Source organism: Bactrocera latifrons, unplaced genomic scaffold, assembly GCF_001853355.1.
Source record: "Bactrocera latifrons isolate USDA-ARS-PBARC rearing strain unplaced genomic scaffold, ASM185335v1 scaffold_15, whole genome shotgun sequence".
Taxonomy (NCBI): domain Eukaryota; kingdom Metazoa; phylum Arthropoda; class Insecta; order Diptera; family Tephritidae; genus Bactrocera; species Bactrocera latifrons.
The window spans coordinates 2,473,146-2,545,234 of record NW_017534963.1 but is presented as its reverse complement, the minus strand read 5'-3'; the positions used below and the strand labels follow the sequence as shown (position 1 = coordinate 2,545,234).

At 35.7% G+C, this 72,089-nt stretch overlaps 1 protein-coding gene across 1 annotated transcript; it reads left to right on the top strand.

Moving 5' to 3' along the window:
• The first annotated feature begins 15,054 nt into the window (after positions 1-15,054).
• On the top strand, positions 15,055-45,728 carry LOC108965891. Its single transcript, XM_018928565.1, has 4 exons — positions 15,055-15,133; positions 23,447-23,640; positions 25,977-26,073; positions 44,940-45,728. Exons 2-4 carry the CDS (start codon positions 23,500-23,502, stop codon positions 45,086-45,088), a joined length of 387 nt encoding a protein of 128 aa, XP_018784110.1. The 5' UTR covers positions 15,055-15,133; positions 23,447-23,499; the 3' UTR covers positions 45,089-45,728.
• The last annotated feature ends 26,361 nt before the right edge of the window (positions 45,729-72,089 follow it).

Sequence of the window (72,089 nt, the reverse complement as noted above, 5' to 3'; positions counted from 1 at the left end):
AATAAAATACTTTTATACAAATGAGGGTTTACATATGTACGATACACACATATATATATAATATACACATTTGCGTAAGTAGATTGTATAGTCACTTAGTGAAATTGGACTGAACGCTGCTCGCCTTAATTAGTGCAAATTTCCGACGAAGGCGACGACATTTAACGAAGAAAAACCAATTAAGTTTTTGCGTACAGTCTGATTTTTAAGTATACATGTACGTTTGTGTACATTTACTGTATATGTGTATGTGAATCAGTGTCTGTAAGTAAGCAGTGATATTTTTCCTTAGCAATTAAGAATGTTTTATGCAGAGAAATGTGGATGTGCAGCTGCATTCGAATGTGACTGGAAAGTTGACTTAAATGCTTACGAGGTCGGTTTGATAGGCCGATGAAAACTATTCAAGAGGTATGGGTTTATGGGTTTCAAAAAATTGATTTTTTTTATTGTCTTATTAAATTTCACAACACCTCTAGAATACTTTCCTAAATTTTCAAGTTGATCCGAGTAATAGTTACGGAGATGTAGCCTTAAGAACCTGTGAGCTCGAGGCAAGCTAGGCTAAGTGCGCCGTCTTTAATCGGGTTTTTCTCGAAACTGTGTTTGGCAAGATTTCTTGAAAACCCCTCAACCGATCTTCATGGAATTTAACACAGGTCCTTGAAAACAATTTTTAAAAACTAGGACTATTTGAAAAAAAATTAATGAAAATTTCCCTAAAATTTTAATATTTTTGTTAAAATGTGAGCCAAAAATTAAATTTTGAGTTTTTTCCTTTGTCCAAGTTCTTATTAAAATACGTATTTTTCACATTAGAACTTACGTGGGGATTTGACAGGTCGGTTAAAATTTTTTAATGACAGGTATTTGTGTAAAAATCGATCAATTTATTAAAAAACTGAGTTGACGAAAAGTGGGTCACTTCGAACCTGGTCAAACGAAGACATTCGTGGTTGACTAGATCTGGCGTACGAGAAGAAATTGTTGCCAAGTCAAAATTTTTTTTGAGCATCCACCTTATAGTGTGGACTACCTGCCCTCTGTGACTAAACGCTTAATTTGAAGGTGTACCCATTGGACCGTCTCAAGATAGCCCAAAAGTGATCAACAGTGGCCCATAGAAGCGGAATTGTGAAGTGTCAGACCACTCACATCGATAGTGACTGGACAGAATCTCCGGGTTCTTGGTTGAGAAGTTCGTGAGCATCCACCTTTTAGTGTGGACCTTGCACCAAGTGTTAACTTGCAGTTCCTGGTTATGACGAATGATTTTGTTGGTGAAAAATTCAACTCGAGAGAAGCGTGTGAAAATCAGCTGAAATTATCGAGCAAAACGGTGCATATTTGACTTAAATTAGATAATTCTAACAATTTTATTCGCAAAAAGAGTTCGGAAGTTCACCAATTTGGCCGTGAGTAGCCATGTAGGTGATGAAGCTGGTATATATTTCTATATATTCGTGCCTCAGTAGAAAAAGCATGGTGGAAGTGGTAAACTTCTGGGGTTGCTTGAAGCTTTAGGCTACCTAGTAAAGGCCTATGCTGAATCTAGACTAAATTCTAGATATTGTTGCACTGTGACACAAAAAAAAATATTTAAATATTTGATCTTGATTTGATTTGAATCAAAAACCTCTTGACTTCTGTCGCACAAATAAATCACTTTAAGATTTTTCTTTACTCTTATTCCTTCAGCATTATCCTCTCACGTGGTTGTTTTGAATCGTTAACTAATTTGAAAAGACCCAGCAAATTGCTTAAGAAAAATTACGGAGAAAATAGTAATAATATTAATTGAGAACTGGTTTCTTAATTGGGTTCAAAGTAGTTACAAATATAAAGTTATGGGTGGAATTTGCATCCTTTAAATTTATATTAGTGTTTTCACCTTTATCTTGGTGTTTCTTTTATAAGAATGTGTAACTATATGAACATATCTACCTAGGTAATGGACTTCAATTTCATTTTCGTTGGGGCAAACTATTGAAAGAGGTTTTAACTTAAATTGCGCGCAAAAACCCATTCGTCGAAATATTTTTTCATAGGTTGGTATGACTGTCAGGCTTTCGGTGAGAATTATTTGCAGCGAGCAAGTTTTTGATTGGTACAAATGATTCAAAGCGGGTCGAAAAAGCGTTGACGACAAACCACATCCAGGACGGCCATCAACACCAACTGATGAGAACCGCTAACTAACGGTTAGCGATTTTGCTGTCATCCATATCGGAAGGGTTGGTAAAAACCATTTTGAAAGATCATTTGGGCTTGAGAAAAGTAAAAGCACCAAAATCACTTAATTTTTTCGAAAAACATTGTCGCGTTAAAGTCTGTGAAGTAATGCTTTATTTATTATTGGCGAGGAGTCTTGGATCTATGATTACGACCCGGAAACAGACAATCAATGGGCTGAATATCGTGACAAAGGTGAGCCGAAGCCGAGGTTATACAGACAGTTTTCTTCAATTATCGAAATGTGGTGCACTCTGAATTCCTTCCGATTGACCAAACTGTTAGCAAGAAATACTATTTAAGATTTGTGCGTCGTTTGCGTGAAGTTATTCGTAAAAAGAAGTTGGAATTATGGGCCGATGACGAAAATCGTGTCAAAGTCACCGTAGTCGCCTGATTTAGCACCAGGAAAACCGTTTTGAGAATTGGAATAAACGTTGGCACAAATATATTGGGGATTAGGAGGATTACTATGAGGGGGACGATATAGATTTTTAAAAACAAATGAAGAATTTTATAGTTATGGAAAAAGTCTTACTATTTTTTGCTCAAAGAAGTAGTTAAGTTTCTTATATGATACCATTGCGAGAATGTAGTTGAGTGGTTGTAAAGCAAGTAAGCAGCATTTACTTTGATGTAATTCATCGTTAAATAATTAAATAATGGAGAAAGAAATTATCTGCTCACTTTAAGAAAAAAACAAACAAAATAAAAGAAACAAAAACAAATTAAAAGCACTTTTTAATAGCAATTCATTTGTAAATACAATTAGTTTGATCCTTTCGGAAGGATTTAAATAAGTCAAGTTAATACAATTATAATTAATTTTGTTAGCAGACACATTTAAGTTAATGTACATATCTGTACTCGTGTACAAAAGTGAATGTCTACAAAAATTTTAATAGTAGAGAGATACAAATTCATGTATGCATATATTTGTTGTATTTTGAAAAAACATAAAGATGATATGTAATAAAAAATCTATGAAAATTCCATACAGCCTTGCTTAAGAAGCCCAATATTTCGAGAAGTATTAATGAAATCGATTTTGACCTCGTACCTGGCAAATAAAATTTCCTACAAGTTTTTAATGCACACTTTTTCTATATCTCTTATCATTTACGAGATATATTAGTAAAAAAAAGTCTTGCGGTATTTTCGCTAGTTGGCGATGAGAGCGCGTAGTTCTAGCTTTATTCGTCGCATCGGGTCATGCTATACCTTTTTGGAAAGCTCATTTCACGCGCTAACTGCTGTTTCTTTTGAGTCATTCGTGAGTTATAGCGTCGCAAACATGGAGCACAATAGAGAGAAAATACGGCATATTTTACAGTACTACTACGATAAAAGCAAAAATTATGGGCCTGATACAGTTTCCATTTCCACCGCACAACGATGGTTTCAACGTTCTCGTTCTGGTGTAGAGGTGGTCGAAGATGCGAAACGCATCCGGAAGGCCTGTCGTCGAAAATTGCGATAAAATCGCTGAATTGGTCGAAAGAGACCGGCATAGTAGCAGCCGCAGCATCGGTCAAGAGCTGGACATGAGTCATCAAAAAAAATTTTATGAACAATTGAAAATTCAATAAAAATACCGCAAAAATACCGCAAGACTTTTTTGACAACCTATTATACAAAAAAAAAAAAATGCGAATTTCGTGGAAAAGTCAAGTTTAGAGCCCCGTACTACCTCACCGGTATGAGTTACGACTTTGTTCCATTGGGCACTTTAGTACAGTGCGAAATTCTAAAGAATGTGGTCTAAAGTTAATGCAATGCCATAAAATACCTCTGAGCTATAGAAATTTAAAGATACAAATTCACTATTGCCGTGGATTTTCAATGGAAAATTTTTATATGCCTATTGTTAATATTAAGGGGTAAAATTTGCAGAGAATTTTTTTAAGGGTATTTCAAAGGAAATTTTATGACGAGATTCAAACAAATGAATGAGATCCAAAAAAAAAAAAACCCTAATATATATATATATCCTGAACATATATAATTGTTTGAATTCCGATTCTCTGGTTGACATTTTACACCTTAAGGTATTTCCCTAGCTCAGATTCTGCTATAGTTTATTATGTTCGATTGCAAATGAACTTAGTTCTTCTTTACATGTATTAGTTATGCATTTGAACGAAATATTGTATGTATAGTACTTCTAATCATTGATAGAAACGGGAATAAGCAATTTAAAACATATTGATCCATAGCATTCTATACGTAGAAACTTTCACTCTACAGGAAACTTTTTGGTTAAATTCCAGTTTACGGAAGCAATGCGGTTTATGGCATAAAACATGATAATGTTAAAAACTTTTTAAGAGTTATATAATTTCGTGATGATTGCTTTCAAATAACTCATCACGTGCTGGTATACAGTATTATAAATATTTGTATAAGCGCTAGCGAACTAAAAGCCAGATGCTGCAATAAAAATGGAGGATAAAAAAGCAAAAACCTTAACATTTGAATCCTGCAGAACAGCAGCACCCTCTTTGAAGTGAAACCAAACTTTCTGTGGTAAACAAAAATCGCGATGTTTACAACAAAAAACAACAACGACCAAAAGCAATTTGCAAACATTTTATTAATGTTCGTATATCGTTAAAGCAATGAGCAGAAACCATTGACTATTTGAAATATAACACTTTTTATTTATTTTGACTACAGTTTTTCAGCAAGAATTTAAATAATGTCAATTTGTTTTGAAAATTTGGCATATTATCTTTCGCTGACAAAGGTCGATAAAGCGCACAAATGAAATATAAAATAACGGCGTTATTGTGATATAAACTTTTGCACAGGGTGGTGCATATGGAAGTTTAATTGAAGTTTACCCTCAAAAAATGTATAATGCTTGAAAATTCAATGAAAAGAAGCGGTGACTAACAGAAGGCTTCAAGACTTGAGCACAGCCTTGTAGAACTTTCAGAGGTGCTCTGGTGAGTGATGCCCGGATCATACTGAAATTATGAAAGGAACACTTCTCCAACCTGCTGAATGGCAGCGAAAGCATAACAGCAGGAGTTTGCGGAGCCGATTCCCCAATCGATGACGATGGAGTAGCCAATCCATTGCAAGACCATGAAGAAGTTCGAATAATAATTACCCGCCTGAAGAACAACAAAGCAGTGGCGATTGATGGATTGCCGGCCGAACTATCAAATACGGCGGCGAAGAACTGATAAGGGGCATTCATCAGATTCCTTGTAGAATCTTAAGAAAGATCACCTCTTTGTCGGTTTCAAAGCTGCTTTTGACAGCACGAAAAGGAGCTGCCTTTATGCCGCCATATCTGAATTTGGTCTCCCCGCAAAACTAATACGGCTGGGTAAGCAATTCCAAAAGCTCCGTCAGGATCGGGAAGGACCTTACCGAGCCTTTCGATACCGAGCAAAGTTTCAAACAAGGATACTCCCTATCGTGCGACTTTTTCTTTCTACTTGTGTAGTAAATAATTCGAGATGAAGATCTGAATAGAGAGGGTGAAAGAGGACAAGACGGAATATCTTCTGCAATAAAGCAAACAAACAGTCGTCCCACTTGCACTTGAAAGCTGAAGAAGAGGAAAACCACCACTCCGTTGGAAATACCAGCTGGATAAGGACCTGGCTACACTTGAACGACCACGAGGTCATTTAACTATTCGATATGAGTAAACGAAGAAAGCAATGACGCTCACACATCCAATGAAAGGGCCAATTTCAAAGAGATCTGTCTCCTCTTGAGATGTATAACTGGCAAAGAAGAAACATAAACTTATGTTCTAGCTACTAGGGCTTTGGTGATGGATTAAGAGTTTTCCTTATGAGTGGCGTGCTTAATATTCGCTTAAGAGCTTGAAAATTCAATAATCGTAAATATTTCATTTGACATTCATGATAGACAGCTGATTGCAGGATTCTCTAACTATGTAGTTATGCTCCCATAAATTTTGATACGAGGGAATAAACACATTTTGGAGCACCTTATACATATTTACAGAGACACACATTACCGAAACCAATCAGCATAAGAGTCAACAACAAGTTTACTTTGTAATTTTCGTTTACACGTCATCGTTTTTTGTATCAATAATAGAAAAATAAAGCGACGTAAATATGACAGAGAATGGTTATGAATATATTTTTTGCTTATATGACATACATATGTACATATATGCACCTTTAAATACTAATTTACAGTCACACTTTTTGTATCGCATGTCAGCTCGTAAATATTTGAGTTCACGCCCGTTATTTATGACTTAAAAAGGACAAAAAAAATATATATATATACAAGTGTATGTAAATAAACGAGCCCTTTATGTCTTGTCTAGACGCGTGACTGAAATTTTGCAATTTAATTCTCAACTATCGATTTCGCTTATCAACAATTTTTCAGTTTCACTCATTTATATAAATATTAGCAATTTCTTCAGTATTTTATTGGTTGTATGCCTTTTTGTTTGTATGTATTTTCTATTTTCAAGTCAAAGTAGACACTTTAAATTGCCCTCCAGTAATCGCCTTGTCTTCGGGCAAATGAGCCATATCTTAATTACGCCTGAAATACTTCTTGTTGCATTCGAAGATTTTGCTTTGTGCGGTTTCCTTTTTTTTCAGTATTATGTTCTGCGGTTGAGTTTCTGTTTTTTGCACTAAAAAATTTGTTTTCACTGATATTTATTTGCGTTTAGGATTTGATAAATTGCTTGGCGATGGGTTCTATAAGATAGTAACTGCAGTAATTTGATACCTATTTTTTTCTTTAAACACAATTTGCTGAACCAGTGGCTATTTCTCATTGTTAACTGCATTGATATTAATGACTGAGAGAATTATTATGTCTGCATTTTTTCAAGTTGTGTTGGTAATTGTAATTATTTTGGCATATATCATTTGGAGTCAGAGGGATGCAAGTTTCTTTTGGTAAATTTTTAAAGACAATACAGTTTCAAATGCAAGAAACAAGCAAATTCGTGTACAGCCGAACATTTTATAGACTAAATTGTGCGGTTGATTGGATGGAAAATAAGCAAAGAGTCAATATTCATCATTTGTTGGAAAGAAGAATGCATTGCAATAACATTTGGAATCATATTATCTCATACAAAGGGGCATAAACTCACTCAGTTTCATTACTATATTTCCTTCTGTGCCGAGATATTTATGTTAACATTAACTAAATTAAATTAAATAGAAAAAAGTGTAAGTTCTTTATCTTATTGGCACTTGAACAAAAGCAATTAGACGAATTGAGATCACAGATGGGTGATTATTACGACCATAAAATGGCAACAGCGCACGAAAGTTGTCATTGGAGAACGATTATTTTGATAATAAAATTGAATATTTTGTAAACGGTGTTCTTGCGTATATCTTTTCATAAAATTGTTAACATGATCAGGACATATTAAGATAGCGCCCATACTGTCCGATATACATAGTTAAACTCAACAAGAAAGTTTAATATTAGCTATATGGAGGCTAGAGAAAGTATTCACCCGATTTTATTTATTTTTGACACCAGAACCATTATTTTTGGAATGAAATTAGTTCTAAGTTTTAATAACGCGAGTATCGACAATATTTTCGATAAATGGTTAGCCATGAACAGTTTAATTTATTTAGTATCTAGGAGCCTCAAAAGTTATGGCACGATTTCGACAATTTTCACTGTTCGCCGAGTAATCGCGGCACTATTTGCCGAACAACAAATCGGTGAGGGCCAATGGACTGCCGACTGAGCTACTCAAGCACGGCGGCGAAGAACTGATAAGGAGCATGCATCAGTTTCTTTTTAGAATGGTTTGTTATAGTAATTTTAGTATGTATATGGTCCAATCCACCATGCGCCCGTAAGCTATGTATGAATTAGGTATCCCTCCTGTGTAAGTTGACGTTGAACAACATTAAAAGCTCCGTCATAATCGGAAATAACTTCTCCGATCCCTTCGACACAAAAAGATTTTTTACATAAGACTCTCTATCGCGGGACTTATTCAATCTATTCCTGGAGAAACTAGATTGAACTGCAGATCTGAATCGAGAAGATACAAGACTCCGGTAGGTTCTCCTTCCTCTAGTGAGGATAAGGAAACCAAGCAAATGGGGCTGGTAGTGAACTAGAGTAAGACGAAATATCTTTTGTCATCAAAAAAACAGTCGTCACAATATCGAGTTGGTTCTCTCATCACTGTTGGCAGTCACAACTTAGAAGCCCTAGGTAATTTCGTTTATCCTCCCAACAGACTCTATTTCGGACTAAATATTCAATTCAGAAGTAAAATCCTCTCTCGATGAACAATGACCAAATTCTGCAAATCAGTCGTCATCTCCGTCCTGCTATAAGGGGCAGAGGTATGGACGGTAACCACATCTGATAAGTCGACGTTACGAGTTTTCGAAAGAAAGGTTCTGCGGAATATTTTTGGTCCTTTGCGCACTGGAAAAGGTTAAAATCGCATTCGATCGAACGATAAGTTATATGACGACATTGACATAGTTCAGCGAATTAAGAGATAGATCTTACTCTATAAGATAATCATTGTATTATTATTTTTCATTTAATAAATAAATAAATAAATAAGAGATAGTGGCTACTCTGACTAAGTCATGTCGTCCGAACGGATGGAAATACTCCGGACCTGAGAGTATTCGGGAAGTACCAACCGGGCGAAGTATAGGAGGAGGAAGACATCAACCGCGTTGGAAAGATCAGGTGACTGGAATCACCAATGGCGCAAACAGTGAAAAAGAAGGACTCGAAAGAATTGTATAGGTATACAGGGGTTAACGGAAGTACCAAACCGATTTTATACATTTTTTTTAAGTTTTAGTAGTTTTTTAAAGACTAACTTGAAATTGGAAAAATATTAATTTCCAATTTCAATGAAATATCTTGAGAATTTACCCATATTTTTGATATAAAATCGGTAACACTCCTTTTTTAACATTTTGAAACCGTCGCATCGCTGTACAATCTTTGCGATCTATTTTTAAGATACTTTCACCACAAATTTATTTGCATTACAAAGAATTAGCGGCTGCAGAAAGTGCAAGAAACGATGGAATCAGTTGCACTAATTAGTTGAAACGACGTGCCAAGTAGGCGTCTGTACTTGCGGGCGTTACACATCGACACCTGCGCACGCAACAAGTCGCCGACACCGTCGAGGCGCCATGTCAAGCACCGGAGGTGACTCGCCGCATTGACGCACTGGAAATGGCAGCAGACAAAAAGCCAGCCGTTAAATTGATGAGCACATTCTAGCCTTAAAAATAGCATAAGCAAACGCTTACATAAACACATGCTGTCAAGTGTGTGTGTGTCTGTGCGTGCAATGACACCGGATGTGTATGGGTGTCTGAGCAGTGGCTGTTGCGAGCCACGACAACTAATGGTCACTTAATATATCCTGGCGCGCTACTGTTGCGCAGTGGCAACAACACTTCCGACTGGCAGACACATGCCGGTTGCCTTCTCCGATTCAAAAACAAATTCAAACAGACTGATGTGGTTATTGTGTGTGTGTGCGTGCGGCTATGTGCACTTGCACACCTTTGCTTTTGCTGGTGGCGACAAGCAGACTGGCACTTCGCGACAGTCGACTGCCTTTGTGCGTATGTATGTACATGCTGCATTGGTCGGCAGCAGGTAAGTGTGAGTACATAAAGCAGGAAATACATATAGAAGCAAAAAAAGAGAATATCCTTAAAGAACTACAATCACTCATACACACATATGTATCTATATCGTATATAAGTACATACATACATATGCACATAGCAGTATATATACTACACTGTAGATTTGTGCGCAACTGACTTGCTGAGTGGTGCACTTCACATTCTTAGCTGCTTGATGCATCCTTCCCTCCGCTTCTTGACAAGTCCTTCTGGTCATTGTATAATTTGTGTCGTTGCACTTGTCGACAATGACCTCTGGCCGGTTTCAAGAGCTCGCCACTCAATGCTCTATTGTCATTATATTGTCGTCACATAGCAGCTTTGTTGTTATTGTGTTTACGTTTTTCTTTTTTTACTTGTAAGGATAATTGTACGCACTGCAGTCGCATATAATTGCTGTCGACTAGTTTTTTCTACAAGCATAATGTCTGAGTAGACAATGCCAATGTCCTCGCCGCCGCCTTTTAAGCGCTGCGAACAGTTTTGTTGAATTTTACTGTGACCGCGTCATTTTCCTGGAGTCGCACAATAATTTAGGCGATAATTTTTTGGTCTCCCAATTGTGATTTATCTACTTAACTAGATATTTCTCTTGAGTGACGTGTCAAGCGGAAAATTTTGGGCTCGAAAATGAATATGCGAATATATATTATAAGAAAATTCTTTGTATTTGCTTCCTTGTATTCTTTCGTGATTCAAGTTAAAAAAATCTCTGACATAAAAATTAGTTTTTTTTAGATAAAATTATTATTTTTTGGGGGAGTAATTTTTTTTATAAATAAACTAAAATATGTGTATTTACTAAATTTAATTAGCTATTCAATGTGACTAGCAATGAATTTTGATGACAACGCAGCTGATCTTCAGGGGGATCTACGCAAAAAGGTACCTAAAACCCAAAGCAAAATAAAACAATAATTGATATTACAACAGATAAGTACATGCAAAGATCGAATGACTAGTCAAAATTTTGATTTTTGGAAAAAGTCCTACTTCCCAAAATAAGTCGCACAAAAAATCCACCAATACCAGCCGGACCTCATTTCATCGTTTTATCTTAACATAAAAGGCTCGGCTGTAGCATAATATTTTCTAAATTAAAATTTTAACAATTTAGTAACATTAAAAGTCTTATTTTTTAAAGGCCTAATAGGATCGGAAATTTAATCATTCAATGCGCAAATCGGATTTAATTCGAAGAATATTAATTTTTATCTTCAAAAATTTGCGTATTCTTAAAATATCAACAATTTTCAAACAATATATTTTTAATTTTTTTTTAATTCTTAAAAATCGTATTATGCTGACTTTAGAATGAGCTCGACAATGGAATTTTTTATTGTCTCATTCTACATTTTCTAAAATTCTACAACACCTTTAGAATATTGTTCTATATTTTCAAGTTGATCCGAATAATAGTTTCAGAAATACAGCCTTCAGAACTTGTGCGCTAGAGGCTAGCTAAGCAAAGTGCTCCGTTTTTAAACGCGTTGTACTCGAAAACTGTGTTTTGAAGATGGTTGGCAAGATTTCTCGAGAACAACTCAACCGATCTTCATGAAATTTTACACAGGTGTTTGAGATACAATTCTTAAATAATTTACACACAATAATTAAAAAAAAAAAATGTAGCAAAATTTAGCACTATAATTTGAATTTTTTGGTAAAAATGTCAGCCAAAAATCCGATTTTGAGTTTTTTCCTTCGTCCAAGTTCTAAGTTAAGGTTTTACTAAAACATGTATTTTTTCACTTTACATGATCCTATAAGAAGTTATCTTGCCAGCGCGGTCGCATCTTGTTTCTGAGGGGTTACCGGAAGTGGCGTCGCAATGACCGCATTTACAATAATTTTTTTCCAAAAAGTTCAGAATTTCTTTGTTTATAGTGTATGTTTGTAATAATAAAAAATTCTAACAACATATTTCATTATTTATATGAGAAAAAAATTTGTGAAAAAATTAGTTAGTGAAAGACCAAAAGAAAAGAGTTTAAAACTCTGGCTGAATAATCATAGAGTAAAATCAATACATGTTTTACTTTCCGTCCAAGGATTCTAACACAGGAACATACTTCCTGCATAGAAAGATTTTTACACTCACTTTCCTACATAACCAAAGAACTATTGGTATTTGAAACACCCTATTGTCTAATAAGAATATATAATATTCCCATTTACAGTTGCCATAATATCCAATAAGACTCCAATACCCAGTTTCCTTACTTATTCCACTTCAAAACAGAATTTACATTTTACGCCATTACAATGTTGATACTTTTTGTGAAAAAGTTTTGCAACATGTAAGCTCTGCCTAACATGTGGTTTTGGATTCCTAGAATTTTTGTTGACTATTAAATTGCTTTGCAACCAGAAACTTTTCAACCACAAACACCTGTCTCACTGCGGTATTTCGGACATTTTGCTAACAAGCATTTTGGGAAAGGTGATAATAAAAGTGGCACACTAGAGAAAATCCCAAGCAAACAAATTTACTATTTATATATTTATGCAGAGAACACATGTGTTTCTATATGTAAGTATTATATACAGTTAAAGCAGAAGTTTTCTGCGAAATTTCACTCTACTGCAAAAAATAAAGTAAACAATGCAATGCAGAAAGTATGCAGGAATAACCCAGTAAGCATTCAACTTGGGTATAAAATATTTGTAGAGAATGTGTTATTAAAATAATAACAATAATTTCCCAATGCTTGAAACGGAAAACAGATAATAATAATTAGATTTCATATTGAATAAAAGAGGCAAATAATTTTTTATAAGCAAAAATTAATTATACTAAAAACTAAATCAAAACTATTTAACACCAAACATATTATGTAGAATCTTCCTCGTTATATTTCTTTCGAGACATAACATGTTTTCGCTTTTTGCTTACAGTTATCAAACTGGAGAAACTATTAGCACGGCCAGAACCAACACCAGGAGTTTCAGAAGGTAAGAAATCTCTGTGTTATAGATATTAAACACTTATAAATAGAATACTCAACACAGTTCTATCGAAGAATACTTCTGAACAGCTTTAAAAAACCTTAAAAAAAATTAATCTACAGTATAAAACTAAGGTCCAACCATGAACCTTAACGCAACTTGACTATAGTATATTGCCCGTAAACATCATCGGAAGATCGGACTCTGAGAATATGAATTCCTAAAAATCTACGTGCCTGAACACTCGGAAATACTCTCACAATACCACTGGCGGCTTCTTCTCTATCCTTATACTGGCGAGGGAGTTATGACTGGTAAAAATGCGTTGAAGGAGAGGGGCGGAGTGAGCTTCCTTACGTTTGGGTCATGGTTGGTGGAGGGGTTTTCAGTCAGGAGCTCTCTATCAGCTCCGGCTTCGGATTTCCTAACTATTTCAGTGTTTTTCCAAGCAGAGGTTGTAGCCGTTATAGTAGCAGTAGATTTACTGCACCGGAGTGCAGCCTTCTTCAAAGACCACATACGAGTACTATACTCAGATAGCAGAGCTTCGATACTAGCCTTGAACTCATTACAGTATTTTCAGGGTTGGTAAAGGAATGTCTCACCTCGCTTCGGATTTTTAGGTAATTGTAAAGCTAATTGGTAAAATGGGAGCCGGTCGGTTGTTCCGTATGATCTCGTGTTCTTCTACTAGATAGTTGGGCTTCACGGAAGCTTAGCCAGCGCTGGACAACCATCGGTACAGGCGCTCGCGCAAAAGCCTTTTGGTCCAAAATCGATGGCAAAAGATCAGGTGATCTCTAAAGCTAGTCTCTCTCTAATAATGGGGCTTTAACGGTCCTAACCTCGTATTCAATAGCACTTTACTGGCATCCATGCCACGCGGTAAGGCAGGAAATCCGATATCTGCAGAAGCTGTATGAAAGAAGATGAGGTGGAAACAACTTAACACTTCTGTCTTGACTGTCCCGCGTTTGGGAGGTCAAGACTTAAACGTTTGGGAACGCATCCCTTCAGACATTCCACCGAACTGGCGAGAATATAACTAAAACTTCTATGCAAATTTGTACTGGCTACTAAGCGTTTTGCTAATTTATAAGATCGAACACAGGAGTTTTTCTTATCTATGGCGTCACAAAGGACTACATATAGCAGTCCATGTGCCATCTCTCTAGATCAGTCATCTAACCTATAGAACTCAAAGTAGCAAACAATATGTTTCTTTTGAGCAAAAGGTCTAATAAAAGCGGATAGAGGTTGTTTAACTTGTTCTAAACTCAATATTATAGTTACTAAAGTAATGACATTGTAAACTTGCTATGAAGCATAACAACCTGTAAAACAATTTTTTCCATGCCACTTTGTTTGATATAAACCACCGCTATACCTCTATGTCGAGTTCGACAATAACATGTACTAAATTTCGGGAAAATAAATTCTCAACTAAAAATTTCCCATAAAAAAGCTGATTTTAATCGGTCAGTCTGTATGACAACTGTATGCTATAGAGGTCCGACATCGACTGTTTCAACGAGCCAGCAGACTCTTGCGGAAAAAAGAACTTATCTAAAATTTCACACCGATATCTCAAAAACTGATAGTTTTTGCATATATACAGACAGACGGGTATGCCTAATCGATGCAGCACATCAGACTCTCTTTGTAGTTTCCTAAGTATTCCCAAGCTTTTTAGACAGGAACAAACTCCAATAAAAAAAATTAGAAATTTTGTAAGATGAAAGGACTCGGTTAGAACGTTTTTTTGTTTTCATATTTTCCAAACTTTTTAAGCATATACTTCCAAAATAACCCAAAGAGGTGGATATCAAGCCATATGTATATCTAACTATTATCCATTTATGTGCTGTAATGCATAAGAAATGTCGGCTTTTGCTTTACACTGATCTAACCTTAAATGCCTTAGCTATTTGGTACCCTATCTGCCTGAATAAAGATCTCCAGATTTAGTTTCTGTATTTCCTTTATGTGTTGATTACTATTAAAAATTAATTAAAGTAAATTGTCTTGTATCAAGACAGAGGTGAAATAACTATATTTTATTCATTAAATACTAATTTAATATGGTCCCTTATATAATTCTGATAATTAATTTGCATTGTCTTTAATTTAAGAATGGGGCTCCGGTTGGAACGGTCCAAATTTTATTGTGGAAATCGAAGAAACTGGCTCTGCCTCAGCAACGAACACAGATTATCTCAACAGCAGCGAAGATGTGACCAATATAGCTCCATTGAATTCCACCCTAGCGGGGAATGGTAAGTTTAAAATAGTAATTATACAACTTTTTGTGGAAAAATATACATAAAATAGTTTTCTAAAGTTAATACAAACATATCATACAAACCGCCAGAAACTCAAAAACCACAATTTTCATAAACATAAATTTTAATGACTGCTATACTCGTACCTACTTATTAAGGACAATCAATAGTAACAGTAGTTATAAAGAGAACTGGGACAGACTTCAACAATGCCGGGGGTAACACAATAAAGTAAAGGCAGCCTATATATTTTTTTTTTACCTGTGCAAGTTCAATATTTTGAAAAGATGGTTTAAAACCAAAACCTTTCGCAACACCAGCACAATACTTTTTGGCTATAAAAGGTTTAGTGATCTCGAGTATGGCCATAGTCAGCTTCCGCAGTTTCTGCAAGTCACATCATCAAACTCAGAACAAACTTTCTAAAAATGGGTATTCAACATTCGAAAAATTGTGCTTCCAATGGTGAATGTAGTAAAACGTTGCCAAACCAACATGGTATGGGTACGTTAACAAAACCTGATCTGACAATCATTAATCCAGTATTAAATGATGGACCTCTGTCATCCTCGCTACATAAACCTAAATCAAAAAACTTTTGCCGTGCTGAGAAGCCGACAACGAATCCATTGACTCAACCTACCGACAGTAATTTGGAGGATTTGGTTTCGGTAAAACCCACTACAACTAAGAGGAAACAAAAATTCAAAAGACGACCACATAAAGAGCCCATTTCTTATCCATGGGATCGAGCCGACGCTATATGCAACGAAGGCGCATCTGAGCCGACGGTCAATAATACTGAGAATTTGTCTTCAGTAAGACCCACTACTACTCCGAAGAAACAAAAATTTAAGACGCGGCCACATAAGGAGTCCATTTCGTATCCATGGGATCGAGCTTATGTTATATGAGAGTAAAGGGCATCTAACCCTACCGACAACAATACGGAGAATTTGGTTTCAGTAAAACCTGCTACGATTTCGAAGGAATGCGAACCGAAGATACAGCCACATAAGAAACAATACTATATACAATATTATATGCACTTGGGATAGAGCATTCGCTACCTGTCAAAAAAAAAATTCGAAAAGTGAAGATCCACAGAAACAGATTTCCCGTAAACACGAAAAACATGTCGGCGGGTATCATTGCGCCGCCACCCTTATAGTATCGGGTGATTTTTTAAGAGCTTGATAACTTTTTTAAAAAAAAAAACGCATAAAATTTGCAAAATCTCATCGGTTCTTTATTTGAAACGTTAGATTGGTTCATGACATTTACTTTTTGAAGATAATTTCATTTAAATGTTGACNATACTGAGCATCTTTCTCTTTGACACCATGTCTGATATCCCACGTGATCTGTCAAATACTAATGCATGAAAATCCTAACCTCAAAAAAATCACCCGATATAACTTTGTCGACGATGACGATAGGAGAGGAGAACTACTAATTCAAATTTAGCACTGATGTTCCAATGTTTATTCATAGGAGTGTAAAATTTAGAAATTTCTTTTAATTAATAATTTTGTTTGCAGACATTAAATATTTTTACGAAAACAACACTTTAGTATTTTACAACTTATTTGGACTAAAACAGGACTAAGTACATCTTTATTGACACAAATGAGATCTTTCTATTACGTTTCCCATTACACGATCCCCATCTTTTTGAGATGTTTATAGTCCGAGGCGATAGAGGTCCAGAGCTCAGAATGCATTCAACAGAAAGTGATACATAACTAACAACTAACTTAGGGTCAGATAAATCTGAATGAGCCTCAAAACACAGCTTTTTGTAGCTCATAATTCGAATGATGTGAGATGTGTTTACGAGCGAACTTCAGAGATAGAGTAGGTACTAATTTTTTTATGTACCTGTATACAATATTATGGAGTAATCTAAGATAGACTAGACCAAAATACATGCATATGTGTATGTAGGGAGTCTGCTTCGGTAATGATTTTAAGTAAAATATTCAGCTCAAGATGTCTGATTTCACCTATTGTGGCCAATAGTAATGCAGTTATTGAAATAAATATAATTTATTCCCTCAATTTATGCTTAGTGTTGGGGTTTTGAGCAATTTTTGTGGCATTCCAAAGGAAAAAGAGTTTTCGAATTGGTTTGATATATGATCATACAAAACTGCTTCAAGTTATTTAGAATAGTTGAAAACTAGTATCTCCAAAACATTGCGGTAAAAGTTGGACAAAAACATTTGATAAGTTTAACAAAACAAAACATTGTTGCAACTATCCCCACACTTCCTTCCTAACATGACATCCCTAAAGTGCTGATTTTAAGAAATTTTCAGTTTCAGCAGCTGACTTTCTCAAGCTTTCCCTTCTCTTCTCTTCTCGACACCTCGATCTTGATTATTATTTGCCAAATCATGGCCACTATATTTATAATAATTATAACATTACTAAGCAAAATTTGTTACATTTGGCTCTTGGCTTTATCCGTTCTCTACTTTTTGGTAATACCACGCGCTCTCAAATTGGTTCAAATTCTTTATTTTCAGTTTATCTTATTATTATTTGCTTTACATATTAAAGCACCATGGAAAAATTATGCGTTGCGGCAGATAAATAAATAGAAATAACTGTAAAGCAGGAAAAATAAATGTTCAAACAAACGAAAAGTAAAATTATCAATTGTATACACTTCGTCCTTTATGTTCGCTTTGTATTTGTATTTTCAACAAATTAAAAGTCCTAGAAGCTGCTTCCAAATTTAGTTTTAAAAAGAGCCGGGATTCAGCACACTCAACTAAGATGCTGCAAATGCTTTAAATTTTACGGAATCGTTCATTTAAAACTTCAAGCAGCGGCCACCAAAGAACAAAGTTAGCAAGGAAAGAAGAAAATCAGTAAGGTAAATTGCAGTATGTACATAAGTACAATGCAGTAAATAGTGTCTGAAGTGGAGAAAAGGATATTTGAGTGGTACTTTTGAAATACTCCCGAAAAGAAATGCGTGAAATATGTGTCGAGTTGAAAGTAAATTAGTAAAAATTGAAAAATGGGAGAGTTCATATTACGACATGCAGTTATGTACCACTAAATATAATTATATGGTATATTCTGTCGTACATGAAAACTTCGCAGTGAATTTAGTACAATACTGCATTTTGAGAGGGTGCATTTCATTGTGATTATATTTAACTATATTACTTTTGCTGGATAGCCAGAAGTCACACGGCATATTATTGGTTTAAAAATTTAAAATTCATGATCGTTCGACCCATAATATTGCCCACTTTTTAGGAATAGCTTCGAGCAATCGACGCTTAATACTTAAATAGTATTCATTGTTGACAGTTTGGCCAGTCAGAAGAAATTCCAAGTACATCACACCTCAATAATCGAAGAAACCTGTCAACATAACCTTGATTTTTGACATACTTTGACGAAGTTTACTTCCTTTCAACGTACAAGACATCCTAGAAGTTGGGAAGCATTGTACAGACGTTAACGCGATGCTGCTTTTTGAAAAAGTGATTTTGTGACGAATCGTGCTTTGATTTTTCTTAGGCCCAAATGATCTTTCGAAACGGTTTCACTGTTGTTTCCGATATTTCAACAAAACCAGTGAGCGCTCTGACTGTTAAACGGTGATTCTCAAGCAAATTGGTGCCTTTATTTTATTGACATGTTGATCATCAGTTAATGTTGATCGCCGTGCTGTTTTCAACCCTCTTTGAATAATTTGTCAAAATCGAAATCACAATTATCACTGAAACCTTTTCTCGACATTATCAACGTTTCGGCACCAGAAATTTGATTCCGCATACAAAATTTTATGGAACTGCTTTGTTGAATAATTTTCCTCATCGTTGTACTAAGATCGCCGCACTTTATGTATTTTAGAAAGACATTTTGATGTGTTATTTGGCACAGATGTCACCGACAGTCCTACCAACCTAGAAAAAAATATTTCGACATATTCAAAAGTTTTTCGCGATGAGAGTGGTTACCGACTAAAAACGACTGCAGGGTTTATTATTGTTTAGCTTAATGAATTTAGGGGTCGCAGTCCTAACTCCACACAAATATAAAGCCTAGTAAGCCGGTCGCGAGTGCCCTTAAATTTTCGGAAATCGAAGTTAATCATATGGCAATAATACCTTACGACTTCAAACTAAAAATACGATGTTTACAATAAAAATTGCCTGACTCTGAAAGTTAGTTAAAAGTAAGTATTGTCGAACATTAAAGAACCGTATAAAAAACTTAACGGATTAATATTGAATGGTCGAAAAAGTTTTTTCGTATTTCTAATCAAACTTCAACTTATTTTTTTTTTTTTTATTTATACTAATAAATAAATAAACAAATATGTACCATTTTGATCGACCACTTTTTGCCACTTTTTCGCTATAGACATTCTTTCAGTGTAAATCAAGTGTAAATCAAAATTTCGAAACTTCCAGAACGGAATCGAGCGAACCATTGTTGTGCTACAGGAACTGGTACAGCATAACTTCAAAAATTTCATTGATGGCTTGCCTGGCATTCTTCCTTTTTTATACAAAAATTTCAAATAAGGCCAATCAAAAATAAATGCATTATTTTTGCATCAAATTCAAGGTTTAAATTATCATACAAAAATTTTGAATTTTAGTCAAATACATAGAGTTTTGATCGACAATTTGTTGCCATTTTAATTATAATAATTTTATAATGTCATGCTGATAGAAACCCTCAAAAAATGTGACCGTACATTGAATTGAGATAAGAACAGGTAGTCTTCATTTGGTATCACTTACAGACTATAAGGTGAATGTATAAGAACCTCTCAACCTTTATAGCACCCGTGGCTTCTGTCAAATCACTACTGATTTGTGTGGCCTGATGTATTTCTGGTGGAACTTTTGGTCAAAGCTGGCTACTCTTAGACGATTGCTTCTTACTAGCGGTCCAATTTGTTTAGAGTATAGAACCGAGTTAAGACGTTTAGCTCTAATACTAACTGCTGACTGTCTGGTGGCGACACACAACCGCAGGATAGGACTGACAGATCGAGAAGACTGGATGAAATGTCTAGAGCAAGGCACCAGAAAATGCTAGGAAATGCTAATGTAGTCTTACTCGTGCTGCAAATTTTTTACATTAGGTGGGTCTTTTTACAACTACTTGTTTAATAACAATAGAACAGGTTTGTTTAGCTTATACTTAGAAGACTGGATAACACCCGAAAACGTGATCAACATTGGGAAACTAACGAACTGAAAAAATGCATGGTAAAGAAAATAACCCGATCGAACGAGTTACCTGGGAGCAAAACTGCAAAAGTCATGTGAGAAACGGTAGATCGATAGATAGTATTGGCACTCAATAGAAGAGAGAATATGATCGGAATACCAACTGGTCACTGTCTGGAGCATCTCTTCTGCACTACGCTGTAAGCATCTGGAGACCTCACGCTAAAGGATGGCTACTCCTAATGGACCTAGCAACTGAACTCCTTCTGGTATCGCATCGTACCATACTGGTGTATGCGTGGCTTATTTTGCCTACCAGATTAACCTAACCTAACTAAAGGCCATTAGGGTAAACTCATACACGATCAAACGCTCCCAATCCAACGAAATACAAGGCACATACCGTGCGATCGTCAATTCTGGCTTCTCCAACCTTTGCACTGGGTCACAGCGCTTGGATCAGGATCGTTTACACGGGATGTTGTCGTAAGTTATCTATTTTTCAATACTTTAACCAACCGCTTCAGAAATATCAAACAATCACCATACAAGATGTAATGTATTCTAATATTTGCCTAATTTTGGATCAGTAAAGTCGATTGGTTCTTTATACGGAAATCACAGATTAACTTCTAGCTTTTAATGCGGAAACTCGAAACATCGTCGATCTCTTATTTGGAAGAAATATACAAATATTTACAATAAAAATATTTATTTATCAACGTACAAACATTCCTACAGGGTTGCTTTTCATCGCTATGTGCCAGCATGTAAAGAAGTCGGTGGCACATATGCGTTTGACAATCGAAAAAACTCAGCGGAAATTATATTCATTTTTCCGACCAAAGGTGAATGCAGGGATCAAAGCCTTAGCACGAGCTGCACGCAATTTCAACCCAAACCGCTGTGGCACGTGATGTGGCAACACACACAATGGAAACGACACACACACATGAGCATATATAGAACACATATTACGTTTCCCATGTACTTGCAGCCATATGTTCGAAAGTACGCAACTATAATTGTACGCGTGTATGTGCATGTGTGTGAGTGTGCTGAAAGGAAACAGCTAACAAGGAGAAGCTTACGTAATGTGATCGGCAACGGAAACATCAGCGGTTGTGCCGGTGACAAGCGCAACGAAGTTCAAGCCATACACATGTGACTTTCAAGCGACTCAAGGATATGCTACTGTTTACATGAACTATGCATACATACATGCACATACATTGGCAGAAGGTGTACATAATATACATATAAGTATATTTAAGTATTCCTGCATTGCGTCTCGTATTTATCTTCTACTTGGACACGTGCGCATTAACAGTATACATATATGTATATTGAATTTCATGTAATTTACGATTTCCCGCATTATCCTGCAACTGTTACTTCGCTTGCAAGTAATTAAAACAAATTACCAGTATATCTACCTGCTATTACGGTAGTAATTAAAAGTCGTCACTTTGATTTGTGCAGCAATGCGACTCATTGACTTTATTGCTATTGTTGGCTTTAACATCGGCACAAGCTGGATAAGCGACCACTACTCGCTCATTGTCAGCTGTGTGTTTTTCTTTAATGGTGATTTTCATTTCATTTATCTTCATTTGTCAAAGTGCAAAAAAACGCCACTTATAAATGGAATTCACAGGTTTCGTGGTAATCGGAACATTTCCGTTCACTTTTAATTAAAAATCGTGCACAAAGCGAAGCGCAAGAAAATTGTGAATATTTTTATATTCTGAAGCTTATAAATACGATAACTAGTCCCTTAGTTCTTAAGACATTGGGTAGTCGAAGAAGTCTTTTCGTATTTCTAATCAAACTTCAACTTATTTTTATTTTTACTAATAAATAAATAAACAATTATGTACCACTTTGGTCAAAAACTTTTTGCAATTTTTCCTAGAGACATTATTCCATCAGTATAAAACTTTTCTGGTTTCTCGACGAAAAACTGCGACAAGTAATTTTCACAGGCTTCTCTTGAAGCCAACTTTACTCCATTAAGGAAGTTCTACATTGATCAAAACAAATGGTAGTCCGATGGTGCAACGTCAGTGCTAAATGGTTAATGCATCAAAACTTCCCAGCCAAGCTCTCACAGTTTTTGCCTACTCATCAAATATGTGTGTGGTCTTGTGTTGTCCTAAAGGAAGACAAAGCCCTTTCTCTCGATCAGTTCTAGTCGTTTTATTTTGCTTGCTTGTTTCAATCTCAATATGTTGTTACCAGTAAAATATAAAATCAATTGTTCGTCCAGGAGTAGCTCAAAGTGGATGATTCTTTTCCAATCTCATCAAACACTCAGCATAACCTTTCGAGGCGTTAATCCTGGCTTTGCGACCATTTGTTGAGCTTCACCACGTTTAGACTACTTTTCGTCTCCTGTTACCATTCGCTTCAGAAATGGTTCGATTTTATTTCGTTTTAGCGAAGAATCGCAGATGTTAATTCGGTTCATTAAATTTTTCACTGACAATTCATGTGGTACCGAAACATCGAGCTTTTTTGTTTTTGTAACCAGCCTTTTTTAAATAGTTCAAAACCAATTGATGATGAATGTTAAGTTTCTTAGCGATGTCTTGGCTGCTTATGTGATAGTCCGGTTCCATAATTCCATTGAATTTTACGAAAATACTTTTTCGACTACCCAATATTTATATTAAATTTTGCGTGCGTCTTTTTCTCCCTGAGAAACTGTTTATTTGTCAGAATCGCCAATATTGGATCACTGTAGCTCATGCTACCATACAAACGGATCTATCAAAATCAAGTCCTTGTATGAAAAGCTTTTTAATTTGATAGAATAACTTCACGAAATTTGGAAAGTATTATTAACCAAGACAGAACTACAGTCTCATAATAAATTCAAACTGCGGTCGAAATCAAGGTCAGCGATATTTTTGAAACCCTTTTATTTTTTGAAAAATAAACCCTTTAACGGTATTATAGCTTCGTTGCGGCCACACTTAATTATATCTTAGTTTTATTTTTATTTACGCTTAGTTGATATTTAAAAATTTTTCTGTATACCCGAGTTACTTCAACATTAATATCTATATTATTTTTTAATTTCTGTTTCAAGGTCCCAAAATCGTGGTACGACCGGAAGAGGTGATCATTGTGGGCCTAGTGTTGATGCTTTGGGTTGGCGCCATCGTGTTGTTCTTTAACCGCTGGGGTAAAATCCGCATGCTGGAACCCTATCAACCGAAATTCCAGCAACAACATCGGTCTTCCTGTCCTCTAGTCGATATTGATACAATACCAACACATGGGGTAAGTAATAATATGAGGTTGGAAACACTTTTGAAATTTAATAATAACCTATTTTGTGCGTAATTTGGAATAAGGGGTGTTGTAAGCCGATTTGGAAGCCTCATAGTTGTCATTAATTCATATATGTGGGCGCCCCCAATATAAACTTTTTTCAACGATAGCCAAGTTTACTTAACAGACTCAGATATGTAATTCAGACGATTCATTCAGAAAAGTTCATTTGGAAACACAACATGCACTGTTTGTCTCAAAAAAATTTAAAACACATTATTTCCAAACAAAGACCTTTCATGAAAACTGAAAAAAAAAAATATCAGAAATATTTCTACAAACCCATTTCTTTAATTAGTTGTACTACCATTAAAAATATCGAAAAGTCGTGAATTTTGGTCAACTCCAAATTTTTTTTTTGCTATTTTGTATATAAAATAACCCACAATCCCACCCAGAATATTTTGTTTGTGCTATAACCAATTATAATCTGAAATGTTGCTCGTGATACATTCACAGCTAGTTGGTAATTTAACCATTTCTTCCTTCATCACGCCGTCCAACAACACAACCAATTTACGATAGGTGAAGTTTTGTTTGCATTTCGCAATATCCTCCAGCGGCAGGGTATTATTCTCTTCGCCAGATCGCTTCTCATTTTCGCACTCCTCCACCAAAACACCTTGCTTATGTTTCTCATATTGCACCACCAATAACCACTTGCCATCCTCTGACATTGCACATTTCGGATAAATCAGGTTTGGTACAGTATTGCAAAGTTTATTCACCACCTGCATCTTCATACGAGTGGCTATATTCAGTGGCATCGCCATATCATCTGTGAAATATGCTCTGAATTCTCGAACTCTTTTGGGTCAATTTTGTCTAGACGTGTGGCCTCCATATAGTTTTCAACCTCCTTGCAATATGACTTTCCAGCTCGACGTTCAGCGCAAACGATTTCGTCATCTTCTAATTTTTCTTCTCTCGCTACTCGCTACTCCAGTATTATAAGGCCTTCGTCAAGTTTAAAAATGCTCTGCAGTTTCTTCATAATATCTTTAGAAGGATCAGCACTGGGTGTAGATCTAGCGCTGGTTTGAAAAACTATCAGGAAGAATGTTAGCATTTTAAGCAATTAGCTTAGCTCCGAAGTCATCTTGAGTTTTCAAAGGTGTAATTTAATATTCTGAGTTTAAAATACACTGCTGTTTATAGTTATTAGTGATGAGTTTTTAACTAAATATTTCACTGTTATCTCAGTGTTAACAACTGACGTCTCGTCGATTTGCAGCCCGTTATATAGCTCAATCTGAAGCATGCTCATACATTCGTTTTCGGGAAAATCCAGTCCCTGTTATTGATAATTTCATTAAAAAATGACCTCAAGACTTAATTAGCGTATTTTGGCACCTGCAAGTGCTTTCAAATGCAGAACTAGCTTAGCAGGTTTTGTTTTAATAAAGGATTTTTATATACGTAAGGGAATTCCCATGAAGTATGCCGAACCAAGCCTTTTGAATGGCCTCTACATCTACATAACGCTTTCCTTTCATGGGGAAATGCATTTTACGAAAAGGAAGAACTCGCACGGCGTCACATCACGTGATTTTTAGTCTTTCGAATGTTAGATTCTGAACAAATTTTGGTCATCAATCAATTTGTGCGGAACAAACCGTGCACACACCTTTCGTAAGGCCAAATGTTCGGTCAAAATGCGATAAATCGATGTTTTGGGGATGTTCCATTCCATTTCCATGAATTTCAAATAAATTTACGCACAGTTTCGATAGAACTTCCGGTGATCGCTGATTTTGATTGACCCCCATGTTTTGGTCGTCATTTATGTCCTCACGATCACTTTGAAAGCGTTGAAAACACTCGTACACTCTGCTAGGGGATAGGCAATAATCGTCATAAACTTGTTTCATCAATTGAAACGTTTGGGTAAAAGTTCTATCAAGTTTCATGTTAGCTCTTTGATCGAAGCTCATTTTCGCACAGATATCTCAAATATAGTGACATTTAAAATTCAATAACTTCACTTCCAATCTATGAAATGCCATGAAATTTTCACTCGACAATCGCTAAAGATAGCAGATTCTAACGCACCAGTTGATATACAGATGGCGCCACCAGAGGAGCTAGATTCAAAAAGTCCTGTTTACTTTGGAACCCCCCTTGTATATAACATTGGCATACAAACTAAATAAGCGGTATCACGCTCTTTTAAAGAATCAGTTGTATTTGCGAAAGGTCTAGTGTTGTCTTTTTTTATTATTATTTAAGAGAAAATACATGTATAAATATATAATTATTTTTCGACTATCCTCTCTATTTTTTAGCGCGCATCTGTATCTCGTATGTCAATGGGTTTAGTTAATAACATAAATATGCCGACCTGTCAATTCGCTGCTTATAATCCCACGATATATGCGAAAGGTAAGCACAGCTTTTATTATATTTATTTAAAACTTTTCGGTCAACTGTTATTTATAACAAAAAAAAAAAAAACGCTATAATCACTTGAATAGTTAAGGTTTTGGGTGTTTCGGTTAAATGAACGAACAATCATTTAACTATTTCTAAATGAACTCGATTAATTAAATAAACTTAAGATAAGATTAACTTATGCACTTTAGATATACTTAATTATTTTCTTAGTGATTTTTAAATATATAAGGGACGCACTTGGTGTGACCGCCTAAACAAAGATGCTTTTACAAAATTATCGTAAAGAAAACAACAGCATGAATATTTTTAAAATTTTTGCATACTACTACAAATAACGAATGAATATTACAGTGGGCAAAAATTGTAAGGCTTTTTAATTTTCGCGGGGAAATCGTAATGTTCTACCTTGCTTAAGTAAGTATTGAAATTATTTGCTAAGTACTATATAAAAGTTTAATGCATGACTAAAGCGACCACAAAATAAATATCTAGAGATATACGCTCCAAATGTTCCAAAGTAAAGTTTGGTACTGAATATAACGGGATAACACAATATAGATTTATGACTATCACTCGCAAAATGCGCATAATCCTACTACATAGAACCATCCATTTCAACAAAATCTCAATAACAGACATTGCAGAGTATTCCAGTATATAAAGTATACAAGAACTTAGCTAAATGCTGACCGTTACTTACACATACGTACATTAATTGAACTAAATGATCTACTATGTCCTCGTAGTCATGCACGTTGGCCGATGCCAAGCCAACAACATGGAGTGCAGAAATGAAAATAGCAAGTTGAACAGTAAAACTGCAACTTCCAACAAGGAAATCATGATCCTCTTACTCATGTGAAGCTGCTTACATAGACATATGCCGTGTAGGCACACATGCACAAATAGCCTTGAAAACATTGATTCGTTTGTGTAAGGGGTGCGGCGAATACATGAGGTGTAAATTTACACTGCGGTCCCCCAAAGAAAACTACTGCATAAACAATTTCATCTTGCTAATTTAGTTACTGCTAGCAGCCCAGTGTGAATTGGCTAACAGTGTGGCAACATTAAATATATTACTTCAATCGTATTAAACGGTGTGCAAAATATAATGCTATGACACGAAATCTCACACAACCCTGTAAGAGAATTGCCAAAAATTTGGGAAATAAGCAGATAATATTGGTAGAATGCTTAGGAATTTAGAATACCATATACGAATTTAGAGAGTTTTAAATAAATGAACTTGATTCCGTTGTGCATTGTACATTGTTGCTTTAGAAAATAATGCATACCAAATTTCGTGAATAGATCTCGTTAAATGCGAAAGTTTTCCATACAAGAACTTGATTCCGATCGTTCAGTATGTATGGCAGCTACATGTTATAGTGGTCCGATATAGGCAGTTCCGACAAATGAGCAACTTCTTGAAGAGAAAATGATGTTTGCAAAATTTCAAAAGGATATCTTAAAAACTGAGGGACTAGTTCGTATATATACAGACAGACGGACATGGCTAAATCGGCTCAGCTCGACATACTGATCATTTATATATACTATATATACTTTATAGGGTCTCCGACGCTTCCTTCGGGGTGTTACAATCTATGTGACAAACGTAATATACCCTGTTCAGGGTATAAAAAGATAATCGTTATAATTTACCAAAAAAAAAAAAAGGAAACTGATTGAAGTCAAACTAAAGTGTTGAGACATTGTGATGATTACCATAAAAACCAAACATTTCAGAATAATGACAAAACTATGTTGCAACCAAAGCCGCTGGGGTTTCTGCAGCCGAAGCGAAATTCCTTAAGTAGCTGGGAATACCTTTTCCTCTTTCAAAACCGTTCGTAGGTAAAAAATATTGTATATGCGTTACTACGCGTCCAGCTATAAAATGAGCTGCAAATCGACTCGAGATGTCAGTGGCTAGCACTCAGGTGACAGTGAAAGATATAACTAAAAACTCATCACTAAGAACTACAAACAGTAGCGTATCTTAAATAAGGAATATTAAATTACCTCTTCAAAAATTCAAGATGGCTTTGAAGCTATACCTTTTATTTAAAATGCAAACATTCTTCCTGATAGTCCTACAAACTAGCGCCAGACCTGCCCCCCGTGCTGATTCTTCTAAAGATATTATGAAGAAACTGCAGAGCATTTTTAAACTTGACGAAGGCCTTATGGTATRTAATACTGGAGTAGCGAGAGAAGAARAATTAGAAGATGACGAAATCGTTTGCGCTGAACGTCGAGCTGGAAAGTCACATTGCAAGGAGATTGAAAACTATATGGAGGCCACACGTCTAGACAAAATTGACCCAAAAGAGTTCGAGAAATTCAGAGCATATTTCACAGATGATATGGCGATGCCACTGAATATAGCCACTCGTATGGAGATGCAGGTGGTGAAGAAACCTTGCAATACTCTACCAAACCTGATTTATCCGAAATGTGCAATGTCAGAGGATGGCAAGTGGTTATTGGTGGTGCAATATGAGAAACATGAGCAAGGTGTTTTGGTGGGGGAGTGCGAAAATGAGAAGCGATCTGGCGAAGAGAATAATACCCTGCCGCTGGAGGATATTGCGAAATGCAAACAAAACTTCACCTATCGTAAATTGGTTGTGTTGTTGGACGGCGTGATGAAGGAAGAAATGGTTAAATTACCAACTAGCTGTGAATGTATCATGAGCCTCTTTTGAGATGGTGCTTAATAATAAGGATAGCATAAGTTTTGAAAAATTGATGTGAAAAATTTTAAGCTGTGTTGCTATTTTGAATATGAAGTCATATATAAATAAAAAAAAAGAAATCGATAGTACACTAAAATACACGGGTTTTCTTAATTCAGTATTTTTGATGGTATTCAAGTAAATGGGTGAAAATGGACAAGGCGTTCAAAATTTAATCGACATTTATTTGTGGTAAATAATGCAATTTATGATTATCCCATAAATATGTATGTATGTGATACCAGAATTTGTTTGCTTCCATATGACATAGAAGATGAGTCAAACTAACAAGGATTACATTTATGTAGCTCATATTGCTCCAAACTGAGCCTTCAGGAGAATTTTCATGTGAAAAATACGGAGAAAGTTCCGGATAATATTTTTTTTTTTTTGTTGGTTTCCGTTCATAAACAATTTTTTGATCTCTGAACGAGATGGACCAGTAGATTGCTGTGAACTCTCATTTAGAGACAATATGAGGAAAAACCCGTCAGATTAGACAATATGTTATAGTATTAATAACAATAATCAGCAATAGTAAAGACCTAAAGTACTTACTCTGACAGTAGAATCTGGAAAAAAAATCTGATGAAAATTGTATATAGTTTAAAATCTATCCAAAAAATGTGTAAATAGAGAGATTTTTAACTTGATTCCTTAATATATAGAAAAAGTATTTAATAAGAAAAAATAGTTTACTGCGAAAATTTCGCACGGTTTTACACATATATACATAAATAGAGAAAATGTAAAAAGGAATGAGTTAGTGTAATATTTGACATCTTATGCAAGAAATATGGAATGACAAATTAATTCTTCTAACGAATAAGATAAATACATACTCGTACACCTAGCAATCGAGAATACTCTTTGCTGAAAAGAATGAAACTAGTGTTTTACCGAAGTAGTTGTTGTAAGAATTGAAGAGCCCAGACTTTTAAAATAATCATAAGGAATCTCTGGCACAAAAAGAGCCTGTTAAATTTCGCTCAACAGGTACAATTGTATTGAAATCAACACCAATTTTGAAGACGTTGCTCACAAAAGTACCTGTCGTAATCTACTTGCTGAGGTGAGTGGAAATTTCAGCTCAGTAATATTAAAATTTTCAAAGTGAGACGTCGCTTAGAATGGGCCGACAACTAATAAATACTGTGACTAGTTAAGAAAATACATTAGAGTGCCATGCTTACAAAAGCGTGCCTTTGAGAAGGGAAGTAAGTTGCTGTTGAAGAGATGACAAAAGGCCACTTGGCAAGCGATAGATGGAAAATTGTCACCCAAGTATTCGTATAAGGAACAATAAACAACTTCTGACCGACGAAAGGATTTATACCAAGGGATAAAACAAGTAATGTAAAAACATCTTAAATTAAAAAAAAAAAAAAATAAAAAAAAAAAAATATTGAACAAAAACATGAAAAAGCACGTATGAACTTTCTTTTATTTTTTCAGCAGTGTAATCAGACATTTGGCACTATCAAACGCAAGCTACTAAAAATAACTTCGATAAATTCACATTTATGAGTTATTTTTGATCAGGCTACTGCCTTTTTGCGCTGCTACTGCGCAAATTTTTCTTTTGGCATACAAATGTAAAGCTTATTGTGCAATTTGCGAGGTCCTTTGGAAAACGTCAGTTGGAAATTCATTCGAAACATATGGTAAATGCATGTGATATGTGGCGAATGGGCAGGCAAATGAAAGAACATGCAAGAGAGAAAATGTGAATGACGGAATTGCATGTTGCATGCAAATGTGCACATAAAAATTTGATTCATTTTCCAAATGTTGAAATGCAAGAGAGCTTACATGTGCTATATGCAATGGATTATACAAAATTGTATATATTATACATAGTATGTAGTATATAAGAAAATGTGTAAAAGGGAAGTGCCTTGAAATTTCAAAACTGGGAGTTTCTTAAGCTTTCATAATATTTCACTACAGTGATGGTAATTTGCACGCTAACTTATTCTAACTAACTCTTTTTCTTGCTCTTTCGTATTGTTAAGCACTTTAACAAAGATAGTGGGGTTGTCGTGTAGAAGAAATAACGCGTTTGTAAATTTAATTATTGTAAAGTTAAATGTGTGATATTGAGGGGAAAGTAATTTATAAACATTTTCAAGCTTAAGAATTGAAGCTGTGGATAGGGGATTCAAACAGGTCTGTATTATAATTCAAAGTTCTGAAAAACAAAATATCATGGAAAGTCTGGCATACGTTTTGAGCAAATTAATATAGAAGGATTATACTTTTATGTCTTGTACGAAAACAACATAAAATAAAAGTACTTTATCCTCATCAGCGTAATTCACTAGTATATAGCTGGTAAGATTCCAAGATAAGCACAGTCAGATGTTATCGTTCTTTTTGGTAGCTATTACTTGATTTACACTCAGTTTGGAGTACTTTTTCATAATGACCATACAAGACAAGAGCTTCGCACATTCGCCACCGAAACTTCGCATGATTTGGCCACCGAAACCGATTTTCGAAATAAAATTTTGTTTGAGCTGCATCTCACATTTAGTTGAATGGATACGTTCATGTTCATTAACAAAATCGTCGGGTCTGAGGTGATGATAAGCTACAAATCATCATTGAGACGCCGTTATATTATCAAAAAGTCAAAGTTTGGTTTACTCTATGGACAGAGGGTAACATTGGCATACTTTCCTTCAAAAATGAAGTCGGTCATAATGTTACAGTCAATGGGAACACTATAGCGCTATGACTAATGACTTTTTCGTGCCTGTATTGAAGAATGTTGACGTAAACGAGCTTTGGCTTCAAGAAGAAACCCCAACGAAGTCATAATTTTATTGAAGGAAACCAAGTTCTTGCGATGTAAAATCGCTATACCATCTTTTCTGTTGTTCTTTAAAGTCGCTTGTCTACTCAGTTAAGACCCAATGAAATTGACGTCTTGAAAGAGAATATTCGACTAGTTTTTTTTTTTTTGACATACAATTCCAGTTTCTGCAAAAGGTGGTCCAAAATTGGGCTTCTCAGCTGGTTTTTATTTGAGACAGCCGTAGCGAACACTTGCCCGAAATATTTTTCAAATCATAATGTCAAACTCTTATATTCTTAATAAAGCCAAATGTTTGGTCATAACATTAAAAGATATGCATTATATTTCTTCTCGAAAACGACATGTCTAAAACAATAAAAATTTTGTAGGAAAAATTTGGTGGATAGCTCGTGATTTCAACATTATGGAAATCCAAGATTGGTAATCGGTTCGAAGCTTGGATTTATGGATCATCGATAGACATGTGTTGCCACGTTGAATACCGGAGTCGATGGAATGATGAGCTGTACGAGATAGACGACGACATTGACAAATTTCAGATAATTAAGAAGCAACGGCAAAGGAACGTTGCAAAGAACAGGTGGAGGAGGACCTGACTACCTTTGGACTCTCCAATTGGCGCCAAGCAGCGAAAAAGAAAAACGAATGGTGTTGTAAACTCGCTATAAAAGAAAAAGAAGAATACGAGTGTCGCCAAAAAATTATATTTTCTTTTAGAATTTAAAGATCTGCAGTGTAATTGAGTTCACAAATGTTCACTACAACCTTGGAAAACAGGATTGGAAGTTTATACAGACAGGCGACTGCTATAAATATTACATTGTCGTTTTTTGGAACTTTCATTGCATTTTTGCATTCTTTTCAATTTTACGAAAACAAGAAAACCCAAAAAAATGTTCGAAGTAATAAAAAACTTTATAGAAACCGTTGAAAAATGTGTCTTTCTTTCTAAAGGTAGTACAAGGCATTTATTTGCAGACAGTTACTGTCTCCATTGATAATAATTCACAGCCGTATTTCCAGGAATTCATAACAAAAGCATTTTTTTTTTTCAATTCAAGAATGGCTAAGGTTCATGCACCTGTTAAATTTGATTGCATCATGATCAACAGCTAAGGTCACTAGCCACAGCAAAATACATGCAAATGCAGAGTGAGAAAGGTAAGCTACCGTAAACGCTATAGTGGCGATACCTGCACAGGCAAGCTAAACTTGTGAAACGCGAAATACGTGGGCTTGCCTGAACAGGCTGGTATAAAAAGAAAACTTTTTACACAACTCATTCAGTTGTGGGAAAAACCCAGCATTCAGCGACACCTAACAATTAACTGAGCGGTGGAAATTCCCAAATTTCCACAGATTTTTGTAATAAACTCAACTAATTTTGGCCAAAACAAGCATTCAACTAACTTGGGGAAAACCAAGTGTACCAGTCCTTGGAATAAACCATACACTTATAAGCGTAATAAAAGAGTCAACGAAGCAAAAACACAATAATGATGAGTCCACGCTTGCGATTAGAGAAGACGCTCTTGGGCGTTTTATTGTTAATTAAATGCACTGGCTGTCGTCCAGTAACGGAGGATATCGAAACGGAAATCGTCTTGGATGATCTCTTTGAGATGGGAACTGGTTTTTATGTATTCAACATAACGAAAGGCGAATCAAACGATGATGTGATCAATTGTCCCGAACGTCAGAAAGGGCATACATTCTGTACCGAGGTGACAAATTATTTGGAAGCAACACAATTGAATAAATTCACTAGAGAGGAATTTGAAAAGTTCAAACCATATTTCAAAGATGATTTCGTACAACCAATAAATGTGACGAATCGCATGAACGTTGGCAGTGATGATAGCTACTATTGTGAGAGCAAAACACGACTGGTTTACCCGAAGGTAGCCGAAACTGTGGAATCGAAATGGCTGATGGTTGTGCAACACGAACAATACAAGCAAGGCGTTCTAGTGGAGCAATGCGAAAATGAAGATGCGCCTTGCAAATTTGACGAGCTCTTGCCACTCGGCGTAAAATCACGTTGTAAGCAACATTTCGTTTATAGAAGTTTGGTGATGCTGGTGGATGGCGTCATGCAGGAGCGCATGGTGCGGTTGCCCAACGCATGCAAATGTGCGCTGCGCGATTTGAGGAAGAGTTGAAGGTGGTGAAATTAGCTTATTTATTAATTATTGTTCATTAAATAATTCTGAGAATTATTTGTACAGTCATGTGTTAGAGGATAATTCATAGAATGTTTTGTTAATTTATTGAATAAGTATATAATAAACTTTAAATACAATGAATAAGAAGAAGTATTTTTATATTTTTTTTTTTTGTTTATGTTTACAATGTGATTGTTTAGGGATATTTTGACAAAATGTGGCGTGAGTAAGGGCCTCAATGGCATTTGCTACTCAAACCATAACTTAGCTCGGTTATTTGTTTGACATATTGTTTAAAGGACAAGCATTATAGTCAATTTTAAACCTAAATTATTTTGGTAAACTCCTCATAGGTCGTTACTTTCTTTAGACTGAACTTCGAGTGGCATATCTTCGTACATAACCCTATACTATTACAGCATGAATTACTTTGAAGTTATATTTATTTTAATTAAAGAAAAAAGTAATGGGAAATTGTAATTTGAATTCACTTGGTAAATGATATTTCATAAAAATGTATTGTGCTAAGTTGGTCTTTCCTAAAACATAAGCTTACGAGTCGTACAAACCTTGCTTCGTTCTGAATGACCTTCGACTTCTTCTGAACGGATGAAAGTATTAAAAAGGTGAAGAATATGGTGCTCGAAAATCGACAGACAAGTGTAAGAGAGATGGCAATACCCTAAACAGGTCTCTTTGGAAATGCCTAATCGTGCGAACTCCAATCCCACATTCATGGAGAGCATGAGCCGAACCAAAAAATCCACGCCAAAGCCGTTTTTTCGATCATGAATTCGTTTCAAAGGGACAGGCGGTCAACAAGGAGTTCTACATGGCCGAATTGAACGTTTGCGTGAGAACATCTGTGGAATTGTGTAAGAACAATTCATGGATTTTACACGATGATAATGCGCAATTGCAGGGAGCCACGATTGAGACGGAATTGAAAGCCAAACACGCAATAAATACCATCGATCAACCAACTTATTCATCAGATTTGGCTCCGCTTGTTCCCCAAACTGAAATTACTGCTCCATGGAACCCGTTTTCAGTCGATCAAAGAGATAAAACAAAATTGGCGGAAGGAGTTGAAGACTATCCCAAAAAGTACTTATGAAAAGTATTTTGAGGACTGAAAAAATCGTTGGTATAAGTGTATTATATCCGGTGGCAAAATAAATGTTGATGCATAATTAAATGTTTTGCGTTTTATCCACAATTTCCGAATACCTTTTCTGTCACAATGTAACTTTCCGAAATTTTAAATAATTCTTAATAAAAATAATTGAAATCTTATTTATTCAATATAATTTTAATTTATGTTCGATGCTATTATTTGTGAACAATTTAAATAGAATAGCGCTTTAGTTTAGTGTACGATATTAAATTATAAAAATAAATATCTAAATTCAAATAACGAAAATTTTTCTTACTCACCCCAAATAACATTGCCTGAAATCGTATCTATCTGCCGTCTTTCCCATATTATTTATCACTCACAAACACATTCACTATACGCTAAAAAAAAACTATAAATGCACATCACTTTACCGATTTATTCACTCGCGAATATTTTTATGTGTCTTTTTCGATCAACTTTTCACACAAGTACTGTTACTCCATTGTAATAATTTTTATTTAAATGTAAAAATCACAAGAGAGCATACGGCAGAATTAAGGAAGTCGTTTACTTTCTCGGTTCCCGGCTACGTTTGCTGATTGAGCAATACATGGAGTCGACACGCAAAATATGGAGTGCATTATTATAGTTCTGGAAATAAAAAGAGAAAATGAGAAATTAATAGAGACAACACATACATATTTAATTGTTCCGAATATCTCACGTAAAGAGAATTGAAGTTTATACCCTAAATTTAAAATATCGAAATATTTTCCAATAAAGCAATCTTAACACCAAATAATAGAAATAATAGCGTTTTAATACAGGGAAATAACATAGACAGGTACACGACATGTGTTCTACCTGCTTTTATCTTTTATAGGCTCTAACGAATATCACATACAATTCGTACCTCACGCACGAGGATGGGATGACTATTTAACGAATATTATTGCACCAACCTATGAAAGCTTCTTTGCCACCAACGTAAGGTATAAAAAGGTGCGCGACAGAGAAATTTTGAACAGTTCGACCTGTAAATCTCTATAGTTTACAATACGCGAACAGTAACGCAAACTTTTAAAAATTCGTTGCTAATATATCATCATCAAAATCTACAAAAAATGGGTGCCCTACAATCGAAAAAATGTGATTTTGAATCTTTTTCATCCAAATCCGGAAGTTATTCCAATACAGACAACGAAGTATCTAAACAACAATCCGATTTCAAAAGAAAATATAAACCAGCATCTGCTTCACCAGCCGGAGCCGCTGCGGCTGTAGCCATTTTGAGTCGTTACTCTGGTTCACCGCTGAAAAAACGCTTAAAATCCGACAACACCACAGGAAAGGATAAAAAGACAAGACCGGAACTCCCTGATATGAAAACCACGCACAAAACTAAGAATAATATAACCGGCACATCACTTGAGCTTGAAACCATACAAAGTCACGGGAAGGAAGTCCCCTTTGCAAATATCAAAGAAAGGTCAGCCAACAAATCATATCACCCTTTATTACACAAAACAAGTGGTGGCCCATATTTTAGAAAAGTCTTACTAAAGTCAACCGTTGAAGCAAAACCTCTTCTGATCCTTACCAAAAAAGAAGACACAGTTGTCGAAACTAATTGTGAGACAGACTATAATGATGGTGTTAATGTCAAAGATCACGATCAGATATTGGCCCATATAAAACTTGACAAATTGAAATCGCAGATCTTATTAAGAGTGCCAATGAAGCAGCTGATCATCATGGAAAAACTTATGGTCGAGCTAAAACAGCGCTTAGCTCAAAAGTGCAAGGAAACAGAAAAAAGTACCACCTCGCAGCAGCAACCAAAGAAAGAGGATAAGAATTATAATTTGAAATTTCGTCACAGTTATTCTAGAAGCCGATATACCCCTTATGAAAAATTGAAGCAGAAAAGAAAAGAATATTTGGGAATATCATTATTGCCGTCTCAACAATATGATGTGTTCCCAGAAACACGCCGCAATTTGAAGCCGCGTATCTTATCCGAGATACCAGAAGAGCAAATCAAACTTATGAAAAAAGTAATGGCGGAGTTGAAGGAACACTTTGCTAAGAGGAAGTTAGAAAAAGAACTGCAAGCGTTATGTTTAACAAAAAGGAACGTATGCTTCAGTGATATTAGTGAAAAACGCAGAAACAGATATAGATCTCAAGTACAAACCTCACATGATTTGGCTAATCTATACATACGAAGCTCCTTCTCTAAGGAACTCACGAAGGAAATGGAGCGACGCATCTCAAAACGAACCCTAGAGATAGAAGTGAAATCAGAGGAAATCACCAAGGAACTGGAACTTCGCAGAGCTAGGAGTAAGCTCTGGACTGGAATAAGTAGAAAACGAGACACTGGAAGGAAACCACAAGCCAAAGATTTGGTTGTGTTATCTTCGCCATGCTCACTCTCAGGGAAACTCACGAAAGAAATGGAGCTACGCATCGCAAAACGAGCCCCAGAGAAAGAAATGAGGGCTGCTTCAACCAAATCGAACATCATTAAACCCGACAACACACAGAAGGACCGGTATTTACCTTATGAAATAGCTAAACAAATGAGAAAGAAGTATTGCCAATTGCTTCTACCGTCTCAACGTGAAGGTGAAAATATAGACCTAGAAATTCGTCGCACCCTAAGGCCACTTTTCTTATCTCAGATATCCAGAGAACAAGCTACTCTCATTGGAAACGCTATATCGGCACTAAAAGAAAGACTAGAGAAAAGAAGTGCGGAAAATAAAGACAAAATCCTCTACTCAGTCCCGCCAAAGCTAACGAACCGGCCTCAAGCTGCAANACTAAAAGAAAGACTAGAGAAAAGAAGTGCGGAAAATAAAGACAAAATCCTCTACTCAGTCCCGCCAAAGCTAACGAACCGGCCTCAAGCTGCAACCGGTTGTTTACAGACGACKAAACTAAGGACGCAAGCTCGAAACTTATATTGTAGATCACCGATCTGCTAAGCTTAGTAGTTTAGTGTTTATCGCACTAATAAATGTTATTCGATGTAGAAAGATAAACATTGTATGTAAAATAAAATATATATTTCAATTATTTAATAAAAACAAAATATGTTTGAATATTTAAAGATTTTTGATAGTTTTTACATCAACTCTGTAGAATTTACTACAAAAGACCTTCAAAGCTAAAAGGTCTCCTGGCATTGACGTTATTAATAATTGTTGTCGACGATATCTACCAAAAAACAAAAAAAAAAAAAAGAATGCGTTGTGCTTATTTACGCTTGAATTACTTTCCTAAAACATTAAAAAATGCTAATTTATAGAAATAAGAAATCCTGAAAAACAATCAGATGACCTTTGTTCTTACCGTTCCAGAAGCTTACACTCATCGATGRGTAAGTTACTGGAGAAGGTTGTTAATGAAAAATTAACCACTTTCGTTGAGAACAATGAAATTCTTCCAACCCAACACTTTGGAATTGAACCTAGCACTGTTTACAGTCAAGTTAAAATAAGAAAAGTTATAAGGAGCAATTTCATAAGAAAGCAAGCTTTTGGGCGAAGTATTTATAGACATCGAAGCTGCTTTTGACTTTCAGATTGAATTAATTAAAATTGTGCAAAACTTTCTGAAAACCGTACTATAGTTTCTCATATTGATGGTAACCAGTCCCTATATCTCAGAATCCCGCTTGTTGGTCTTCTCTGTAGTACAATATACATACATATATACTGCAGATATTCCCCAATCATATCAGTACACTGCATCAGTATTTGCTATTTTGAGTTCTTCCCCCTAAAGTTTTGTATAATTATTCCTCTAAATGGAAGATTCTCTAAAATCCGCCGAAAACTCAAGTCGTTTTTTTAGTACAAAACGAACAGAATATTCGGGGGCAACTAAAAAATTAATTTATAAGCAACACCTTTCGTATAATCTTAACATCATAAGTATATTAAGACCCTGTATTCTCTCTTTAGTCGTAAATCCAGACCGGGCAAARTAATTTTTAAATTAATTTTGAACCCATAGTTTTCTTTTAGGAGCACCACTCACAACAAACTATTGAAAATAATACTGAACCTCCTGTGGTACCACTCCACTTTAAATCTGTACACTCTGTGAAGCAACATTAAAAATGGAATATAATCAACGAAATAGTGTTTTGTTTGTTTATCGTTTTAAGAGTATATTGAATTATTAGTTCAATATGAGCTCTTACAAAGAAATAAACTCCTTTTTAATGTGGAATTTGTATTATTTGATATAGTATTGAAATCTTGACTGGGATGAATTAAATGTAATTATACCCCGAACAAGGTAAATGACTTTGTCACGAAGTTTGTAAAGCCCAGAAGGATACATGGTGAGCTAGGGGATTTCATCATAATATATACTCGAACTAATCTCTCAGTTATTGAGACTTTGTTCTGAAATTTAGAACACGTCATTTTTTAGCCAAGGAACTGCTCATTTGTTAAAATCGTAAAACCGTTTTTGGACCACTCGTAAGGGTACTATAGCATAGGTTCTGAACTGAACAAACAATAAAAACAAAATACAGATTAATAATAATCATCATTGATATAATGCAAGACAATGACCCAAGCATTACTTGTTTTGCACCTGCTTTTGTCTTTTGTAAGCTCGGTGAGCTACCTACGGTATTCGTACCATACGCCCAAACTTCATTTACGATAACTTAACGAAGATTGTAAGCTTGTTAGCTACCTGTGTAAGGTATAAAAAGGTGTGCGATAGCGAAGATTTTTAACAGTCCAACCTGTAGATCTCTCTAGTACACAACTCTCGAGCAATAGCGCCAATTTTAAAAAATCATTGCTAATAGCTTATCTTAAACAAAATTAAAAAAAAAAGAACGAAAAATGAGTGGTACGGAGCTGAAAAAATGTGATTATGATTCTCTTGCATCTAAATCCAAAAGTTATATCAATGAGGATGAAATGGAGATTAAACAACAGTTCAASAGAAAATATAAAACAGAATCTGGTTCATCAGCCGAGGATGCACGTATTTTCAGCGATTCCGCTGCTTCACCGCTGAAAACACGTTTTAAATCTGACACAGAAGAGGATAAAACCACAATACAAGAATTCACTGATATCAGGAGTATAACTGGTAAATCACCTGAGCTTGGAACCATAGAAAGCCACGGCAAAGAAGTGTGCTATARTGCTAATATCAAGGAAAAAGGGTTCGCTATAGAAAAAGCCATGGCAGAGTTTAAGGAACATGCTCAAACCCAACGAATCTYCCTCTCAAAGGAATTTACGGGCACCTTACACAATTTTGCTATAATATCACCACCGTACTCGTTTTCAGAAGAGTTCACGAGGGAACTAGAAAGTAAGTGCTTCTCCAGAAGGAATGAACAACACACAACCGGAATTATATATCAAGCTCAGCATGGTTCGACTGTGGTATCCCCACGAAGTTCTCTCTTAGAAGAGCTCTCAAGCAAGTGCTTTTCTCGAAGGAATGAAGAACGCACAACTGGAATTATATATCAAGCTCAAACCCAACATGATTTGGCTGTGATATCCCCACGAACCTCTCTCTCAGACGAACTCACAAAGGAACTGGAATTTAGCAATGCTAGGAGTAAACTTTTAACAAAAATAAGTAGTAATCGAACTACCGAAAATAAATATCAAGCTGAAGATTTGGCTGTGATATCCCCGCAAAGCTGCCTCTCAGAGGAGCTCAGGAAGGAAATGGAGCGACGCATCTCAAGTCAAACCCAAGAGAAAGAAATGAAGTCACAGCAACTCACAAAGAAACTGGAACTTCACATTGCTAAAAATAAGCTCTTGACAGGAGTAAGTAGAAAACGCGACATAGGCATTAAATCTCAAGCGGCAGATTCGGTTGTAATATCTCCGCGAAGCTCACTCTCAGAGGAACTCACCAAGAAAATGGAGTTACGCATCGCAAAGCGAGCCCTAAAGAAAGAAATGAAGGCAGCTTCAATAAAACCGAACATTAATCAACCCAACAACATACACCAGGACCGATATTCGCCTTACGAAACAGCTAAACAAATRAGAAGGAAAAGCTCCAATGTGTCGTTACCGACTACATCTGAAGGTGAAAGTTTTGACCAAAAAGTACGTCGATCTCTAAGGTCACTTTTCTTATCTCAGATACAGAGAGAACAAGCTAATCTCATTGCAATTGTTAYGTYRGAACTAAAAGAATGTCTAGCCAAACGAAATGTGGAAAATAAAGACAACCCGCTCTACTCAATCCAACCAAAACTAATGTACCGAAACCAAGCTGCAGCCCGTTGTTCAGAACCGGTTAAATTAAGAATGCAAGCTCGAAATGTATAGATTATAGATATACAAAATTATCCTTAAGAGTATTTATAGATGGTTATAATTATTCGATGTAGTAAAATAAAATTTGTATATAAAATAAAATATGTGTTTTAAAAAAAGATAATTTTTGTTCATATGTATTTAAAAAGTTGCTCTTGATTTTCAGAAATAATTTCGTCTAATTTCATTTGCATCTTTCAGTGCAGACATTACAGTAATGTTATCGGTAAATACACACAGATCTTCGAGATATTTACAAGGTCTTATTAATCTTATTTACGTCGCTAGTATATGTAGCTACGTGGTCTGCATAGGTTTTACTTAGTTCAGGTTCAATCCTTTGAGGTTCAGTTACACTAAAAGATGGAGGATGGCGCGGAAGCTTGCGTCACACCAGCGGAACTTACAACATTTATCTACTCTTATAAATTTACATAAATGCAGAAAATCTTTTCGAGATGAATCAAAATTCAACTTAAAGGTGTCCGATGGAGGGGTAAAAATATGGAGGGAGGAAAATACTTCATTTAAACGTGGTGTATCACCTGTAATGGATTGGTAATGTTTCAGTGCTTCGGGAGTACGGATACAAGGCTTTGGATATAGTTATATAATATCTATATTTCCAAAATACCTGAAAATGCCACTTAGAAGCGCAGACATAAACTTAACTTTCTGTCTTGAAAAATTTAATAATAAATTATAGTATTAAAAATCTTCAGGACCTTAAAAGAACTTTATTTAAAAAATGGGGAAAAATATGTCCAACACCCACCATAAGATTGATGAAATTGATGTCACGTCGATAGTAACATTAATTGTACTTTCAATATTTTACGAATATAAATTTTGCTTTAAAATACGAAATTTTTTAAGAAAAATAAATTTATTTAATGAAATTCAATATAAAAGTATATACGTTTATACTTAAATGGCATACACTTTTTTTGTAACTAATTGATAATATTTTTTATGTGCAAAATTTATATAAAATATGTTGTGTGCGAATATGGATTTTGCACAGTCTGGAGGAAATTAAGGCAATAATCTCATATCGCATTTCGTCAGATAATGGGTTAGAAGCAAAGATTCAGTAAATGTAGCGGCTGCATATATGCTGGGTTCTTGGATTGGGCGGGAATTGAAACAGCTGATGAGACTGCTAAAAGCACGAACAAGTACAGGAAATGCTGATATCATTACGGAAGGGCTGACAGGCAGATCAATGGAATGAATTATGCGTGAATTAGGTACATGCAGAATCGCCAATATCATTCACCAGCACATACACGAATACATACTACACAGAAAATACTTATAAATTCAATCCGTTTTACCGGTTTATTCACAAATATTTTTATATGTCTATTATCGACCAATTTTTAACACAAGCACTGTTATTCCATTGTAATAATTTTCATTTAAATGCAAAAATCATATGAGAGCATACAGCAAAAATTATGGAAGTCATTTATTTTCTCAGTTCTCGGCTACGTTAGTTCCTCTAGCATTTATTATTAGAGGCCTGGATATAAAAAGAGAAAATGAGAAATTAATAGAGATTACCTTACGGAATAACGTACTGGTATTTAAACTCCAAATATTAAATATCGAAATATTTTCTGAAGAAGTCATCTTAACAAGAAATAATTGCGCTTGTACAACACAGGCAGGTAAGCGACATGTATTCTAGCTGCTATTATCCCTTGTATGCTCGGTGATATTTGTGTTTCACGCCCAACCTTAACTAACGATTTCTAAACGAAGATTGTAACCTTGTAAGTGACCTGCGTAAAGTAAAAAAAAGGCGCGCAATAAAGAAAAATGTTAAACAGTTCAACCTGCAGATCTCTCTGGTTCACAACTCTCGGGCAGTAGCGCAAACTCATAATAAATCATTAGCATCTTAAACAAAAATTACGAAAAATGGGTGTTCAACAATCGAAAAAATGTAATTACGAATCTAATTCATACCATTCCGGACGTTATATCAATGAAGACGGAAAGGTGACTAAACGACAGTCTAATTTCAGGAGAAAATATAAACCAGTATCTGCTTCACCCGCCGGAGCCGCTGCGGCTGCACGTATTTTGAGTCGTTACTCTGGTTCACCGCTGAAAAAACGCCTAAAATCTGCCACGATCACAGGAGAATATAAGAACACAAAACAGGATTTCTCTGATATGGAAACCATGTTAAATGATTTCAAGAAGACAACTGGTACATCACTTGAGTTACGAACCACAGAAAACGTCGGGAAAGAAGTCAACTTTTCAAATATCAAAGATCGTTCTACCAAAAAACCCTATCGCCGCAGATCTTATCAAGAATTCCGTTGAAGCAAGTGATCATCATGAAAAGAATTATGGTCGAGCAAAAACAGCGCTTGGCTCAAATGTGCAATTAATCGGAAAAAAGTACCACCCCGCAGCAGCAGCTACCAAAGAAAGACACAATAAATTATAATTTTAAAATTCGTCATAGTGTTAATAATACATAACGGTTTTCTGCAGATTATTTGTTTATATCTAGTTTCGCTCATACCTTTGTGAATTAAAACTCGTACACTGTGCAAATTAAGATTATCTTAAGGTATTATTGTATAAAAGTTTGAAAAAAAATTGAAACATTTTCGATAGTTCATATATTTTAATCAAGAAACACTGTATAGTTGGTTACACGGAAGTTGTAAGCCCTGCACAAAGAAAAAGTTTTCTTACTAGAACTTGATATGATTATTTTAGCTTGTATGGCATTGATTTGATGTGACATGCTGCCATGCCATGATACAGAGTTGAGAACTAGTGCGCTCGTGGTTAGCTAGGCTAAGTGCGAAATCTTTAAACTCGTTTTTCTTGAGACTATATTTTTGAAGTCGTTTGGAAAAAGTTCTCGACACTACCCAAACGGCCTTCATGATATTTATAGAATTATATATCTATGAGATATAATTCTTAAAAACTTGGACGTAGGATCTTTTTTCGATTACAACTATTTGGAGAAAAATATCGCCAAAAGTCCAATTTTCAGTTTTTTCCTTAGTCCAAGTTAATTTGTTATTAATTTGTGTTATGTGAAGGCAAAAACTAAAACAAGTATGTTTTAGAATATTCTGGAGGAGTTATTCTGTCAAGGCGCATTTTTACGAAGGGTCACCGGAGTCGACCTTATGCAATTTCCTGTTCTTTTTATTGAATTTCAGAGTCTTCCCCTAGTCAAGTAAAGTTACATAGAAAAGTATCAGCAACTCCGGAAAATCGATTATCTACTGCTTTGCACTTTCTCTTCTGTAATTTTTCATTACCCTTCTGCTTTTGTTGTTTATTAAATGCAAAATGCGTGTCAGTGCAACAGCGTATGTCACCAGTGCAGATTACGTAAATACATCAGTATTCACAGTTCATTGAAATTAAACTCGTAATATGCTATAATTGTTGTCGGTATTATTGTGCAACTTGCATCGGATGCCTCGAAGTGCAGTTTAAAATTAAATGCAGTGAAGGTCGTTGCAGCCACTTTACAATTACATCCCTTTTAAATTGACAATGCCTTCGAATGCTGCAAGCGTCTATAGACCCTTTATTTCAGTACTATTGTTTTAAAAAATAATACAATTCCAATAATTTGCTCCTTTGATAAAATCAATTTCTCGTTTTTTCTCGTTACAGGTTATGCTGTGAATATGCGCCCGCGGCAAAACTCCGTGTTCGTTGGCTCCAGCCCCAGTCAGTTTATGATGCCACGACCGCCGCGTAAAACACGCTCCGCCATGGACTTGCATTCGATGGTGCTGGATGAAGCGGCGGAGCAGGTTTAAATACATTTCCATGTTTACTATGAAGCACACCAACGCTTAAGATCAACTCCAAAATTTCTTATGTAAAACATATGAATGCTTTTGCTCACTATCACTATCAACTATTTGTAGAAAGTCAATAGAAAATTTACTCCAATGTAATTAATTGTTTGCTCTCGCACTTGTTATTTGCTACAAGTCACTACTATTTACCAAAACAATACTATATACATATATATCTTTTAAACAGTATACATATATATATATACTTACGAACATATTTTTATGCTTAAAAATTCTTCCTACTATTATAAAATAATATTATATCAGTTGCGTTCTTATTATACTCGAATATCTATGTACACGGAATTCACGTTTCTATGACAATAGTACATATATCCAGTATATTACATAAGTAATTGAGTGTTTTATACATTTTATAAATATGTATATGTTATATGTATATAAATACTAGCTATGAACACTTCACTAAAAATCGAACGGAAGATACATTGGCTTCGAGTCGTTATATTTTTATATACACTATCCTTGATATTATAATCCAAAGTTGCCGTTGTTCAATTCTTTCAATATCTTCGGCGTAAAAAAATATGAAAAGAACCGAATTCGAAAGCAAATCTACTTGGTCACATATCCTTGGCTATCGTTGCTTTGCAATCTCTACCAGTTTGGTATTTTAATTATTTGCTTTTGAGAAAACATTATATTATATTCATATCCACTATTGTGCTGGATTTAAGAAATATTTCTGTTAATATCTTCACAATATTAATAAGTATTGCAATATATTATAGAAGGATAAAGGAGAGAATTGTCGATTCAACTAACTCCAGAATCTTCCAATTTCTCTAATTATACCAGATCAAGTGATCTATTGGCGTCGAAGTTTAGTGTGATCGCTTGTTTTTAAGCTTCTTCCAACGAAGCTCAGGCATTTTCTGAAGGGAGGGACTTCTCCAAACACTGTTCTCAACAGAGAATAACGGCTCCGGTGACCAATACAATCAATGGTTGGTTAGGTTAGGTTAATCTGATGGGTTTCTCAGTGTTGATCACGTTCGGGTGTTAGCCGTATACCATTTCTGGCAATGTCATTCATTATTTCCTGAACTCGATGCCTATGTGGTCTGGCACCCAGTAGAAGTGAATTTGCTTGCTTCTGGTAATACTTTCAATGCTGCCCTGCTTCCCAAGATACTCCTGGCCGATATGCGATACGAAGTTACTGCCTTAATTACTGATCGGCTGTCTGCGTATATGTATATTGACTCTGGAATTACCTGAAGGTGCTAGTTCCGCGGCTTTTGCAATAGCAAAGACCTCAGCTTGAAATGTAATGTAGTGGTGCTGCAGCTTAAAAGGATGTGTTATGCCTAACTCTGTACAGTATATTCGCGCACCAACTCCCTCGTTCATTGTCTAGCCATCCGTACAGATGTCTAAAGCGTTGCGTTCCAGTCACCTTTTTCTGTTTTTACTTTGAACCTTCTTTTCCAGTTGAAAAGTGGGATCATGTAAGTGGGTGTTTGCCGAATTCCCATTACCCATCGAGCTATGTCCGAAGGTTCTATGTGTAAATTCTCTTGCAGCCAGTAATCGTCCTGCTGATTTTGTTGCGCAGTTTTCAGCATAGAGGTCTTTAGGTGACAGGTTTAGCACCAGTTCAAGAACCACCGTTGGAGTTCTTAAAGCTCCCATTGGCTTCCGGTAGATATATTTCCGTACACCTGTTCACCACACTACTGCACCGTAGCACGGAATTGATCTTACAATAGCTGTATAGCACCAGTGGATGAGAGAGACAGAGAGCCGCCAGGTTGTACCGAGCATTTGCTTACACCCATATAAATCACTTCTAGCTTCTCCCACTCTTTCTTTCACGTTGCTCTTCCACAGGATATTGCTGTCCAAGACTACCCCAAGGTACTTGGTGCAGTCGTTGAGAGAGAGCTGTTTGCCATTTATCGAAGAAAAAATCCATAGAGGAATTTTGTGCTTTCCTGTGAACACAAGCAGATCCATTTTAATCCCAGAACTATTTGTGATGCTCAATTCTTGACTGTATCCAGAGTGGTGTTAATGGTCTATGGACATCTATCCGTTATTAGGATAGCAATGTCGTCCGCAAATGCCACTATCTTAGGGGCTTTGTCGACCAAGTTCTTAGCAGTTGATTCACCACTAATGTCCATAGAAGCAGATATAGCACTCCACCTTGCGGGGTATCTCTACAGACTTGGTAATTCTAGCGTTTCGTTCAGCTCTTATCCGTCTACAAGTCCAAAGGCGCGGAGATAGCACTCTAGTTTGCAGGGTACCTCTACAGACTTCTCGTGTTTTCTAGCTTCAGTTTCATCTTGTACGAAAAATTTTTATAAATTATTTTGACCACAAATGGTTTTCCGAGCAAATGTTTCACATCGGACCACTATAATATACGAGTATAACAGCCAAGCAAACTGGGAGATCAAAATCAGAACAAAACATTAACATTTCAACTTTGGCGCAATCGAAACAATAGCTCTTTATTTTGGTGGTATAATCAAACTCTGGATTTAACAATCGAGCGACTCAGTGTATATTCAGATTATTGTGTATATTAAAATATTTGTAATAACAATTGCAATGTAAATAATCCTTTGCAGAAAACTACTAATTAGTAAATAATTCAGTAAATTACGCGTAAGACGTTCCTTAAGAGAAGCGTACATACATACGTATACAAAACGCAATAAAATGTATTTTCGTAATAATTTAATTAAGAAACTTCAAAGAAATGAAAAGCTTTAATACAAACCAATAAAAGTACTGGCAAACGAGTAAATTAGCGAAGATTTGTGGTGGTAGTTGCGTAGAATTAAATAAAAAGGGAAATATCAAGCAACATAAGCAAGGGTTACAACAAAAACAAATATACTTAATAGATCTAAGTAAAAAAAATAAAAAAACAAAAACAAAAAATAATAACTATTGAAATTCAAAAATAAACTATTTAACAGAAAAAGCTATATATTTCTTAATTTTTGTGTTATTTTACACAAACAATTCAAATAAATACTACTTAAACTAAGAAAGGCATATACATAAAAACTTATGTATTTTTTACAATATTTGTACACATGTAAACAATTATATAAAAATATATATGTATGTGTATAGCAAAGCGTTTGGTCGTTGAATTTTTCTACTTGCAGTTTTGTTAATTGAAAAGTTTCAAAAGTAGTTTGTTATATAAAGTTTATAATATGCGAAGCGTAGATTTATATAAGCACTTATAAAAATAAATAAAAACAAATTAAAATAACAAAGTGGCCAATTACTACGATAAGTGCTATGTAGTGGAGTTATTATAGTAGCAAAAAAAAAAAGCATAGAAAACTCAAACTTTTAATTTTTCAACTAATGACTATTGTATTCTATTTCTATTAAACAAAAAAAACTTTATAAAAGTTTTGGTTTCACACACTGAAACCAAAACAACAGCAATGGCAAAAAAGCTTTATGAAAATGTATGAAAACTAAGAAAAAAGCGCAACGTCGGAGGAAGACTTCGAAGTTGTCATCAGGCAATGAAGTTAGCATAGTTGGCATATTATGTAATAAGAAATAACAACATATGTATGTATATAACTATTTCACCATAAAATTTTTAATCAAATTGTAGCATAAGCCATCAAGATTTATAAAGTTCAAAAACAAATACAAATATATTTCAACATTTTCAGTTTATTGAAGTAGATCAAGAACAAATATGAGCACCGGTCGACAAGATTTTTGGTTAAACTTCACTTTGGTTTCTGTTGCTTTATATTCAATAGGAAATAGGAGATTTTCGACTGCTATTCGATAGTCGAAAAAATCGTTTCGTATTTTGTCGTATACGAGGTGTGTTCAAAAAGTATCGCGAATTTTGTGTTTTTTCTAAAATTATTTCTTTATTCATGAATATATATTTTGTTCCCTTCAAAGTAATCCCCATGAGATATTATACACTTGTGCCAACGGTTTTTCCCATCTTCAAAGCACTTCAAAAAAACATTTTTTTTTATCTTCTTCAGCTCTTCCTTTGATGCCGTCTTTATCTCGTCAAAAGAAGCGTAACGTCGTCCTTTCATGGGCCTCTTCACTTTAGGGAAAAAGAAAAAGTCACAGGGGGCCAGATCTGGGGAATACGGTGGCTGCGGCATCATTATTGTGCTGTTTTTGGCCAAAAAATCGCGCACAAGCAACAATGTGTGAGCAGGGGCATTATGGTGGTGCAAAAACCAATTTTTGTTCTTCCAGAAGTCCGGGCGTTTCTGTCGGATTGCTTCGCGCAAATTGCGCATAACTTGCAGGTAGTATTCCTTATTGACCGTTCTTCCCTGTGGAAAGAACTCATGATGCACCACGCCCCAGCAATCGAAGAAAACTGTAAGCAAAACTTTCGCGATACTTTTTGAACACACCTCGTATCTCCAGTGTTACCAATTAAATTTGGTAAAGTTGAAAAACGCTACAGCTGTTCAAAAATGTGTAAAAATAATAAAGAACTTCGGCATATTTTAAAATTTTTGTATAAAAGAGGGAAAAATGCCACGGCGAACAAAATTTCTGAAGTTTACGGAGACGATGCTGGATCAGTTCGTGTAGCACAATAATGGTTCGCTCGCTTTTGTTATGGAAATTTTGTTCTTAAAGCTCGCTCTGGTCGACCTATCATTGGTCTCTAGCGGAAAAATGGCAAAAAGTGGACGACCAAAATGGTAGATATTTGGTTCAATAAATCATTGTAAATATAAAACAACTATGGTGAAGTTTGATCAGAAATACGAAAAGACTTTTTCGACTGTCCTATTAATATGAATAGCTTTTGATAATTTACTTTATAAGAATCATTTTAATACCAATAGGGGAACCAAAAATTCTTTGGGATTTTGTAGAAGCTGGAGTAATGTGAAGAATATTACGGAAATTTTAATAAATTTATATTTCACTTTGCACTTTCAATTCAGGAAACCTCAGTTAAACCTTAATAATGCTATAGTTGAAAAGAGCTTGGTAGTTTTGGTCGTTCCAGGTCCTTGGAAATTAGCCAAAACCTTTAACCTTTTTTGCCGATATAAGACTGCAGCATGCGCAGATCATGGCGGTTTATAAAGGTCAAAGGCACATTCTCCATGCAATTGTATTATTTTTGCGCTATTGTCGACTATATCACTATAAGAGTATAAAATATTTAAAATATATTTGGCCAATAATTGTTTATATTGAGAAATTTTTTCAGAGGAATTATACAGAAAATTCTTCTCCAATGGTATCTTATAGGGTATCGAATTCGTCGAACAAATTATGTGACGCTTTTACAATACCAATATACATTTTTTAACGTAAAAAGCTCATAGCAACTTTCGGCTTTCCTACCATTTTCTAGAAATTTTTTTAGATAACTTTTGTCCTAGAATTGCTTAATAGTTTTTTGTTTTAAATTATATTCCTATCATATAACTATAAAAAATACACGTATAGTTCCAAAAAACTTTTAAAATATTTATATTTTTGAGCAAGAAATATGTAATTAACAGTGTTTCTAATATAAATTATTATTTATAAGAAACAAATATCATTATAAAAAAGTTGAGACTATAATAAAAAATATGTATACAAGCCAAAAATAAAAGGACTAGGCGTATCAATATTTATAAGAAATTATAAGCTGTTTGCGAGAGGTAAGAAACACTTGGGAGGCTACAGAACTGAATTGAACTGAATATGATATGGCGATGAAGACATAATCAACGTTATGTTCCGTTAACCGCCTGTAAAAAAAACTCGAATATAAATACCAGCTAGGTTAGATGACTGGTCCCCCGGCAAAGCGGGGGATCACCTAAAGACTGTGAAGTACACTCTTTTATGAAGTCACACAAAAAACTTCTGTACATGGAAATCAGCTATCGCCAAAAATGCTCTTAACCTATCACAAATGTGCTTAGGCGTTTAATTTTTCATATAGGCTATTTTACCTGGATGTCTAAAATATGAGATGAGAGAAATATGTTTTTGTCTTGATCTGGCATTTGAGGAGGAAGCTTTAGATAATTTTATATCATATTCTACAGCTAATTGAACAATAATTCAAACCTACTATCGGAGTGGATAGTCACCACTCTGAAGGAGGCTGCGCTCCGGAGCGGTAGATCCACTGCTACCATTATGGCAGCGACCTTCGGTTGAAAGAGTCTGCAATGCTGCTAAAAACAAAGCTGACGGAAAGTTTCTGAAAATGTACTGTGAGCCAATTGATGGTAGAATCTCTGCCTGTAATTTGTACTTCCTAGTGAATAAAATCAGTGCGGTCTTTCTAAGATTTATAGATATTTCAGCAGCCCGGTTGTTTACGATTCTAATGTACCCCTGAGTTACACACACACCGTTGTGCCTGTGCCCCGCCCCATTCTGCCATGATCGTTTTTTAGCTGAGAAGCTTAAAGATGCTTAAAGTCCGATTCAACCCCAAACCAATACTGTATTCACATTCTTTTGAGCTCTAGGTCTAGGTTATGGTGCTCAAACAAGTCGTTGAAAAGCCATTATTATTGCATGGTTTTAAATTCATCAGAGAGAAAACGGAAGATATCAACCTTTTCTATGGATCAACTAAACCATTTGGTTAGTGTTTTGGATATGAATGGATCAGTATTGCAAGACTCGTACCAAAGGTGCTCAATCTTTTCCAAAAATGATTTCGAGTAAAGGTCGCAAAAGAGATTCTAGATAACGCAGCTAAGAACCGAAAATTAGTCAAACACTCCATTACTGGTGATGAGACGTGAGTTTGTGAATATAAAGTCGAAACTCTGCATCAATCTGGACCCCAGTCGATGGAGAAGTGAACGGACCATTGGTTAAAGTATTGACATGCTTTTGTAACCATTGAACTCTGTCTTAAAGGCGATAAATAATAAAGAGATTTGTATAAAAATACGCGAAAATGTAGCACTTTTGTCTGTCAGGTTCAAATTTTATCAGATGGTAGTTTGAAATAGCTGCAAGCCTAAGAGTTATTTGATTGATTGTCGAATAATCAAGGTTACTACCAGAGGTTGTATAAAGTTTGCATCTTCAATTCCAAGAAATCTTGTTTCATCTTTCGCTAACAGAAAAAAACAATATCAAGTAAAATTCTACAAAGAATGAATTTCGGTGTATTTACATACATACGTTACATATTACATACATTATTTAATAGTCAATAACCCCTCTTAACCCACTCGAAATACTCAATTTAATGCACGTTCGTTCATTAAGGACCAAGCAACGGTAAAAGTAGTTATATACGAATGCACAAATACATAAGAACCCCATCAATGTCATCGGGTTGACAACAGTTGATGATAGAATGGCTGACGATGGCACTAACTTGCTGACTGGCAGACTGATTGTAAAGCCAACACAATGCTAGAGTCGACACTTAACCGAAGTAATGTGTATGGAATTCGAGGGAAAGAACGATTAAATATGCGTGTGTGTAGTTAGACGGCGAGCAATTATAATTGGTAAAGCACCAACAAATTGTCAAGCAGTTAATGATGACGTTGATGACTGAAACGACTTTAATGATGATGGTGGCGGCAAATAATGATAATTGCTTTGTAATTTTGGTTAATTGCCGTTGGCCTTCGATAAAATGTGTACGCACACATACATACATATTTTACACACTCGGCACTGTTATACCAGAAGATTAGTATGAGTACGTACTTTCACGCTGAAAATGTGTACATGAATCATGCAAGCAATTGTAGAATTCACAAGAGGTTAAAATGCGAGGTAATGAGCTTTAGTTGATGACTTTGCAAATTGATGATTTGAAGAACAAGTCAACTATTGTAAAATATGAAAGATCAAGTGAGAGGATAACAATTATTAAAATATTTATGAAGATGTGAGTGATTAAAACGAAAAGAGCATTTAATTAAAAATACAATTTAACGCGAAGAAAATTAAATGTATGCAAGAAGAAAAAGTAAAATGATTAGTCACTCATACGCTGTGGAGTACCTAGCATACTTTCTTACATATTTAAAAGCCAAATAATAATAAGGAAAGCACACATACTGGCGAATATAGAGTGTGGTATTGTTCATTACTTATAGAAAATCATTCAAGTCTCACTATCTGAAACTACACTCGAAAAGCTCAAATTGTATTCTATTTCGTCTTAACTATGATAAGAATGGTATTGCGTAAACCAATCGGGGCAAAGTAAGTTTGCATGCAAAACTATTATAGCCATTTTCGATTCGTCATTACTTTGCTCGCTATTGCTGAGTGCTACTTAATGATCAAATTTAACGCGGACTGATAAACAAAGCTACGTATAAGAATCTTTACACTTTCGAAGCCATATCCCTTAATCCACGTTCGTCACCAGTAATAATGTGTTCTTTGAATGTAGAGTCGTCACCTATATCGTCCAGTATGGGTTGGGTTGTTCTATATACTAGTTTTGCTAAAAAGAAATGGGATACGCTTTCAAAGTTACGCGTCAAATTGGGGACACTCTCTGTGACTTAAAACAAAGAGGTTTAAGCCTGTCAAAAGGGGGGTGTAGTGGGGATGAGTTGAGCATCAACTCCTCTAAGACGACGATCGTCCCGTTTCCAAGGCTTAGTTCTCTGCCCGGCCTCAGGAACCTAACACTTGAAGGTAAAGGGGTAGATAGGACCAACTTGGTCAAATATCTTGGTCTCATGCTGGATTCAACTTTGCGGTGGAAGCAGCATGTTGACCTGACCTTGTAAAGCTGGAAAATCCTGTAGCTGCAAGCAAAGGATCATTAGGTGATTGCACGCCATAATCGTGCGACCGATAATCACGTACGGGGCGATTACCTGTACCTCAAAACTTCGCTAACTTCTTTAGGGCTCCAACTATCGGAGTTGCAACGACTTGCATGTATCTGAAAGTCGGGTGCAATACGCACTTGTCCGACGGTAGGACTTGAAGTCATGCTTGATCTCATACCGCTTCATCTAGGCATCGGTCAGATAGCCAAGCACACACTACTACAAATGACAGCAGAAAAGTGTGGCAGTGGTAAGGTAATCTCGATCCAGCGGATGGAATAGTTATGTGGTACTATACAAATGGCCCTTCTCTCAAGAAACAGCATTACTGAAAGGGTTAACTTCATCAAGAAGTAGAAGAATACTCTTGGCGGCAAGACTAAATGGAATGATTCTACTCTCGAGCTACTGCTTAGGAATATTACGATCAAGTGGTACACTGACGGCTCGAAAACGTGGGAGGGAATCGGGATAGGGGTTGTAGGACCATGCACCAAAACTCAAACCAAAAAAAAAATATTTCTGAGCTCATTACTTTTTACAAAAGATTTAAGTCTGTCAATACTAGACTACACTCTATACCCAAAATATTGACCAAATGTGCTGAGTCGATCGGTAAGAGATCTTGAGTCACTCTGCCATCTCTTTGTTGCAGACATGAAGGTTTTTAAATCTGTTTTTTTTTTCGATGGTACAGTGAATAACAGTTGGATGGACGACTCGCATGAGGTAAGTTTTCGGTGCCTTCACTGAAAACGTTCTGCCACCTAAATACCTATGTTCAGGATATGGTAGACTCCCCAAACCTCATCTGCAAAATTCTCAATAAAAAGTTTTTCGCTTTCGTTGTTAAAATTTTTTCTTTTCTTGCCAAATATCACTAGACAACATTTCTGGTAATAAACAAAGCTGAATAAAGAAAAACTCTCTGGTTGACATATGGAGATCAAAATGTACACGAATTTAAACAGTTTTGTACCAATATAGGAAATATTGTTTAAACGATTTCTAAAAAATGAAGATTTCTTAATAAATGAGGGTCTTCCACTAAATTTTTTACATGTCACTACAAATTTTCAAAGGGTAACTGATGACAGCTAAGCCAATTTCTTTGATATATATATGAGCAGAGAGCGCTCGCTGGGGTAATGGCTTAACATTTTATCAACATCACCATACGTCCACCTTTCGCTAATACTCCTTAATATTCAGCTCTAAGTATTTAGGGTAAATGTTTTATACCAGGCCCTACCACGACCTATTCATTTTTGTTACGCTCAGTTGTATTAATTTTTGGTAGCCGGGTTAACCAATACCTGATACATCAACAAACTCAAATCTGCTTTAAAGTGTAAGCGAGCGAATGCACTGATTATACTTTTCTTAGCTTTCCGGTCCATTTTCTACCATAGAACACATCCTTCACTTTCTAAATTCCTTTTATATTTGCAGCAAAAAAGATGAAGAATTTTAATACAAGGTCGCAAATTTTTTAAATGTATGTATTGTATTTAAATTTCATTTTATTTCGGGAGCACGCAAACACGAATCCTAGTGGACCAATAAAAGCATGACGATGCAGACTGCTGTAATCACTGCAGCGGCAGACGCAGCTGCTACTGACCTCGATACGACAGCCACGACCTTAGCATAACCACAATGAAAAGTACTCAAAATATTGCTGAAATGAAGTATTCAAGCCGTTTTATTTTATGGCAAGCGCTTTATACATATTTACGTGTGTGTGTGAGCAACGTTAGGCAAGCCGAGTAATTGTCTAAAGGACAAGGGAGTCGTTGTAACAATGTCGAATGCCGGGATGGCGGAAGTCTCGCCTCTAGTTGTTATCAGCAATTGCTGTATTCCATTTTTACACTCTTGCAACATGTTGCTACAGAGTATAATAGCTATATATAAATAATCAGGGTGACGAGAAAAGTTTAAAACCAGGTGACTAACTGTCTGTTTGTCCGTCCGTCCGTGCAAGCTGTAACTTGAGTACAAATTGAGATATCTTGATGAAACTTGGTATGTACATTTCTTTCCAAAAAAAGGAAGAGTTCATAGATGGAGTTTGTAAGTGGGGCGTAATTGACCACTGCCCTCCCACAAAACGCCATTAGCCATTAAAGTACCATAACTAAGTACTAAATTAAGAAGTAGAACTTTAATAGCAGTAGGAAGAAGCACATAAGGGCTAGAAATTTAGAAAAAGTAAAACAATGGTAAAACGGGCCACTCCTACTTCCCATATAACGCAATTTTAAATTCCATTTGACTCATTTGATGTGTGCAATAGACTAAAAATTGCCTCAATCGAATAAAACTTGCTCAAGAGTCTGAATTTATGGACCAAGTTGCGGTTGAATTTTTACTCAAAATATGTGTGCGATATATAATAGAGAAGCTTTCTCTGATTGTAGAATATTTGTATGTCGAATATGGGATGAATGGGATGAAAGTGGTCGATACTTCCCTTAGCACCATATACCTAATATAAAGATTTTCGAATTTCGAGTGAGTTATACCGCAATCTATACGAGTTATCTTAATAAAATTTAGAGAACAAAGTTTTCCTTTTATGCGTATTTGTGCTTAGAATATATCAAATCGTGTGAAAACTCACCCTGGACATCATACTAGCTAACAAGCCTTATGTAGCTGATGGTACTTCCCTGACTTTAATACTTGCAACTTGCAAGAGTATGAAATATTCGACCACACACGAACTTTGCTCTTCCTTACTTGTTATGTTTCAATTTTTATACGCCAATCTGTATGTGTCAATACGGCTGGGAGGCAAAAAAGATTATGTTTAATGGCCAATAAACAGTTTGACGACAAACCGAAATGAGAAACGACAACGCAAAACAATTACTTTGATAAACAAGACGCTTGGGCATAACCCAGTGAAAACATCAAATACTGTACATGTATGCAGTAAATAATTGGATAGAAAATAGTTTGATCTGCTCAATTTTGAACTTCATTTCGCGGATATTTGCGCTTGTTATTTATTTGTCTATTGACCAAACTTGAAAGTCTGAAAATAACAAAATTATTATTTTCAAGCCATTGAAACAAGTTCAGTGAGTTTAAGGGGAAAATTATGATTGCGGCAGCATTTTTTATATTTGAATATACTCATGTGTGGGCATTACATATACACATATATTAGTATATAAGCTCTGAGCACGCTGTTATGCAAAAAATAATTCCTTTACTTATACTTCAACTGTGAAAACTCTCAAAATTGAATCTGACATTGTTTGCTGGGGAAAATAAATGAAATACTTTAAACCTATGATATTGCGAAACAATAAAGTTGCTGAAACTTAATAAAAAGCGAAGCGTCAGTAATGCGCTAGAATTGCTGTAAGGCGTCACACTGAATATAACTAGATGTATTATAGTTAGTAGAAAGCACTTTGTAGCGAAATTAAATTCACTGCTGATGAATAAGAAGTGATAGAATGCCATAAACACCGATAGTAAAAGACGTGCTGTATGCAGCTTTCGATTTGAATTAATATAACTTAAACCTTAATTTAACAGAAATAGATTTTTAAAGAACCAGTCCTAGTGGAAAAGCTTTAGCAAATTCACGAATTCATGCTACGAAATATCACTTCATCTAAACTGCCACATGCCATTTTCGAAAAAATAATTTATATTAACAAATCGTATTTTCAATGCCATAAAGTTGCGTAGAGTTACGGCGAATAAAGTTGGTGAATACACACGAAATTCAAAGAAAGCGCCTTCCCACAGTTTCCAGACAAGCAGATTGCACACGTCGTGAACATAAATTGCAGCATAAACTGCATATGAGCATTGCAATTGTTTTATTATCCCCTCACTGCGCTACTTTTAAAGCACGTTTTGGCAATTCCTTATCGGCGAAGATTTGTCACAATGCTACGCTGCGTGACATTTGTAATAAATATAAGCTTTGTATGTATTTATTTTATAATTTTATATGAACTTTAATAAAAGTCTCATAGGTGCGTGCAAGCATATGTAAGTTACGAATACGCCCCCTCACACCGCTTAGCAGAAATGTACATATCTAAGTGGGAACAAATTTAGCATGTTTTTAAAAGTGTTAAGGTGAAGTTTAAAAACTTAGTTCACGTGATAATTGTGGTCACCACTTGCTTAAACTTTATATAGACGATTTTATTATAATTATTCCAAAATATGGTTTAAAGCGTAAAGAGACAAGATTAGACTTTAGAAGAAGTTGGATGGCGCAGCAACATACGACTCGATTGCTAAGTTCCGCAGTCTGGGCAAACGGAACAAAAATAGCTAACTGATTAGCCCGAATCTATTACTCGAAGCTGACTATAAGGAAGAAGTCATTGCGATCAGGAAAATCAATTTATTACATTCAAAATAGTACATTTTTTTGGGCGGTCCAAAAACATGTCGAACGAGTGTTTTAGCTCGTTGGCCGGTATGGTCGCCAGTATGCCGGTGCAAGCCTTTTGAATGGACGCTACGTTTGCATAAGACTTTACTTTAATGAGCAAATTCATTTTTCCGAAAAGGAAGAAGTTGTACGGCACCACATCAAGTGATTTTTAGCCAAATAATCGTCTTTCCAATGCTGGATTCTGAGCAATCTTTGGTCGTCAGTCAATTTGTGCGGAACAAACCGTGCACACACATTTCGTAAGCGCAAATGTTCGGTCAAAATATGATAAATCGATGTTTTGGAAATGTTCAATTCCATTTCCATGAATTTCAATGATAATTTCCGCTGATTTTTGATGAATTTACGCACAGTTTCGATGGAATTTCCGGTGGTCACGGATTTTGATTGGCCCACATGTTGATCGTCAACTTTGAAACCGTTAAAGCCACTCGTGCATTCTGCTACAGGATAAGCAATCATCGCCATGAACTTGTTTCATCAATTGGAACATTTCGGTAAAGTTTTACCAATTTTAAAACAATATTTAATGTTGGTTCTTTGTTCGAAGCTCTTTTTCGCACCGATAACACGAACATACTGACACTTAAAAACGCAATAACTTCACTTCCAATCTATGAAAAGTCATGAAATTCTCTCCGCACAGTCGATAGGAGAAAGATAGCAGATTCTAACGCACCAGTCAACATATAGATGGCCCCACCAGGGGCACTAGATTCAAAAAGTCGTTTGCTTTGGAAAACACCTTGTATATGTCGTGTATATGCCAGGCGGCAACTAAGGTAATAATTTCTAGAAAGATGCATGTATATACATGAGATGCCAAACCACAGAGGAGTTTCGGGACACGAAATAGCTAATGAGTAAAAAGTGCCATCCTCTCTGGCTATTGAACCAGTACAGGAAATGTGGCTTTAATGTAGTTCAACGCAATACAAAATGAAATGTCATAGCAAAAGCGCTAACGGACGACTCAGAGTGTGATGGAATGGCATAAGACCATTCAGAATCACCAAGAACATAAGCAAGAGCCCACAAAGAAACACGTATGCTTTTTACACACACATTCTCGAAAGCTCTGCAGATGATTGCTGAATTAATGGCGGATTACAAATTGCTGACATCACTCATATGCGAGTCGTATGAGGATTATTAACGTTGACAAATGTAGAAAGTGCAGGTAAGTATGCATAAGAGAGACGCTGGAACACTTTCTATTAGTATCCCGTATTATCTAAAACTCATCTACGTCGTCTTAGATCGCTCGACCTTCTCAAGCGATATCGCTTTACTCTTTCGGCTCTTGAAAAATTCCAAGAAGATCCGAAGTTTTCGAGGCAAATTTTGTTAAGCGATGAAGCCCATTTCTGGCTCAGAAACCGGAAGACATTCAAGAGCTGCCATTTGATCCAGAAAAAAAAAATGTTATAACGTCTAAACAAGTCATCGACATTTAGGCTCAACGCTTGCATCATATAAGACGTAGGCGCTTGCCAACTTTTAAAAGAAATAATCTTATAAAAATAAATGCCAAAGAATGTTTTTCGGCTGATAGTAACGAACCTCGAAAGGAATCACCTTTTAGTAATAATGAGCTTCAAACTCGAATGATATCAGACGAAAATTTTGACTTTCTGAAGAGGAAATCTCTGATGATCCCCCATTCGATGCATTTCAGCAGAGATTTTGATATATGTATATACTTAAGTATGTGTAAAATGTTCTCAAAGTTTCAATATATATTAATTTTCTAAATTATAGAGAAAACGTTACCCTCCCTCAATTTCCCCTATTAATTGTGATAATAAAGTAGAACAGTTTTATTTTTACTTCTGTAATGTCTTCTTATTTAACACGAATTATGTCCGAGTGTAAATGTGTAAACGCAATTAGACAAACTTGGAGTGTTGGAAACGACATTTAAATAAACGGAGGACATTCACATTTTTTATCCACGAAAAGTAGCAAGCTCAACACAGCTGCAACTTATGCTTGCTAAGCATGGTTTCAAATTCGAAGCGAGTGATTTAAATGAAAGAACTGGAATAAAATTTAAATTACTCCTCTGAATCTGTATAAATGCACCTTTAAGTGTTTCCTTCGAACATAAACCAAATGGAAGACTTTAGCATTAATGGCCAATAAATTTTAGAGACAAACAGATTTATTGCAATTTAAAGGACGGTCATTTTTGAGTGCGCAGTTAAAAGTAGATTATTACAAGCAATGCAATCTGTAAAAATGGGTGCCAAAATTTAGTGGCAAGAAAGGAGAAATTGTAGGTAACTGGACGAAATAACGGGACGGTAAAAATTTAATTTAATTTTATGAAAACGAAATATGGATAAGAAAATAGCCGACAGCTCTTTAATATGTCTTATTTATTTATATTATATTGTTTTAATTTTTAGAAATTTACATATTCTAAGAATTCAGTTAAAATAATTAAATTAATAAAATTGTAAATATTAATCATTACTTCTTTGGCGTATGACACAATTATTTTGTAAGTTTTAGTACAAATAAATTCAGTGTAGATTACAATCCAGACAACATTTAACAAGCATACAATCTCCTTTCGCTTTATTTGCTTCATACTAAGGCTGAACGCAAAAAATTGTGCGATTTATGGGTTGCTGTCAGAAGATGAAATTATTGCAATAACTCTATATATTCAGTCAATTAGTTTATATTCACAATTTATGTCTTCATTCATTCTTTGTACTTGGTACGATTGTTTAATTCAATTAACGGTGCTATTAAATTATACCGCTATTCTAAAAGCTGTTTAGTGCAATGAAATACGTGCAGATGGCGTTCAGAGCGAAGTGGACAGTTTTGTATATACTCGCTGTCACTTTTATTCGTGCATTGTGCAAGTGTTGAAGATTTGTTATTGTTTGCTGTTTAACATGCAACAAATGAATGTTCATGGGATCAGAGTCCCATATTTTTAAACATTGGTTCATATGTAAAATTGAATGAGGAATCGAATGGAAGTCAATTTTGAAAAAAAGTTGGAGGAAAAGCACAAAAAACTGTTTTTTTGGATTTTGAAAGTATTTTTATCAGCAAGCTGAGAGTTTTTTACATAAAATTGTATACCTTCAAAATTCTTTTCACTCAATTTTCAGGTCTTTAAAAAATAAAATAGTCATTTTTTGTTTGATCGGAATTTGAATAGCACGCGAAAAAAGTGAGCGATTTTGACCACTAAAAAGTTAACAGATATTCTTCTTCTGGTCTACATTATGATATTCTAAAGTTTGATCAAAATCGGAGAATCATGGGTACAAAACCATGTCGCCAATTGATGGAATTCTTCTTGTGGTTTACATTATGATATTCTAAAGTTTGATCAAAATCGGAGAATCTTGCGGTATTTTTATTGAATTTTCAATTGTTCATAAAATTGATTACAACAATGCGATTGAAGTCAAATATGCACCGTTTTGTTCGATGGCGCGTTCCCAACGAGATGCCAACTTCATAATGCCCCTCTCATAGAAGCTTGCTTCGCTATTGGCAAAAAACTCGGTGAGCCAATTTTCACAGGACTCTCTTGTGGCCAACTTCAGACCACCAAGCGCGTTCGCCACGGACAGAAACAGAAAGTACTCACTTGGTGCGAGATCCGGACTATACGATGGATGCAAAAGAACCTCCATTCGAGCTCCCAGAGCTTCTGGCGCGTCACTAAAGATGTGTGTGGCCTGGTGTTGTCCTGATGGATTATTCCCTGTCAATCCCACCAAACACACAGAAAAGCCCTCCTGGCCGTCAATCCAGGCTTGGCCACCATCTGGGCCGCTTTTCGACCACGACCGTTTGCGCCTTACGTTATCGTAAGTGACCCACTTTTCATTGCCAGTCACCATACGCTTCAAAAACGGGTCGATTTTGTTGCGATTCAGAAGCGATTCGCATGTGTCGATACGGCCAAAGATGTTTTTTTTACGTCGATTCGTGTGGCACCCATACATCGAGCTTCTTAGTGACTCCAAGCTTCTTCAAATGGTTTTTAACGGTTTGATGACTCATGCCCAGCTCTTGACCGATAATACAGCTGCTACTATGCCGGTCTCTTTCGACCAATTCAGCGATTTTATCGCAATTTTCGTTGACAGGCCTTCCGGAGCGTGGCATCTTCGACCACCTCTACACCGGAACGAAAACGTTGAAATCATCCTTGTGCGGTGGAAATGGAAACTGTATCGGGTCCATAAACTTCACAAATTTTATTGGAGGCTTGAGATGCATTTTTGCCTTTACCGTAGTAGTACTGTAAAATATGCCGTATTTTCTCTTTATTTTGCTTCATGTTTGCGAAACTATAACTCACGACCGACTTAAAAGAAACGATAGTCAATCAAACACGTGTTAGCGCGTGAAGATAGCTTTCCAAAAAGGTATAGCATGACCCGATGCGACGAATAAAACTAGAACTACACGATCACAGCGCCAACTAGCGAAAATAACGCAAGACTTTTTTGACAACCTAATATGTATATGTATGTTTAGTATACGCAATATGAACAAACCAATTATGCTTTGTAATAAGATGTTGTGAGTATATAAAAAATATATAAAACTACCGGGTTTATTATTTTATTATCACATAATACAAATCTCAGTATAAAAACGAATCTGAATCTATCTCGTATTGATTTTTCTATTTAATTACGATCGTTTAGTTTGTATGGCAGCTATATGTCATAGTGGTCCAATATAGGCAGTTCCCACAAATGAGCAAGTTCTTGAAGAGAAAATGACGTTTGCAAAATTTCAAAACGATATCTTAAAAACTGAGGGACTAGTTCGTATATATACAAACAGACGGACAGACAAACAGACGGAAATGGCTAAATCGACTCAGCTCGACGTAATGATCATTTATATATACTATGTAAACTTTATAGGGTGTCCGACGCTTATTCTGGGTGTTACAAATTTCATTACATACCCTGTTCGGGGTATACAATTTGACGACAGAGAAGTGATTGCAAGAGTTACCATTTACCTAACAATTGTTTTTGTTCAGAGTAATCTCGAATATATAAATATAATGGGGCTTTATATTAATACTTCTGGCGAAGAAATGCAACAATAAGCAAGAAAAAACGTTAACTTCTAATATACTGAAGCCAGTGGCGGATTTAGAGGGCGAAATGAGGAAAATTAATTAATGGGGGAGAATGAATCTAGGAATTTTTATATCAGAAATCACATAAAAGACTGTCTTCATTTTTGAATACAATAAATAATGATAAGATACCACTGAAGTTACATATGTGATATGTTCGGTTGATAATATACATTATACATGGTTGATCCTGCAATTTTTCCCACACAAAAAAATGGTAACTGAAAAATAAGGAAGCACCGGGAAAAGCAACGATACTCATCCCTGCCGTGTGCAAATTTTAATTTAAAATTGGAATGTTTTCCCTATGTGATATTCTATCTCTAACTCATTCACTCAGCGTGATTCTTTAGAAAGAATCCATCGATCGTTCAAAGGCATCAAATAAGAGAGATAATCTACTTGTTACGCTCCGAAATCAAAGACAAAACGTTGAGAAAGATTTTCGCTCAAAGAAAACCCAAGAAGCTGCCTGAGAACTTGCGAAGAATACAAAGAAATAGAAAACTATATTGACTGCTCGATCGATAGCTCCTAAGGCCTTTTGGATAATGCCAGTATCATGCGACGATGAAGCTGAAAGGTGAACTTGATCACTGTCAGTGTCATTGGGGCAGAACATGTTTCAAGATAGATTGCACGGCCTGGCGTTGCGTGTGCATCATTGAAGGCATTTCATTTCGGAAATGTGAAATCGAAATATTCTCAAAACTTGGCCAACATTGTTTTGTTTTGTGAAATATTTCTATTCTATAGACTAACACTACCAGTATTATTATATATATTGCAATAAAGTATGTCACTCCCATGCCTACGATTTATAATAAGGTTTTTTTTTCAATTTAGTAGGATTTAATATTAGAAGGTCGATTTAAAATTTTTTCAACATCATACTTTATTTAATAATCTTCATTTTACAAGTAAATGTGTATTTCGCCCCCAAAAACTATATCTGGATCCGCCCTTGTATAACCTTTACAGCCCACTTCTACCAGTTTTTGTAAAGAAACCGTAGTTTAAAGAAAGCTGATCGCTTTAAACACAAAAATATCAAAAATCAAATAAATTTGCCTTAGTTGTTATATAATATTATGATTTTGAGTAAAAAAACGTCAACGTTTTTTAAAAGGAATTTCAAGGTAACTTAATACGGTTTTGGCAAGTGAGCGTTGACATTTGATATGAAAGCGAATCGGCAAAAATCCATGGTGCAGCTGTCGCTTTGACGCTAAAACAAGGATTTCACGACTTTCAGCGTTTTTAGGACGCATTTCTGCGCTCTAACGAAACCAGTTATGGAATGGAGAGCACAAATAGACATGTTTACACAACCATATGTACAATACTGATATGCTTGTTTAACTTTGGACTGCTTTGAACATGCACACATGAATACTCCCATAAGCTTTGCTGCAACATTTACTTAGCGCGGATTTCCACAGCACGCATAACGGCTTTATGAGCAACTGGCATATGTACAAAATGGCAAATACGCGCAAAGCGAAGCGTAAAAAATTAAAGTAGATTACATTGGTGTGGGGAAGTAAAAACAACAAACGCATAGTTCACCATTTTTTAGCGTGTTCGCGCATACATATTTGCACGCTGTCATTTTAAAGCAGAAATGCCAAGAAATATTGTCACTCTTCCGCTTTGCGAAGCATAAGTGACTATGATGTTCACTCGGTCAACAAACAAATGCGTGAACATACCACTATATCTATACTACGTACAGACCCAAAAAATACACAGCGTGTAGAATCCAAAATTCATGTCCTTCCAAAAAATTCCTGACACAAGCACGCACACGTGTGCTTGGGGCGCCACATCCGTTGGGACCGAGACAGCGACATTTCGAGGAAAAGCCGCTAAAATAATTTCGGTGCAAGTGTGTGTATGGCCCGGTTGGTGAAGCAAATAATAGATGTGTGTAATAAAATGAAAGCAAACACAAAAGCAGAAAAAGAAAAATGCGAAAAGTGTCTCTTCCGTTTTATTAAACGGAAGTAATACCTATTTGCATTCTTCGCCCTCAGAAAAGAACGTATTAATGGACATTGTAGGCTCTACAATGGATCTTTACAACTGAAATGGCATAACTCAAAAAGTTAAAGTGTGAGAGAGTAGAGAAATTCAAAAAAATAAAAAAATAAAACAAATGCGATATTAATTCTTACGATGAGCGTTATTCCAAACTAAGTGGCTTTTCGTACTCCACTGACTTCCAAATGAAAGCAGATGAAAGTATACCTCTTCTTAGAAACATACTAATCCACGTTCAAAAGTACTATGCTAAAAATTTCCTTCGGATAAATAATATTTCGCCAGCCACAGCCACTATAAAGCTGCCTCTTTTTGTGGATGTGTCGCACGAACTTAACAATCACTTTCCAAATGGAAGAGCAGACAGCTTATAAAAGTTCTAAAGACGTAAAAAAAAAAAAAAAAATTAAAACTAATCCGGAAACAATCCTTATATACAAGGATGAAGCAATCAACTGATATAATTTTGTGAATCAGAACCACTTCAGAAGGGAATAAAAAAGAAGACCAACAATTCAGGTGAAATTTGCATCGGTTTGTTGTTTTCAGAAGATGATTTCAGTCCATTTTCTAAAGCTTCTCTTAAAGCGAATTTTTCACCCGCAACATTATTTGATATATACAAGAACAATTAATAATCATATTGTGCCAGGTGCAGACTATCAAGTGTTCAAACCTCCGAACCGGGCTCTCAAAGTTTCTGGCACATAATTCCTCCTTTTTTAACCAAAGCTAGTTATTTCTTAGCGATTACTCCTTCAGACGGGCCAATTGTTGAGAGTACAACTTACAGTGTGTTTAACAACGGCAGTCTTACCCCACGGCACTCAAAAGCACAGCGCTTCAAATCAAGGCGATGATCAAGGCTCTAAAAATGCTAGGTATTTTTCAGCGACAACTGGCATTGTGAAATGGACACACTAACCACCTTGGAAGGATTCGAAGCACATCTAAAGCCTCTGCCGTACTTTGGGTGCGCAATCCGGTTGCAATGCAAGTCCACATTTAACAGATAAAGTGTCAGTTCTTCCCACATCCAGGTTTTAACAACAACCACCATACTACTCCATGAGGGCCAATCGACATGAGAGGGTTGGAGCAAATTCCAAATGTTCCTGCTACACGTGATACGAGAATTAAGTACCTAATCAGACTGAAACAAGCCTGGTTGAACCCCATACGCACATTACACATACCATTCACATAAAAAAGCTAACTCTAATTCCCAGTTGAACGCGTTCGCCGCCTAAACAATTCACACGCAAACGACCCTAACTGTTTAGCATTCCGATTAGTGGAGATAACACCGCTAACATCTTTACGTCCATCAGTCCTGATAATTCCCATACCACCTAGATCGCTTATGTCCGAGAACATCAGGCATTATGCAACTACATGCACCTAGTTCTTAACCCCAGACTCAGACAGAATCTGAGATCAACATCAGCTGTGAGACCGGGTTGGTAACAAAATTATAGCCGGAATTTTTAATATTACTGATATCACTTCCATTAAGAAGCTCTCATCGGCATCCGTGAACTGTCTTCAAATCTCAAACTACAAAAAAATTCAATGAAGAGACTTCGATGTGACTGAAACAAAGAAAAATCTACAAAATTTAATGGTTTGCTTTAATTTATGTATCACAATCGGTGGTTATTATAACAAATAAACAAGTATAAGTTTGGCAAAAATATACTTTTTAATTATAAAAACTTCTGAGCCGACTATAAAACATACTGGTCATGTAACAAAAATCAATTTTGACTTACGCGCTTTCTATAAGCTTTATAGTAAGCGTATTTCTTACAAAGGCAGTAGCTTTCTTGATCCTTTTTGTCTAAAAATCGATTTGTTCAAAATCTTTATCTATATTTATAATAACTCCCATTTATATAAATCAGTCAGGGCCAGCTACCAAAGTCAATGAAAGCACGTGTGTAATCTGTCCTTTCATATGCTTCCTAGGGTCCATTATTGTGTTTAGAGTTAACAATGACGATTTTCACTAGAACAAATATTAGCACAAGAATTTAAAAGGTTAGTTTTATTTTGACATTTGGCTATCTCAGTCACACAATGTCATTCAATAATTTTCTATTTCTAACTGAGCTATTCTCTAAATATGTATGATTTTATATACCACATGGAATATAAAGCCTATTTCAAGTAGCTGTTTGCAGTTTTTGTTTCATCTCAACAATAAGTTAACAACTTAATACGTAAAAAAAGATGCAAACAGCTTCACAATTCTTCCTAATAATAAAATATATAGTTGAAATCAATTGAAATTTTATATTTATCGATTTCGCATTATTTTTATCTATTTATATTTTCATATTTTGTTTTAAATTAAGTTAAAAATTCGATAGGGCGCCAACTATATGACGTTCGTTATTTTCACAGCTCATAATCTGTGCGTATTTACGCATCAATCTGTGTTAGCAGCAAGCTGATGTGGAAGTTCAATGTGGAATAGAAAGTGAAAGTGGTGCCCAATACTTATATAAGAAAATGCTATGGTCTACTTTCGTGCCTATCACCTGGGCTAATGCATGGTGTACACACAGCGGTAGTCTTACTTCAGGTTGCTCTGGTGTGGAGGACCACAATTTCATACAGGAAACTGATGGAGTGGGTACATAGAATCGCTATGCTCTTCATAACGGAAGCATAAAAACCACTCCAACGGCGGCAATAGAAAGGTTACTCAAGCTACCGCCAATCTAACTACATTGCAGTAGAAACCTCTGCGGCAAAATCAGCTGAATGACTGGCGGCATTAATGAATTATCTACAATGACTATCGGCCATCCCTCAAGGTGGGGCTGGTGAACAAATTAGATAACATAACCATGCGTTTTATTTGGGAGAATGTTCCCGGTCACACTAAAGGATAATAGATTGCACAGAAACCTGCGATACACCAGCGAAACTTACAACATCAGCACAAATAGATCCAAAGTGGCCAATGGAGTGGGATCTGGATTTCAAACGACCTTTGAAGCTTCCGCAGCTTACTGCAGTATCTTCCAGGCGAAAGTATATGCAGTTGGGAAAGCGGCCGAGATAGCTAACAACACAGGAAATATCATAAAAAGATAAATATGTGGGTCGATAGCAGGGCAGCAATTAAGACAATAATCTTACATCGCATTACATCAGAAAATTACATTTAAAACAGAGCAGTAGATGAAGCAGCTGCCGGAAAGCAGCTGCATGTATACAGAGTTCCAGGATATAAAGGAGTTCCGGGAAGAGAAGCAGCTGATAAGATTGCCATCTGGCTACGAACAAGTACTGGAAAACGATATACAATGAAATTTACGAAGAGACTGACAGGCGGATCAGGGCGACAAATAATGCCTTAAGTACATGCAGAATAGGCAAGATCACGTGCACGTAACCCTTAAGAAAACTCGTTTGCTTCTTACTCTCATGGTCTGGAAAAGACTGCAGGACAATTATTGGCCTTTTGACAGGTCACAATCTACCGGCATCACATGCGAACCGGATGGTCAGGAGAGAAACGCTGAAACACCTAATATGACTTTGTAGAACACTAACTAGAACTCGACTCAAATATCTAGGAGCTTCGGAATTCAAAGAACTGGACGAAGTATTAAACTGAACATCACGTCGTCCTTAAAGTTCGCAAAAAACATCCTGTGTAACGAACTATTTACCTCAAATTAAACTGAACGTTCAACTGGAATTACTAAGGACCAGTAGGTTTATGTAAGGCGTGATAACTGGCCAGTATAGCCTAACCTAACTTCTTCTTCTTGATTGGCGTAGTCACCGCTTACGCGATTACAGCCGAGTTAACAACCGCGCGCCAGTCGTTTCGTCTTTTCGCTACGTGGCGCCAATTAGATATTCAAAGTGAAGCCAGGTCCTTCTCCACTTGGTCCTTCCAACGGAGTGGTTGGTTTTAATTCGCTGAACTATGTCAATGTCGTCGTATATCTTGTACAGCTCATCGGACCACAAATCTCTCGCAGAACTTTTCTCTCGAATACTCGCAACGTCGAGTCACCCGTTGTTAACATCGTCCAAGCCTCTGAACCATATAGCAGAACGGGGATTATGAGTGACTTATAGAGTTTGGTTTTTGTTTGTCGAGGGAGGACTTTGCTTCTCAATTGCCTACTCAGTCCGAAGTAGCACCTGTTGGCAAGAGTTATCCTAACCTAACTTCACCTATGTTATATTCAAATAATCGAAATTAAACGCTTTAATTCGACAAATAGAATGACTGCCAAACCAAATCGGAAATACTGTTTTATTTCGACCTCGTGTGGAAGAGGTTGTGTCCGCGGATATTAATAAAATGGGTAAAGGGGAATATCACCAGGTGATGCGATTGTTGTTTTGGGAACCAAATACCTCAATGAAATCGAAGAACGCTTCTACTTCTCTACTTCCATCGCGACAGTAAAAAAAAATTAGTTCGAGGAACAGTCGAAATAGTGAACTTCACCGAAAAAGCTGCTTCAAAGAAGGCGAAGAATGTTCAATCGTTCCGTGGAGGGTCCAGCTTTCTGGGTTCACAAAGTGTGAACTAAATGAACTACATAAGGAAGGACTGTGACTATTTAGGCCTCTACTATGAAGAAATATTAGATTGTTATTAGACAAATTCAATTCCGAAGCACATTAAACATTACTCCATTCATCTATCCTACCGTTAAGAACTTTCCAAAGTATTTTCCAGATTTGTCAAAGTATCACTTCTTTTTACTCCAATACGCGCAAAAATTCCTCGCCGCGTAGATGAGCAAATTCGAAGACCTCGAGAAAGCATTTTTCGAGCGAGATAAAAAGTAAAGAGAATAAGAAGGAGGAACTTGAAATGAACAAACCTCCGAAGCTTAATAGATCCTCTTTTTCCTTCAGATTTACTCTACAAAATCAAGACAATGGAACTGACCTTCGACTTCTTTAACTGAGGTTCTATACTGCGCCATCTTGGCCGTGTTTTTGATACAAAAATCAATTCCTAGTGAAATTTACTTCATATAAATCAGGCATTATTGCGAGAATAGAATTTAATATCGGCCACGCCAATAAAAAAAAATCATCAGCTAATTAGTATTATTGGTCAATTTAAAATTCTCTTAATATAATTAATTAATTTTGTCCAACYTTAATGCAACGTGTCATAATATTTATTGAAAGCCCTTATCTTGTGGTAAAACATTTGCAGCGACATTTGACCATTGAACTTCAAATCAAATGGCGAACAAAAACTCTCATTTGAACTACACTTAAAATGAAATATTTATTTCAACTCGAAATGGCAAATGGCAGTCAAAGTGGGCGACAAATGGTCGAACGGTCGACAGACGCAAGTGGAGTCAATTGGCTAACGAAGAGCAGTCATCGCAAATTTATAGCATTCACCGAGCACTTGCGAACGCTTGCACATTGTTTTTCCTGTTTTTTGTTGCTATAGCATTTTATTTACACCACAATAATTGTCGCTATTAGCTGATCAATATGACAGTCGACTGTTAGAGGTCCGCAGAAAAAAAACTGTAGTGGTTATGCTGTTACTGTCTCTGCAGAATTTATGCTCATTTACATATTTCGTGGAAAATGATAATTGAAATTCATTCGGGAATGAAAAACCTTTGGAAAAACTATAACAACAAATAATTCTGTATTTGTTGATGAATGAAAAATGTTGTTTTGGGGCAAAATAATTGTATTGTATCGTTATATAAAATATATTTGTTTCTTTCTATATCGCATGAGAAAGGCCATTAAATAGGACCATTATAGGATTACTATTATCTCGACGGTAAGCCTCATTGCGATGTACTGTCTAATATTTTTGTTAAATATTTTCTTGAAACAATGGAAAAATTATCATTCATGTTGTAAACTATTTCAATTTTCTGTCCTCTAGTTACCCCTGACACTCTTGATATGTGGAATGAATATGAGAAGTGAGAAAAGTACCCTTAAAGAAGTACCACTTTCCTCAACAATATACTTGTCTATAATCATGCCTATATATAGGCCAATATATATAGGCTTCCTTGTTATTATAGTGCTTAAGTAATTTTTGGCTTAAATTATATAATTAGATTTTGTCGTCGATGGCACTTTTGCAAATGTCAAGAATGTCGCACTAAAAGGTATATTATAGTAGGTGACTTAGATTAGAAAAAGAGCAAAGAGATAGTTTATGTGAAATTCATTAGATTCCGCGATATACTTATTTTAGAGTGTGTAATGGTTTAGACAAATTTTTACCTAATTCCGCCTACTGAGCATATATTCAACACTTACAAAAAATTCCAAAGCGGTACTTACAGTAATATAAGATGTAAATGCTTACCTATAAAGAAGAAAAAAATATTTATTAGTCAATGGTCAGCTGGAAAGCATAAATAAATATTTAATAAATGAATAATTTATATAAATACAAGTAGTACAGTTTCCTAGAATTTTCAATTTATGTTGGCAAAAAAAAAAAAAAATAATAGATACCAACACCTTTACTTAAAAAAAGTTTTTTCTTCAGACAAAATGTGT

Coding starts and splice junctions, on each gene's coding strand:
- LOC108965891 (XM_018928565.1), top strand. CDS start 23,500: ATGCTTTGGGTTGGCGCCATCGTGTTGTTCTTTAACCGCTGGGGTAAA. Junction 23,641..25,976: donor ATACAATACCAACACATGGG/GTAAGTAATAAT, acceptor TCTATTTTTTAG/CGCGCATCTGTATCTCGTAT. Junction 26,074..44,939: donor TCCCACGATATATGCGAAAG/GTAAGCACAGCT, acceptor TTCTCGTTACAG/GTTATGCTGTGAATATGCGC.